This window comes from Gobius niger, assembly GCF_951799975.1.
Source record: "Gobius niger genome assembly, chromosome: 6".
Classification (NCBI taxonomy): Eukaryota; Metazoa; Chordata; class Actinopteri; order Gobiiformes; family Gobiidae; genus Gobius; species Gobius niger.
The window spans coordinates 33,147,825-33,214,140 of NC_136857.1; the positions used below are offsets into that span (position 1 = coordinate 33,147,825).

Below are 66,316 nucleotides of genomic sequence, written 5' to 3' on the forward strand. Positions count from 1 at the left end.
ACTTATTGAGGACTTTCATCAATTTTAGGTTCTTTGTTTATGTTTTCTCCCTCAACATCTTAGTTTTATTGTGAGAGTACATGTCATCTAAATGATAACAAACAAAGGCAGGGTTTCCCACTAATACATTAGCTTGTGGCGCCCGCTATAGTCCGCTTTATCCACCACAGTCTGGATCTCCTCTCTCTTTCTCTGTCTCACCCAACCCAACACCAACATCTGCAGCAGTGGTGCAGGTTTAACAGGACAAATAAGGAGCAGTGAACAATGTCTCACTGTTAAAGTATTATTATAACAAAAAATGAAGGCAGCTTTGTGTAGTTTTGTTTTCGCTAATAAACGAAAAGACCACATGGCTAATTTGCATAGTAAACCTCTTTACTTCGCTGCTAATGCAGCTGTCACTATAATGAACTAAACCAGAGGTCAGGAAGTGGCGGACCTCGGTCTGGATCCAGATCCACACGCCAACCCGTCTGAACCTGAAACTTGGATTCAAACTTTGGACCCGACATGAGAGAGGCGTGGCAGGGTCTCAACATCATGATGGACAGTGCCTCAAAACCTGCAGGACCAAACTGTCCAGATCCTGTCTCTTTCATAGAGTCGTTACAACAGCCGCAGCACTTGCACCTGGCCCCCTTCAACCTCCAGCTCTGCCATCGCTATGACTGTAAGCAAGTAGACGGTGATTTCCATCCTGGGTAATATCAACCCCAATAAGGCCCCAATAAGAGGAAGGGTTCTCAAGGAGTGTTCTGCTCAATTTTTACTAGGGTATTCCAGCTACTGTTGGACAGCAGCTGTGTTTCCAGTCTGTGGAAGGAATCCAAAGTGATCCCAATCCCCAAGAAGGCACACGCCAAGGATCCTAGGGACTACAGACCGGTGGCCCTAACATCAGTCCTGTGCAAATGCAAGGCTCACACTTTTGAATACAGTCACCCGGCAACAGGACTCAACTAAACCATGCACCAGGATTTTATTAATGGACTTTTCCTCTGCTTTTAACACTGTACACATGGACACACTGCTGCACTGCCTCACCAACCTTGAGTTTTACCTCACATTGATTTTATGGATTAGACAGTTTTTATTGGACAGACCGCAACACGTGTTTTTTAATGGCTTTAAATCAAGCACACTAGTTTTAAAAACAGGACTTCCGCAGGGCTTTATCCTGTCTCCCATCCTGTTCTCTATCTACACCAATGGCTTCAGCTTGTAGCAGGAGTGGGATGACACTGCTGAAGTACGTGGATGACATGGCCCTGGTCGCACATGTGGTGGATGCTGAAGCTCTGTCCCAGTATCAGCAGGAGGTGAACACCTTTGTCCAGGTATTTGGTATTTTAATACAGCTCACTGGAGCTGAACATCACAAAGACTAAAGAGCTGTGGTGTGGGCCTAGAGGAAAGCTCCCACCTGCCCTCAACCAACCGCTCTGCATCCAAGGTCAGCTGGTGGATCAGGCGCAGTCCTTCTAATACCTGGGGACTGAAATAGATGTTGCCTGTCTTTTAAAGGGATATTTCAGGATTTTTGACATAGGGCCTCAGTTCCTAGTTATCCAGAGTGTTGCTGATTTCTGGCGATATTTTTTTTGTAATTCATGCAGGTCTTATATTTGCAGAGTTACGTGCCGCTAGGCTTGTGCAAGGCTAGCGCATTTCTATGGTCTCAGCTAGCCTGCATTAAAAACAGTGTGACCCGCTCCACAGTGCACCTGAGGCAAATCACTTATAACACCAGACTAACCATATAAATGTCTGTGTCAATAGAATAATTTTTGGAACATAACTGACCTTGCATCACATGAATGATCGCATTTTGAGGGACTATTTTCTAGCAGATCCCTCCACCGCTGCGTAGCTTATACAAACACGAAGCGATTGCAAAATGGTTAAAATTTTTCTATCCCTTTAAACATCACACAGACGCTGTGTTCAAAAAGACACAGCAGCGCCTCCATCTGCTAAGGAAACTCAGGTCATTTTATGTAAAAAAGACATTTTAACACTGGTATATATAAATCACTCATAGAATCCATAATCACCTTCAGTATCACATCATGGTACAACAACTTTCCGACAGTTTAATCCAAATCCAAACTATCCCGCATCATCACTCAGGCCTCAAAAATTTGAGCCTGTCAAAGACACATTTCTGTTGCCTTCGAGGACAGACAATAAAGTTTCTAGTCTTATCTTATCTAACCCCTCAGTCCTGCAGCTGCGTCTGCTCCATAGACTGTATATATAAATGGACAGCTTCTCCTCACTCCTCCCTGTTTACCATAATGACCACGCTCATGGGGGCAATCATGGCGGATTTACAGACTCCCCCTCCCCAGCTCTGACGAAGCATGTTCCTAAAAAGGGCATAAGGGCGGGATCTTCATGGTAGACTCGGCCCTTGTGTGACGTGTAGCTCACGCTGCTCCAATGCTAACAGTCCGACCCGACCCCATTAAGTACGAGATTTCTAAAATTCTTCTTACGGAAACCGGCCTGGTCCCCTTAATTGTAACTAAACCAGCGTTATCACAGGAGGAATATGTAGCTCTAGATAGTTCCAAATAATTGGGACTAGGGTTTAAAGTTGTTACTGTGCATCCAATTATACACCCACATTAGCACATGTGCTATAACACTTTAAACAATGCATCTGGTTCGTCCATTGCTATGTCCATATTAAATAAATAAATAAATGAAATAAATGAAAAATAAATGAAAATATTTTTTTTCACTCAAACTTGGCTGTAAAGTGACGTTAACCCGCAGTTAGCTTTGCCCGTTAGCATGTTAGCTTCTTCTTCGTGATTCCATTAGTGTGTATTGCTTTCTCCGGACTGGGGGCAGTCAAGTTGCAAACATGGTTTTCTGGCCAGAGACACCAGGGGGAGATGAAAGACCTTCCAATCATCCCATAAACACTTGTATTACTCCCACAGGGACTACGAAAAGGATTTATTAAGGTAAACACGTTACTTAGTACTGCTTTAACACCATCCACTAAATCATCCTTTGATTCTTTCTCTTTTAAATAGGCCCTTTTTTTAAGTACTAGTTGACTTGGTTTTGGTTTGTGTTCTGTCATGATGTAGTTTAGGCTTATTTTAAAGACAGATTACTGACTGTTCCAGATTTTAGCTGCATGAAACTGAAAAGCAGCCTCACCGTGTTTATTATTGACACCAGGAGACCCCTCCCACCCCTCCCTGAAGTTCTCAGGTACGGAAAAACGGTGGCCTGTTCCTTTAAAGTATAAATGTGTTATCAAAAGTGAAGTTAGTTTCTGTTTCTCTTGTGACTTGTGCTTGGATATGTATGGACATGCCTTTAGTAAATACTTGCTATTCCTATATTTACATTTCCACTCTTGCGTACACTCCCTGTAGCACTAAAGGGTTTTTGGTTTGTAGTAAGACTTATCTAATCTTTAATTGTTCCCCAGCATCTTTTATTTCATCAATGATTTACTAGACTCTCCTTTGAATGTTGGACTTTGATATTACCTCGCATAATGAAGCCATATTTCTGCTGTCTGCAAACTTACAGTGCCAATCTGCTGAAGCAGAACTGAGGGCATGTCATCTGTCCTTGTGAGGAAGAAGAATCTGCAGCAACATGGACAGGTGAGTTTTTTTATTTGTCATACCCTCACACCCACCCACACATGACTACAATATACACAGTCAGCTTTGGTTTGTTTTCAGCCAAGCCGTAAAACATTTTAAACTGGCATATGATCTTCTGCTCAGTGGGAAATGAAGGTCACAGCTTTGCTCTTTTGTAAGAAAAAAGTACAAACTTTCTGTACTAGAGGGGGTGTTCAGCAATCTGACTGAACGTGAAACTTTACGCACCGCCACACAAGCTCTGCACCTACACCCTACCATACGCAGTCTGTGCTTCTCAGAAACGCTGCAGACACGAGGAGTGGCGAGGGGCGGAGTCAGTTTGAGGAAGTCAAGTTTGGTGCATATTTTTAACAGCTCATATCTTCTTTCTTTTCCTCAGAAATGATTAAGATACTGAAAACATTAAGAATGCAACCACCACACATCTTTTGTGTCTATACTGTTACAAAATATCACTGTCGTCTGTGATGCTCAGAAATGTGCACGCTCATGCCCGGACACCAGAGGGCGCTTCTAACGTTGATCCTCACAGTCTAACATTGAGCCTCACAGTCTAACGTTGAACCTCACAGTCTAATATTGAGCCTCACAATCGACCGTTGAGCCTCACAGTCTAACGTTGAGCCTCACAGTCTAACGTTGAGCCTCACAGTCTAATATTGAGCCTCACAGTCGACCGTTGAACCTCACAGTCTAACGTTGAGCCTCACAGTCTAACGTTGAGCCTCAGTCTAGCATTGAACCTCACAGTCTAACATTGAGCCTCGCAGTCTAACATTGAGCCTCACAGTCTAACGTTGATCCTCACAGTCTAACATTGAGCCTCACAGTCTAACGTTGATCCTCACAGTCTAACATTGAGCCTCACAGTCTAATGCTGAGCCTCACAGTCTAACGTTGAGCCTCACAGTCTCACGTTGAGCCTCACAGTCTAATATTGAGCCTCACAATCGACCGTTGAGCCTCACAGTCTAACGTTGAGCCTCACAGTCTAACGTTGAGCCTCACAGTCTAATATTGAGCCTCACAGTGGACCGTTGAACCTCACAGTCTAACGTTGAGCCTCACAGTCTAACGTTGAGCCTCAGTCTAGCATTGAACCTCACAGTCTAACATTGAGCCTCGCAGTCTAACATTGAGCCTCACAGTCTAATGCTGAGCCTCACAGTCTAACGTTGAGCCTCACAGTCTCACGTTGAGCCTCACAGTCTAACATTGAACCTCACAGTCTAACGTTGATCCTCACAGTCTAACATTGAGCCTCACAGTCTAATGCTGAGCCTCACAGTCTAACGTTGAGCCTCACAGTCTCACGTTGAGCCTCAGTCTAGCATTGAACCTCACAGTCTAACGTTGAGCCTCACAGTCTAACGTTGATCCTCACAGTCTAACGTTGAGCCTCACAGTCTAACATTGAGCCTCACAGTCTAACGTTGATCCTCACAGTCTAACGTTGAGCCTCACAGTCTAATGCTGAGCCTCACAGTCTAACGTTGATCCTCACAGTCTAACGTTGAGCCTCAGTCTAGCATTGAACCTCACAGTCTAACGTTGAGCCTCACAGTCTAACGTTGATCCTCACAGTCTAACGTTGAGCCTCACAGTCTAACATTGAGCCTCACAGTCTAACATTGAGCCTCACAGTCTAACGTTGAGCCTCACAGTCTAACGTTGAGCCTCACAGTCTAACGTTGAGCCTCACAGTCGACCGTTGAACCTCACAGTCTCACGTTGAGCCTCACAGTCTAACGTTGAACCTCACAGTCGGCCGTTGAGCCTCACAGTCTAACGTTGAGCCTCACAGTCTAACATTGAGCCTCACAGTCTAACGTTGAACCTCACAGTCTAATATTGAGCCTCACAATCGACCGTTGAGCCTCACAGTCTAACGTTGAGCCTCACAGTCTAACGTTGAGCCTCACAGTCTAATATTGAGCCTCACAGTCGACCGTTGAACCTCACAGTCTAACGTTGAGCCTCACAGTCTAACGTTGAGCCTCAGTCTAGCATTGAACCTCACAGTCTAACATTGAGCCTCGCAGTCTAACATTGAGCCTCACAGTCTAATGCTGAGCCTCACAGTCTAACGTTGAGCCTCACAGTCTCACGTTGAGCCTCAGTCTAGCATTGAACCTCACAGTCTAACGTTGAGCCTCACAGTCTAACATTGAGCCTCACAGTCTAATGCTGAGCCTCACAGTCTAACGTTGATCCTCACAGTCTAACGTTGAGCCTCAGTCTAGCATTGAACCTCACAGTCTAACGTTGAGCCTCACAGTCTAACGTTGAGCCTCACAGTCTAACGTTGAGCCTCACAGTCTAACGTTGAGCCTCACAGTCTAACGTTGAGCCTCACAGTCTAACGTTGAGCCTCACAGTCTAACGTTGATCCTCACAGTCTAACGTTGATCCTCACAGTCTAACGTTGATCCTCACAGTCTAACATTGAGCCTCACAGTCTAACATTGAACCTCACAGTCGACCGTTGAACCTCACAGTCTAACGTTGAGCCTCACAGTCGACCGTTGAGCCTCACAGTCGACCGTTGAACCTCACAGTCTAACGTTGAGCCTCACAGTCTAACGTTGAGCCTCAGTCTAGCATTGAACCTCACAGTCTAACATTGAGCCTCGCAGTCTAACATTGAGCCTCACAGTCTAATGCTGAGCCTCACAGTCTAACGTTGAGCCTCACAGTCTCACGTTGAGCCTCAGTCTAGCATTGAACCTCACAGTCTAACGTTGAGCCTCACAGTCTAACATTGAGCCTCACAGTCTAATGCTGAGCCTCACAGTCTAACGTTGATCCTCACAGTCTAACGTTGAGCCTCAGTCTAGCATTGAACCTCACAGTCTAACGTTGAGCCTCACAGTCTAACGTTGATCCTCACAGTCTAACGTTGAGCCTCACAGTCTAACGTTGAGCCTCACAGTCTAACGTTGAGCCTCACAGTCTAACGTTGAGCCTCACAGTCTAACGTTGAGCCTCACAGTCTAACGTTGATCCTCACAGTCTAACGTTGATCCTCACAGTCTAACGTTGATCCTCACAGTCTAACATTGAGCCTCACAGTCTAACATTGAACCTCACAGTCGACCGTTGAACCTCACAGTCTAACGTTGAGCCTCACAGTCGACCGTTGAGCCTCACAGTCGACCGTTGAGCCTCACAGTCTAACGTTGATCCTCACAGTCTAACGTTGATCCTCACAGTCTAACATTGAGCCTCACAGTCTAACATTGAACCTCACAGTCGACCGTTGAACCTCACAGTCTAACGTTGAGCCTCACAGTCGACCGTTGAGCCTCACAGTCGACCGTTGAGCCTCACAGTCTAACATTGAGCCTCACAGTCTCACGTTGAGCCTCACAGTCTCACGTTGAGCCTCACAGTCTAACGTTGAGCCTCACAGTCTAACGTTGAACCTCACAGTCTAATGTTGAGCCTCACAGTCTAACGTTGATCCTCACAGTCTAACGTTGAGCCTCACAGTCTAACATTGAGCCTCACAGTCTAACGTTGAACCTCACAGTCTAATGTTGAACCTCACAGTCTAACATTGAGCCTCACAGTCTAACATTGAACCTCACAGTCTCACGTTGAGCCTCACAGTCTAACGTTGAGCCTCACAGTCGACCGTTGAGCCTCACAGTCTAACGTTGATCCTCACAGTCTAATGTTGATCCTCACAGTCTAACATTGAGCCTCACAGTCTAACATTGAGCCTCACAGTCTCACGTTGAGCCTCACAGTCTAACGTTGAGCCTCACAGTCGACCGTTGAGCCTCACAGTCTAACATTGAACCTCACAGTCTAATGTTGATCCTCACAGTCTAACATTGAGCCTCACAGTCTAACATTGAGCCTCACAGTCTCACGTTGAGCCTCACAGTCGACCGTTGAGCCTCACAGTCTAACGTTGATCCTCACAGTCTAACATTGAACCTCACAGTCTAATGTTGATCCTCACAGTCTAACATTGAACCTCACAGTCTAATGTTGATCCTCACAGTCTAACATTGAACCTCACAGTCTAATGTTGATCCTCACAGTCTAACATTGAGCCTCACAGTCTAACGTTGAGCCTCACAGTCTAACGTTGAGCCTCACAGTCTAACGTTGATCCTCACAGTCAACGTTGAGCCTCACAGTCTAACGCTGAGCCTCACAGTCTAACGCTGAGCCTCACAGTCTAATGTTGATCCTCACAGTCTAACATTGAACCTCACAGTCTAATGTTGATCCTCACAGTCTAACATTGAACCTCACAGTCTAACGTTGAGCCTCACAGTCTAACGTTGAACCTCACAGTCTAACGTTGAGCCTCACAGTCTAACGTTGATCCTCACAGTCTAACGTTGATCCTCACAGTCTAATGTTGATCCTCACAGTCTAACATTGAACCTCACAGTCTAACGTTGAGCCTCACAGTCTAACGTTGAGCCTCACAGTCTAACGCTGAGCCTCACAGTCTAATGTTGATCCTCACAGTCTAACATTGAACCTCACAGTCTAATGTTGATCCTCACAGTCTAACATTGAACCTCACAGTCTAACGTTGAGCCTCACAGTCTAACGCTGAGCCTCACAGTCTAATGTTGATCCTCACAGTCGAACATTGAACCTCACAGTCTAACGTTGAGCCTCACAGTCTATTGTTGAGCCTCACAGTCTAACGTTGAGCCTCACAGTCTAATGTTGAGCCTCACAGTCTAACGTTGAGCCTCACAGTCTAACGTTGAGCCTCACAGTCTAACGTTGAGCCTCACAGTCTAACGTTGAGCCTCACAGTCTAACGTTGAGCCTCACAGTCTAACGTTGAGCCTCACAGTCTAATGTTGAGCCTCACAGTCTAATGCTGAGCCTCACAGTCTAACGCTGAGCCTCACAGTCTAACGCTGAGCCTCACAGTCTAACGTTGAGCCTCACAGTCTAACGTTGAGCCTCACAGTCTCACGTTGAGCCTCACAGTCTAACGCTGAGCCTCACAGTCTAACGTTGAGCCTCACAGTCTAACGTTGAGCCTCACAGTCTAACGCTGAGCCTCACAGTCTAACGTTGAGCCTCACAGTCTAACGTTGAGCCTCACAGTCTAACGTTGAGCCTCACAGTCTAACGCTGATCCTCACAGTCTAATGTTGATCCTCACAGTCTAATGTTGATCCTCACAGTCTAACATTGAACCTCACAGTCTATTGTTGAGCCTCACAGTCTAACATTGAACCTCACAGTCTAATTTTGAGCCTCACAGTCGACCGTTGAGCCTCACAGTCTAACATTGAGCCTCACAGTCTAATGTTGAGCGTCACAGTCTAACGCTGAGCCTCACAGTTTAATGTTGATCCTCACAGTCGAACATTGAACCTCACAGTCTAACGTTGAGCCTCACAGTCTATTGTTGAGCCTCACAGTCTAACGTTGAGCCTCACAGTCGACCGTTGAACCTCACAGTCGACCGTTGAGCCTCACAGTCTAACATTGAGCCTCACAGTCTAATGTTGAACCTCACAGTCTAATGTTGAGCCTCACAGTCTAATGTTGAGCCTCACAGTCGACCGTTGAGCCTCACAGTCTAACATTGAGCCTCACAGTCTAATGTTGAACCTCACAGTCTAACGTTGAGCCTCACAGTCGACCGTTGAACCTCACAGTCGACCGTTGAGCCTCACAGTCTAACATTGAACCTCACAGTCTAATGTTGATCCTCACAGTCTCACGTTGAGCCTCACAGTCTCACGTTGAACCTCACAGTCTAGTGTTGAGCCTCACAGTCTAGTGTTGAGCCTCACAGTCTAGTGTTGAGCCTCACAGTCTAATGTTGATCCTCACAGTCTCACGTTGAGCCTCACAGTCTCACGTTGAACCTCACAGTCGACCGTTGAGCCTCACAGTCTAACATTGAACCTCACAGTCTAATGTTGATCCTCACAGTCTAACGTTGAGCCTCACAGTCTAATGTTGAACTTCACAGTCTAGTGTTGAGCCTCACAGTCTAGTGTTGAGCCTCACAGTCTAACGTTGAGCCTCACAGTTTAACGTTGATCCTCACAGTCTAATGTTGAACCTCACAGTCTAATGTTGATCCTCACAGTCTAACATTGAACCTCACAGTCTAACATTGAACCTCGCAGTCTAACGCTACACTAGTCTAACTACTAGTGTAGTGTAGTGTAGTGTAGTGTAGTGAGTGAGTGTGGTGAGTGAGTGAGTGAGTGAGGTGAGTGAGGTGAGTGAGGTGAGTGAGTGAGTGAGTGTGTGAGTGAGTGAGTGAGTGAGTGAGTGAGTGAGTGAGTGAGTGAGTGAGTGAGTGAGTGAGTGAGTGAGTGAGTGAGTGAGTGAGTGAGTGAGGTGAGTGAGTGAGGTGAGTGAGTGAATGGAGTGAGTGAGTGAGTGAGTGAGTGAGTGAGTGAGTGAGTGAGTGAGTGAGTGAGTGAGTGAGTGAGTGAGTGAGTGAGTTATTTGATAGGGACAATGCATATTAATGAACAGTTGCACATGAGCACTGTAAATATGCCAGATTATAGCGGAGACACTAGTTTCCATCTGTAGTCCCGAGGCAGGCAGCACATTTACAATTTACAAAATGTGACAACAAATCACTATAAATGCAACAACAACTACAAGTGTTCACAGGCCTGGTTTTCCTTTAGCCACAGTTTAAAGTGAGTGAGTGGTCGGAGGGGCCAATGGTGCAGACTAGGGATGGGAATCTTAGGCCTCTGTCCGATCCGATTTGCATCTCGATACACCTGCCACGATCGGATTCATTTAAGATACACTTGGTCATACCAGAGCTGCGATGCGATTCGAATCATCACCAAGACCACAATGCATCTGGATCCACACATCTGTAACCACCACCAGCCCGATACGATTCCATTTAGGCCAATTATCACAATGCATCTCCATGTTTCGTGATCCACGCTTTGCTTGATGCAATGATTCAACAGAACCAGCTCAAATAAATTAAGATTTGACACATATTTACAATTATTGAGGCCATTAATTGATATTAGACAACTTTAAAGTTAACTACATATTTTTTTTATGTAGACTGCATATTTAAACTTTTGGGGGTTTTGTATCCTATATATTCTATGGGTTTATCCACCTTAAGATCGTTTGTTCTTTAGTTTTTTCAACAATTTTGGGGGGACAATTATTATTAATCTATGATCAGTATTGTTAAATTAAAAAGGCGATTGTGTGAATTATTAACATTAATAGCGCACACAGAAAAGCTCACATGGTTATGCTAATTAATGGGCGGGGCTCCCTCTGCCTCTCAGCGCAGTCTCACGTGTACTTCCACCTGGCTCTAATGCAGTAAAGTGGATTTTTGGACTCCTCCTGGACTCTTTACGCTTGTAAGTGGACATAATTGGCTGTTTCCCAATTGCCAGGATCCTCGGCGTCTCGACCACTTCTGACGTCATTCGCGTCATCACAGCGCCGCCAAGTGGTGTTCCATTTCACCTGGACCACTCGCCCCATCGCAGCTCGACTCCTCCGTTTGGCTCATTTACGAAGGATACAGCTGTGGATCCTCCGCTGCCTTGGAGAGCTGAAATTACCCATGATGCACTGCAGCATTGTTTCTTTTTTCGCAAAACTTTATTAGTTTGAACTTACTTTAAAAAAGTTGGGTTCCACATAAACAGTTTCCTGGCCTCTGTTTTTCATAAAACAGTTGTTTTAATGAGCATAGATTGACACGTGACCTGACGCAGCCGCTCGCTCCGGAGGCCGTTCCATTTGAGCTCAAAGGCGGCGGGGAGAGGACACTCCGCTCCGTTTTGGAGGAGCCACCACCGAGGACGTCAACGAAGTGGCCGAACGGAGGACGGAGCCTCGCAATTGAGAAACAGCCAATGACTTGGGCAAACGAAGATGGCTGATCATGGCGATGTTTGGAATATTTATCAGCGTTTGTTCCTGCAACTTTTCGTCCTTCATTCAACACAGCGCAGAGGCCAACCCAGCTCCACGCGGATGCGTTTCTGAACTTCTGCCGCTCTCAGCCTGGAGTTTACCAATAAGACACACGCGCTCCTCGTAGGAGGAGCATCACGTGCACGCACGCAGATGAGGCGCGCAGTGGCCCGAGGGGCTTTACATCCGTAACGGATCTAGATTAAACCGATATGAGCGCGTAAAATCCGATGCATCTTATGTTTTTGCTCTGAACTGCATCGATCTGTGGCTTCTCTGCCGATGCACTCGCATCTCTCATGCGCAAATCGGTGTATCGATTCAAAACAATTTTTTGTCCCATCCCTAGTGCAGACTGGTGGTCTCACTTCCTTCAGTCTACTCCAGGGCAGCTTTGGCTATATTTGTACCACCGAGTTTGGAGTGAATGAATAATGGAATGTAAAGCCAAAGACACTTGTCCAGAAAAGTGCTATATAAAACCAATGCTTTATTATTTATTATTTATTATTTTTATTCATTATGGCGCCCCAATAAAGTCATATGTTTGATTCAAATAGAAATGACTTTTATGAAGGGTGTATTAATCAGTACGGTTCTGTTTTCCTTTGTCTTTCCTGACTTTCAGGCTTCTCAAACCTCCTGACCCGAGCAGTGCGTCAGTAAAAAGTGACAGGTCAATAGAAGAGCCTCTAAACTTTGAAACAAGGTAAGGACTTTCAAATCCTCAAAAGAGCAGGTGATGTCTGACTGAATGAAGTGTTACATATCGTCTAGCAGCTCAAACCATGGAGCATTACCAAGGACCTTCAGCTCATAGATGGTTCTGGATTCATCTAACGCTCTTATTTATACATGTGCATCATTGTTCTGTGTTAATCCAGGCCATATTCTTCCACTCTGAGCAGTGTCTCTCTACAAAGTGACCGCTCTAAAGATGAGCCTCTGAAGTTTACAGACCCAAGGTAAGGACTTTGAGATCCCTCCCATTCTGGATCATTAGAATTGTCCAAAGGAGTTGGGAGTAGTTACCGCCCTCAGGAAATACTGACACATCTTTGAAGGGTTTGTAAATATGAGACAAAAATGCAAATATAGAGAATGTAAAACTCTGTAGATGAGCATATCTTTATATATTCCTCAAAGACTAAAAAACAACAACAATTCCAGTCAAAGAGCCGTTTATTTCCTAAATGTATTTGCATTAGGTGTGTGCCAGTATTGTGTCAGATTGAATTTCTGTAGCCTGGCCGTCGAGCCACTTCTACATTCATTTCAAAAGCAATAATGCTTTGCTCTGCTGCAAAGACCATGTGTATCAGCTCCTCATGTCCCTGACCATGTGTATCAGCTCCTCATGTCCCTGACCATGTGTATCAGCTCCTCGTGTCCCTGACCATGTGTATCAGCTCCTCATGTCCCTGACCATGTGTATCAGCTCCTCGTGTTCTGACCATGTGTATCAGCTCCTCATGTCCCTGACCATGTGTATCAGCTCCTCATGTTCCTGACCATGTGTATCAGCTCCTCATGTCCCTGACCATGTGTATCAGCTCCTCATGTCCCTGACCATGTGTATCAGCTCCTCATGTCCCTGACCATGTGTATCAGCTCCTCGTGTCCCTGACCATGTGTATCAGCTCCTCGTGTCCCTGACCATGTGTATCAGCTCCTCGTGTCCCTGAACATGTGTATCAGCTCCTCATGTCCCTGACCATGTGTATCAGCTCCTCATGTCCCTGACCATGTGTATCAGCTCCTCATGTCCCTGACCATGTGTATCAGCTCCTCGTGTCCCTGACCATGTGTATCAGCTCCTCGTGTCCCTGACCATGTGTATCAGCCCCTCGTGTCCCTGATTATGTGCATCAGCCCCTCGTGTCCCTGACCATGTGTATCAGCTCCTCATGTCCCTGACCATGTGTATCAGCCCCTCGTGTCCCTGACCATGTGTATCAGCTCCTCATGTCCCTGACCATGTGTATCAGCTCCTCGTGTCCCTGACCATGTGTATCAGCCCCTCGTGTCCCTGACCATGTGTATCAGCTCCTCGTGTCCCTAACCATGTGTATCAGCTCCTCGTGTCCCTGACCATGTGTATCAGCTCGTGTCCCTGACCATGTGTATCAGCCCCTCATGTCCCTGACCATGTGTATCAGCCCCTCATGTCCCTGACCATGTGTATCAGCTCGTGTCCCTGACCATGTGTATCAGCTCCTCATGTCCCTGACCATGTGTATCAGCTCGTGTCCCTGACCATGTGTATCAGCTCGTGTCCCTGACCATGTGTATCAGCTCCTCGTGTCCCTGACCCCTGAGGAGAGGAGTGATGACACAAGGTGGTTGTGCTGCTCCGGCGCCTTCGTACAGAGATGTTCAGAGACGAACATCACGGCTGTAGCTACTATGACTCCCCACAAGATCCCAAATTAGTTTTGTAGAGAATAGGGAAACACTTGAACTGAGATCAGACAGTCTATATTTTGTTTTGTCGTCCTGTGTTGTTTCTTCTTCCTCTCAAAATCACCAACGTGGCTTGAACGGGTCAGAAATGAGAGGCTAACAGATTGACTGAACTCTCACAGTTTGTTTGATTCCATTACACGTCAGAGGCATTTTCAGCATTGACTTGATCCAGACTCTTTTTAATAATAAAACTATTAATTGTTCCATTGGTCAGCAAATATAATAATTTGGCTTTTTTCATCAGAATATTAAGAGCTGCCCTGTCGTGTACGAGTGAGTGAGTGAGTGAGTGAGTGAGTGAGTGAGTGAGTGAGTGAGTTATTTGATAGGGACAATGCATATTAATGAACAGTTGCACATGAGCACTGTAAATATGCCAGATTATAGCGGAGACGCTAGTTTCCATCTGTAGTCCCGAGGCAGGCAGCACATTTACAATTTACAAAATGTGACAACAAATCACTATAAATGCAACAACAACTAAATGTGTTCACAGGCCTGGTTTTCCTTTAGCCACAGTTTAAAGTGAGTGAGTGAGTGGTTGGAGGGGCCAATAGTGCAGACTGGTTGTCTCACTTCCTTCAGTCTACCGCAGGGCAGCTGTGGCTATATTTGTAGCTTACCACCACCGAGTTTGGAGTGAATGAATAACGGAATGTAAAGCCAAAGACACTTGTCCAGAAAAGTGCTATATAAAACCAATGCTTTATTATTTATTATTTTTATTCATTATGGCGCCCCAATAAAGTCATATGTTTGATACAAATAGAAATGACTTTTATGAAGGGTGTATTAATTAGTACGGTTCTGTTTTCCTTTGTCTTTCCTGACTTTCAGGCTTCTCAAACCTCCTGACCCGAGCAGTGCGTCAGTAAAAAGTGACAGGTCAATAGAAGAGCCTCTAAACTTTGAAACAAGGTAAGGACTTTCAAATCCTCAAAAGAGCAGGTGATGTCGGACTGAATGAAGTGTTACATATCGTCTAGCAGCTCAAACCATGGAGCATTACCAAGGACCTTCAGCTCATAGATGGTTCTGGATTCATCTAACGCTCTTATTTATACATGTGCATCATTGTTCTGTGTTAATCCAGGCCATATTCTTCCACTCTGAGCAGTGTCTCTCTACAAAGTGACCGCTCTAAAGATGAGCCTCTGAAGTTTACAGACCCAAGGTAAGGACTTTGAGATCCCTCCCATTCTGGATCATTAGAATTGTCCAAAGGAGTTGGGAGTAGTTACCGCCCTCAGGAAATACTGACACATCTTTGAAGGGTTTGTAAATATGAAACAAAAATGCAAATATAGAGAATGTAAAACTCTGTAGATGAGCATATCTTTATATATTCCTCAAAGACTAAAAAACAACAACAATTCCAGTCAAAGAGCCGTTTATTTCCTAAATGTATTTGCATTAGGTGTGTGCCAGTATTGTGTCAGATTGAATTTCTGTAGCCTGGCCGTCGAGCCACTTCTACATTCATTTCAAAAGCAATGATGCTTTGCTCTGCTGCAAAGACCATGTGTATCAGCTCCTCATGTCCCTGACCATGTGTATCAGCTCCTCGTGTCCCTGACCATGTGTATCAGCTCCTCGTGTCCCTGACCATGTGTATCAGCTCCTCGTGTCCCTGACCATGTGTATCAGCTCCTCGTGTCCCTGACCATGTGTATCAGCTCCTCATGTCCCTGACCATGTGTATCAGCTCCTCATGTCCCTGACCATGTGTATCAGCTCCTCGTGTCCCTGACCATGTGTATCAGCTCCTCATGTCCCTGACCATGTGTATCAGCTCCTCATGTCCCTGACCATGTGTATCAGCTCCTCGTGTCCCTGACCATGTGTATCAGCTCCTCATGTCCCTGACCATGTGTATCAGCTCCTCGTGTCCCTGACCATGTGTATCAGCTCCTCATGTCCCTGACCATGTGTATCAGCTCCTCGTGTCCCTGACCATGTGTATCAGCCCCTCGTGTCCCTGACCATGTGTACGAGCTCCTCGTGTCCCTGACCATGTGTATCAGCTCCTCATGTCCCTGACTATGTGTATCAGCTCCTCATGTCCCTGACCATGTGTATCAGCTCCTCATGTCCCTGACCATGTGTATCAGCTCCTCGTGTCCCTGACCATGTGTATCAGCTCCTCGTGTCCCTGACCATGTGTATCAGCTCCTCATGTCCCTGACCATGTGTATCAGCTCCTCATGTCCCTGACCATGTGTATCAGCTCGTGTCCCTGACCATGTGTATCAGCTCCTCGTGTCCCTGACCATGTGTATCAGCTCCTCGTGTCCCTGACCCCTGAGGAGAGGAGTGATGACACAAGGTGGTTGTGCTGCTCCGGCGCCTTCGTACAGAGATGTTCAGAGACGAACATCACGGCTGTAGCTACTATGACTCCCCACAAGATCCCAAATTAGTTTTGTAGAGAATAGGGAAACACTTGAACTGAGATCAGACAGTCTATATTTTGTTTTGTCGTCCTGTGTTGTTTCTTCTTCCTCTCAAAATCACCAACGTGGCTTGAACGGGTCAGAAATGAGAGGCTAACAGATTGACTGAACTCTCACAGTTTGTTTGATTCCATTACACGTCAGAGGCATTTTCAGCTTTGACTTGATCCAGACTCTTTTTAATAATAAAACTATTAATTGTTCCATTGGTCAGCAAATATAATAATTTGGCTTTTTTCATCAGAATATTAAGAGCTGCCCTGTCGTGTACGAGTGAGTGAGTGAGTGAGTGAGTGAGTGAGTGAGTGAGTGAGTGAGTGAGTGAGTGAGTGAGTGAGTGAGTGAGTGAGTGAGTGAGTTATTTGATAGGGACAATGCATATTAATGAACAGTTGCACATGAGCACTGTAAATATGCCAGATTATAGCGGAGACGCTAGTTTCCATCTGTAGTCCCGAGGCAGGCAGCACATTTACAATTTACAAAATGTGACAACAAATCACTATAAATGCAACAACAACTAAATGTGTTCACAGGCCTGGTTTTCCCTTAGCCACAGTTTAAAGTGAGTGAGTGAGTGGTTGGAGGGGCCAATAGTGCAGACTGGTTGTCTCACTTCCTTCAGTCTACCGCAGGGCAGCTGTGGCTATATTTGTAGCTTACCACCACCGAGTTTGGAGTGAATGAATAACGGAATGTAAAGCCAAAGACACTTGTCCAGAAAAGTGCTATATAAAACCAATGCTTTATTATTTATTATTTTTATTCATTATGGCGCCCCAATAAAGTCATATGTTTGATACAAATAGAAATGACTTTTATGAAGGGTGTATTAATCAGTACGGTTCTGTTTTCCTTTGTCTTTCCTGACTTTCAGGCTTCTCAAACCTCCTGACCCGAGCAGTGCGTCAGTAAAAAGTGACAGGTCAATAGAAGAGCCTCTAAACTTTGAAACAAGGTAAGGACTTTCAAATCCTCAAAAGAGCAGGTGATGTCGGACTGAATGAAGTGTTACATATCGTCTAGCAGCTCAAACCATGGAGCATTACCAAGGACCTTCAGCTCATAGATGGTTCTGGATTCATCTAACGCTCTTATTTATACATGTGCATCATTGTTCTGTGTTAATCCAGGCCATATTCTTCCACTCTGAGCAGTGTCTCTCTACAAAGTGACCGCTCTAAAGATGAGCCTCTGAAGTTTACAGACCCAAGGTAAGGACTTTGAGATCCCTCCCATTCTGGATCATTAGAATTGTCCAAAGGAGTTGGGAGTAGTTACCGCCCTCAGGAAATACTGACACATCTTTGAAGGGTTTGTAAATATGAGACAAAAATGCAAATATAGAGAATGTAAAACTCTGTAGATGAGCATATCTTTATATATTCCTCAAAGACTAAAAAACAACAACAATTCCAGTCAAAGAGCCGTTTATTTCCTAAATGTATTTGCATTAGGTGTGTGCCAGTATTGTGTCAGATTGAATTTCTGTAGCCTGGCCGTCGAGCCACTTCTACATTCATTTCAAAAGCAATGATGCTTTGCTGTGCTGCAAAGACCATGTGTATCAGCTCCTCATGTCCCTGACCATGTGTATCAGCTCCTCATGTCCCTGACCATGTGTATCAGCTCCTCGTGTCCCTGACCATGTGTATCAGCTCCTCGTGTCCCTGACCATGTGTATCAGCTCCTCGGGTCCCTGACCATGTGTATCAGCTCCTCGTGTCCCTGACCCCTGAGGAGAGGAGTGATGACACAAGGTGGTTGTGCTGCTCCGGCGCCTTCGTACAGAGATGTTCAGAGACGAACATCACGGCTGTAGCTACTATGACTCCCCACAAGATCCCAGACTAGTTTTTTAGAGAATAGGGAAACACTTGAACTGAGATCAGACAGTCTATATTTTGTTTTGTCGTCCTGTGTTGTTTCTTCTTCCTCTCAAAATCACCAACGTGGCTTGAACGGGTCAGAAATGAGAGGCTAACAGATTGACTGAACTCTCACAGTTTGTTTGATTCCATTACACGTCAGAGGCATTTTCAGCTTTGACTTGATCCAGACTCTTTTTAATAATAAAACTATTAATTGTTCCATTTGTCAGCAAATATAATAATTTGGCTTTTTTCATCAGAATATTAAAAGCTGCCCTGTCGTGTACGAGCGAGTGAGTGAGTGAGTGAGTGAGTGAGTGAGTTATTTGATAGGGACAATGCATATTAATGAACAGTTGCACATGAGCACTGTAAATATGCCAGATTATAGCGGAGACGCTAGTTTCCATCTGTAGTCCCGAGGCAGGCAGCACATTTACAATTTACAAAATGTGACAACAAATCACTATAAATGCAACAATAACTAAATGTGTTCACAGGCCTGGTTTTCCTTTAGCCACAGTTTAAAGTGAGTGAGTGAGTGGTTGGAGGGGCCAATAGTGCAGACTGGTTGTCTCACTTCCTTCAGTCTACCGCAGGGCAGCTGTGGCTATATTTGTAGCTTACCACCACCGAGTTTGGAGTGAATGAATAACGGAATGTAAAGCCAAAGACACTTGTCCAGAAAAGTGCTATATAAAACCAATGCTTTATTATTTATTATTTTTATTCATTATGGCGCCCCAATAAAGTCATATGTTTGATACAAATAGAAATGACTTTTATGAAGGGTGTATTAATCAGTACGGTTCTGTTTTCCTTTGTCTTTCCTGACTTTCAGGCTTCTCAAACCTCCTGACCCGAGCAGTGCGTCAGTAAAAAGTGACAGGTCGATAGAAGAGCCTCTAAACTTTGAAACAAGGTAAGGACTTTCAAATCCTCAAAAGAGCAGGTGATGTCGGACTGAATGAAGTGTTACATATCGTCTAGCAGCTCAAACCATGGAGCATTACCAAGGACCTTCAGCTCATAGATGGTTCTGGATTCATCTAACGCTCTTATTTATACATGTGCATCATTGTTCTGTGTTAATCCAGGCCATATTCTTCCACTCTGAGCAGTGTCTCTCTACAAAGTGACCGCTCTAAAGATGAGCCTCTGAAGTTTACAGACCCAAGGTAAGGACTTTGAGATCCCTCCCATTCTGGATCATTAGAATTGTCCAAAGGAGTTGGGAGTAGTTACCGCCCTCAGGAAATACTGACACATCTTTGAAGGGTTTGTAAATATGAGACAAAAATGCAAATACAGAGAATGTAAAACTCTGTAGATGAGCATATCTTTATATATTCCTCAAAGACTAAAAAACAACAACAATTCCAGTCAAAGAGCCGTTTATTTCCTAAATGTATTTGCATTAGGTGTGTGCCAGTTTTTTGTCAGATTGAATTTCTGTAGCCTGGCCGTCGAGCCACTTCTACATTCATTTCAAAAGCAATAATGCTTTGCTCTGCTGCAAAGACCATGTGTATCAGCTCCTCATGTTCCTGACCATGTGTATCAGCTCCTCATGTCCCTGACCATGTGTATCAGCTCCTCGTGTCCCTGACCATGTGTATCAGCTCCTCGTGTCCCTGACCATGTGTATCAGCTCCTCATGTCCCTGACCATGTGTATCAGCTCCTCATGTCCCTGACCATGTGTATCAGCTCCTCGTGTCCCTGACCATGTGTATCAGCTCCTCATGTTCCTGACCATGTGTATCAGCTCCTCATGTCCCTGACCATGTGTATCAGCTCCTCGTGTCCCTGACCATGTGTATCAGCTCCTCATGTCCCTGACCATGTGTATCAGCTCCTTATGTCCCTGACCATGTGTATCAGCTCCTCATGTCCCTGACCATGTGTATCAGCTCCTCATGTCCCTGACCATGTGTATCAGCTCCTCATGTCCCTGACCATGTGTATCAGCTCGTGTCCCTGACCATGTGTATCAGCTCATGTCCCTGACCATGTGTATCAGCTCCTCGTGTCCCTGACCATGTGTATCAGCTCCTCATGTCCCTGACCATGTGTATCAGCTCCTTATGTCCCTGACCATGTGTATCAGCTCCTTATGTCCCTGACCATGTGTATCAGCTCCTCATGTCCCTGACCATGTGTATCAGCTCCTCATGTCCCTGACCATGTGTATCAGCTCCTCATGTCCCTGACCATGTGTATCAGCTCGTGTCCCTGACCATGTGTATCAGCTCATGTCCCTGACCATGTGTATCAGCTCATGTCCCTGACCATGTGTATCAGCTCCTCGTGTCCCTGACCCCTGAGGAGAGGAGTGATGACGCAAGGTGGTTGTGCTGCTCCGGCGCCTTCGTACAGAGATGTTCAGAGACGAACATCACGGCTGTAGCTACTATGACTCCCCACAAGATCCCAGACTAGTTTTGTAGAGAATAGGAAAACACTTGAACTGAGATCAGACAGTCTATATTTTATGTCGTTCTGTGTTGTTTCTTCTTCCTCTCAAAATCACCAACGTGGCTTGAACGGGTCAGAAATAAGAGGCTAACAGATTGACTGAACTCTCACAGTTTGTTTGATTCCATTACACGTCAGAGGCATTTTCAGCTTTGACTTGATCCAGACTCTTTTTAATAATAAAAGTATAAATTTTTTCCAATGGTCAGGAAATATAATAATAGGGCAGCTCTTCAAATTCTGATGAATAAAGCCACGTCGGGTACGAGCTCTTTGCTATTTTGGGCATCATACCTGTTATTTGTTTTTGTCATTTCTTCGACGAGTAGACATCACTGATTTTTGCATTTTGGCCAAATTGGGTTGAGCCTCATAGTGTAACGTTGAGCCAAATGTTGACCCCCCGCCTGGGATTGCAGGGGGGGCCCCAGAGCTTTGCCTGGTCAGAGGGTCAGGTCATAAACGAAATTGTTTTAGCAAAATAAATTGTCTAAAATCATCAGTAAGGACTACAGTTGCATTAAACACTCCAATTTCAGTTTATTTGTTTGAAATAAATACTTTTAAGCAATTATTTTCAAGCATCAAGCAAATAAGGTTGGGAACCACTGCTCTAAGACACCTAATGTGTGATTTTCGGTCGCGAACGAGTCGGTACAAAGAGCCGGCTCTTTTAAGTGCCCAATCCCGTCAGACCTTGGAAGCTAAGCAGGGAAGGGCCTGGTCGGTACTTGGATGGGAGACCGTTTGGTAACACCAGGAAGCCTAGCGAATGTAGTGAGTGGTTGGTGGTCGGAAGGGCCGATGGCGCAGACTGGTGCCTCGCTTCTGTCAGTCTACCCCAGGGCAGCTGTGGCTACAATAGTAGCTTACCACCACCAAGTATGGAATTAATGAATAATGCAATGTAAAGCGTCTTTGAGTGTCCAGAAAAGCGCTATATAAAACCGATGCATTATTATTAAGTGAACGATGAGAGCCGAGTCTCACTTGTGAGCCGTTTTTTTTTTTTTTAAGGTTGCATGTTTATCAAGCTCTACGTGCACAACTCGTGCTACGTTAGAGAAAAATAGACAGAAAAAGGCAAATGCTAAAAAAATGAAAAGAGTAAGAGAATGGGATCGGGGAGAGAGGGAGAAAGGAGGTAAAACATCTGCAGCTGCATCCCAGTCCGTCAGTAATGAACCTGCTGTTTACACAAAATCAAGATCTCTACAAACTTAAACTAATCCATAAATGTAGTCAGTACATCTCCAGCTTTTAGCACTTCTTAAATGAGAAAGATCCGCCACACATTTTGGGTTTCATGGTTAGATAAAGTTACGCTGGGTTTGTGGAGTGAAAAGTAAACAATGCGATCACGCTCGGAGCGGCGATACGTCGCAATGTCGGCCTTCACCGCTCATGTGTTTGAGCCCATTGCAAAAGCAACTAAAGCAGAAGTACAACAGAAGTCCTGGCTAAAGTTTGGACTTCAGTGATATCTGGAGTCTGTGTCCCTCTCTTAGGCTGCAGTAGCTACAGACGGAGCAGGACCAGGGGCGGAGCTACAGGCAGCTGAGGGACTGGGGAGAAGCACTAAGGATTTTGACTAAATAAAAGAGTACATTATGTAACTACTACCAGCTTTAAAAGATCATGTGTTGCTATAATAAACAATCTCGAAAAATCAACGTGGATTATTGAAGACAAAACAACACCACTATAAGCCAAAATCACTTCATTATAGCAATGAAAAAAAATACATTATTTTTTTTTTATTTCTTGATTATAGTTGTTTTGTGTTGGGAGTAGTCGAAAAGCTCATTTAACATGCCATGAATCCAAATCTCTCCTAAATTTAAACTGTATATGTAAAAACATGAAGAGCCATTTGGGAGCCAAAAAAGAGCCGGCTCTTTTTGGTGAGCCGATCCAAATGATCCGGTTCACCAAAAAGAGCCGAAAATTCAGACGCTCACGGGTGCGTTTGTTTTGTGCGTTTGTTTTCAGCCCTGACCTGGAAGCACTTCCTTTTTTTTTTTTTTTTTTTTTTTTTAAGCTGTTTTATAAATTAAAATCAGGATGTAAGGCATTACATTACAGAGGTTGGGCTCTTCCTGTTTGACACTATGACGTAAAAAACGTCAGAGTGTCACAACTCAGTGGTTTTCCAGCAGAGGGCGGAGCAGCTGCTCAGAGAGCAGGATTCAGGAGGATTGCTGAGAACTGCGTGAATGAAGCCACAAACCACTCTGGGGGTGTTTTTGATGAGGAAATAGCAAAACAACATGGCTAAACGCTCCAAAAAGTCGATTTTGCATGATATAGGCCCTTTAATTTCCCTTATCGTTTTTAGGTATTCTAGCTCACTTCCCACTCTGCCAAGTTTTTGTTTTGTTGGTTTTCTCTGACAATAATTAATATGTACACAGTTCTCCAGAGAGTGAAGAAGAGGAGCCTGATGATGGAATAGAGGCCGAAGAAGAGGGGCCCAAAGAGGAAATAGAGGCCGAAGAAGAAGGGCCTAAAGACGAAATGGGTTTCCCTTTGTCTTCACAAGGTAAATTTATTCAAGCATTTCTTAAAATCAAATGTAATCATTTTAACATTATCTGTTTGCTTTTTTGGGGATTTAGACCATTCACCAAAAAATCTGAAAACACTCAAGAAGAAAGTATTGCAAAGATATAACACTGACTTCAAGGAAAGTTTGGACTCAGAAATATTATATGCAAACACCAAGAAAGTCAAGAAATTTGATGATTTGTTTAAACATGGGCAGACTGTCCTGACTAAAGGTGTAACTGGGATTGGAAAGACATTTCAAGCCAAGAAATATGTGGTGGACTGGGCCAAAAACACATCTGATAAAAAAAACATCAAGATTTATCTTGATTTCAAAGCCCTGAATTCAGAGAAACCCCAAAGTGTTGAGAATCTGTTCAATAATTACTGCGAGGGTTTGAACTACAGTGAATATACGATGACCATCATCCTGGATGGACTGGACGAGTGTGAACTTCCTCTGGACTTTCAAAACAACAAGGAGGTCACCGACATGAAAGAGACCGCTCAAGTGGACGAGCTGCTGACCAACCTGCTGAAAAGAAACCTACTTCCTTCTGCCCGACTGTGGATCCTGACCAGACCTTCAGGAGAGAACAAGATCCCAGCAGAATACATCAACACAGTCACTGAGTGCAGAGGTACCACACTGTTCCACACAGTCACTGAGTGCAGAGGTACCACACTGTTCCACACAGTCACTGAGTGCAGAGGTACCACACAGTCACTGAGTGCAGAGGTACCACACTGTTCCACACAGTCACAGGGTGCAGAGGTACCACACTGTTCCACACAGTCACAGAGTGCAGAGGTACCACACTGTTCCACACAGTCACTGAGTGCAGAGGTACCACACTGTTCCACACAGTCACTGAGTGCAGTGGTACCACAGTGTTCCACACAGACACAGAGTCCAGAGGTACCACACTGTTCCACACAGTCACTGAGTGCAGTGGTACCACAGTGTTCCACACAGACACAGAGTGCAGAGTATTCAGAATAGTACTCTGACTGGACAAAGTAACATAATATGTGACACTATACATTGTCCAGTGAAGTATTCAGTGTTCTGTTACTAAATACACTTTCAAAGCATTCGACCCAACACTCTCTATAAAGTATCTACTGTATTTACTTGGTTTAGTAACATTTAATTCTCATTTTTTAGAGACAACGAAAAGACACCAGAATTTGTCATCAAACCTGAAGAAAGTACTGCCGTCAGTATTTGTTTTTAAAGATGACCTTTCCCACCCAAACCAGAAGAACACAGAACACATAATAAAAGACGGAGCGCAAGAAAGTGGAAAAAAGAAACAAATCACAATGTCAGATCTGTTCAAAGGAGAAAGTATAAGAACTGTGCTGACCATCGGAGAAGCTCATGTGGGGAAATCCTATCTCGTGCGTAAATATGTGCATGAGTGGTCTACAAAACAATCCAGCTGGCTTGGTTCTTTTTTTAGAACCAATAAAGAGTCAACATTGCTGTTTCCTCTCAAATATTCACTCGTTGACAAGCTTCCACAGACATTGAGTTTTGTAGAACTTCTGAACCATGTCTTTGTGGAGACTAAACAGTGTGTGATGTCTGACTATAACAAGCTGAACATTGTGTTCATTCTGGACGGTCTGGATGATTTTAAAGTGGACTTCTCCAACAGTGACAGTGTTAGTGATGTGAACACGGACGCTCCAGTGAGTGTGCTCCTGAAGAGCCTGATCAGAGGAGACCTGCTCCCTTCTGCTCACCTCTGGATCACCTCCAGACCTGATGCTGCTGCCCAGCTGCCCTCGGACCTCATTCACAGAACCACTCAGATACGAGGTGAGAACACTGTTTGTTTCTTAAAAGAGTTTTTACTTCACAGTACTGCTGTCAGGCTATCGTCATCTTCTGTCCATTAATTAAACAAACATTAGTTTGGATAAAAGAGCATGAAAGAGCAAAAACATTAATTTGATCATTTATTGTAGGGGCTGGATTCATTGATTGACTGCGGAATTCTTCCGCAGTCAATTATTGGTTTTCATGTTCTTTATTATTATTCCTCTTCCATCTTTTTCCCGATTTTCTCCGGCTTTCAGCACCTTCATGCTTTGTGCAATTTATGCAAGTTATGCATCAAAATGTTCTGCATGTTGAGGAGAAGGGTGCTATTACTTTTGGGACTTCTGCAACTTACGTTTTTTCCGCAATCGGCCAAAATGTCGGAGATTTTTCCCATTGACTTATAATGGGGCTGCCGCAATTCCATGCTTTTCTGCACTTTTTTCTGCATTTTCTGCACTTTGTGCAAGTTCAGCTTCTGCAACTTGTGGGTTTTGAGAAAGAATTGGCCTTCTGCAGTTTTCCAGTTTTTTCTTACGGGAGTTTGAAATTTTTGCATTGGTGTGTATGTGGGAATCCAGCCAATGGGGAAACTCCAGGACTTTCAGCCATTTGTGCAGCTTCTGCCAATCAAGCTCTGAGGCCATTTCAACAGTTTGACCAGTTTATGGAATATAAAAGTTTATGCAATATTAACAATTTATGCAAATTAACCACTTTATGGGATTTAACCAGTTTATGGATTTTAAACCGTTTATGCAACTTAAGAGTTTATGCCATTTAGGATTTATGAATTTTAAAGAGCTTATGCAATTTACATAATTTATGCAAATTAACCCATTCATGCATTTTACCACTTTATGCATTTTATACAGTTTATGCAACATGACATTTTATGCATTTTACCAGTTTATGCAAATTTGATTATGCAAATTAAGCAATTTATGCAATTTGAAGAGTTTATGCAATTTCTGCATTCGCTTCCCGCAATTCCGCAGTCAATCGCAATGGCGCAGCCATTGCATTTCTAGTTCCTCTTCCATCTTTTTCCCGATTTTCTAGAGCTTTCAGCACCTTCATGCTTTGTGCAATTTATGCAAGTTATGCATCAAAATGTTCCGCATGTTGAGGAGAAGGGTGCTATTACTTTTGGGACTTCTGCAACTTACGGTTTTTCCGCAATCGGCCAAAATGACGGAGATTTTTCCCATTGACTTATAATGGGGCTGCCGCAAATCCACGCTTTTCTGCACTTTTTTCTGCATTTTCTGCAATTTCTGCACTTTGTGCATGTTCAGCTTCTGCAACTTGTGGGTTTTGAGAAAAAATTGTCCTTCTGCAGTTTTCCAGTTTTTTTATACAAGAGTTAGAAATTTTTGCATTAGTGTGTATGGGGGAATCCAGCCAATGGGGAGACTCCAGGCCTTTCAGCCATTTGTGCAGCTTCTGCCAATCAAGCACTGAGGCCATTTCAACAGTTTGACCAGTTTATGGAATTTAAAAAGTTTATGCAACATTAATAATTTATGCAAAGTAACCACTTTATGAGATTTAACCAGTTTATGCATTTTAAAGCGTTTATGCAACTTAAGAGTTTATGCCATTTAGGATTTATGAATTTTAAAGTGTTTATGTAATTTACATAATTTATGCAAATTAACCCATTCATGCATTTTACCACTTTATGCAGTTTATACAGTTTATGCAACATGACATTTTATGCATTTTACCAGTTTATGCAAATTTGATTATGCAATTTGAAGAGTTTCTGCATTCGCTTCCCGCATTTCCGCAGTCAATCGCAATGGCGCAGCCATTGCATTTCTAGTTACTTCTGGTCTGTTGCAAATTTTTGGTTGTGGTTAGTCCTGACTATAAGGAGTGATTATCAAAACATTTTTTTTAATCTTTGTTGTAGATAAAGATGCCAGAGGTGAGCTCTCCAAACAACTGAAAGACAAAATCAAACAGAAAGTAAAGAGAGAACCTATTGAAACAGAACTATTTCAGATCAAACCCATGGCCCCAGAACAAACGATCCAGTACAATGACCTATTAAACCGCAGAGGTGTGCGGACGCTGCTCACCACAGGAGTTCCTCGCATTGGCAAGACCTTCCACACCGACCAATTCAGGTTGAACTGGGCTGAAGGAAAGTGCAGTACTGACACACACCTGGTGCTCTCCATTCAACTTTCTGAGCTCAAGGGAAACATGAGTTTGGAGGAAGTGCTCAACAAATTCTTAGACTGTGGAGTCTCCAAGGGCCGTTACTACAATGAATATACAATGACCATAATCCTAGACGGACTGGACGAGTGTGAACTTCCTCTGGACTTTCAAAACAACAAGGAGGTCACCGACATTAATGAGACCGCTCCAGTGGACGAGCTGCTGAAAAACCTGCTGAAAAGAAAACTACTTCCTTCTGCCCGACTGTGGATCCTGACCAGACCTTCAGGAGAGAACAAGATCCCAGCAGAATACATCAACACAGTCACTGAGTGCAGAGGTACCACACTGTTCCACACAGTCACAGGGTGCAGAGGTACCACACTGTTCCACACAGTCACAGAGTGCAGAGGTACCACTCTGTTCCACACAGTCACAGAGTGCAGAGGTACCACACTGTTCTTCACAGTCACAGAGTGCAGAGGTACCACACAGTCACTGAGAGCAGAGGTACCACACTGTTCCACACAGTCACAGAGTGCAAAGGTACCACACAGTCAGTGAGTGCAGAGGTACCACACTGTTCTACACAGTCACTGAGTGCAGAGGTACCACACAGTCACTGAGAGCAGAGGTACCACACTGTTCCACACAGTCACAGAGTGCAAAGGTACCACACAGTCAGTGAGTGCAGAGGTACCACACTGTTCCACACAGTCACTGAGTGCAGAGGTACCACACTGTTCCACACAGTCACTGAGAGCAGAGGTACCACACTGTTCCACACAGTCACTGAGTGCAGAGGTACCACACAGTCACTGAGAGCAGAGGTACCACACTGTTCCACACAGTCACTGAGTGCAGAGGTACCACACTGTTCCACACAGTCACTGAGTGCAGAGGTACCACACTGTTCCACACAGTCACTGAGTGCAGAGGTACCACACTGTTCCACACAGTCACTGAGTGCAGAGGTACCACACAGTCACTGAGAGCAGAGGTACCACACTGTTCCACACAGTCACAGAGTGCAGAGGTACCACACAGTCACTGAGAGAAGAGGTACCACACTGTTCCACACAGTCACTGAGTGCAGAGGTACCACACTGTTCCACACAGTCACTGAGTGCAGAGGTACCACACTGTTCCACACAGTCACTGAGTGCAGAGGTACCACACTGTTCCACACAGTCACAGAGTGCAGAGGTACCACACAGTCACTGAGAGCAGAGGTACCACACTGTTCCACACAGTCACTGAGTGCAGAGGTACCACACTGTTCCACACAGTCACTGAGTGCAGAGGTACCACACTGTTCCACACAGTCACAGAGTGCAGAGGTACCACACAGTCACTGAGAGCAGAGGTACCACACTGTTCCACACAGTCACTGAGTGCAGAGGTACCACACTGTTCCACACAGTCACTGAGTGCAGAGGTACCACACTGTTCCACACAGTCACTGAGTGCAGAGGTACCACACTGTTCCACACAGTCACTGAGAGCAGAGGTACCACACTGTTCCACACAGTCACAGAGTGCAGAGGTACGACACAGTCACTGAGAGCAGAGGTACCACACTGTTCCACACAGTCACAGAGTGCAGAGGTACCACACTGTTCCACACAGTCACAGAGTGCAGAGGTACCACACAGTCACTGAGAGCAGAGGTACCACACTGTTCCACACAGTCACAGAGTGCAGAGGTACCACACAGTCACTGAGTGCAGAGGTACCACACTGTTCCACACAGTTACTGAGTGCAGAGGTACTACACTGTTCCACACAGTTACTGAGTGCAGAGGTACCACACTGTTCCACACAGTTACTGAGTGCAGAGGTACTACACTGTTCCACACAGTTACTGAGTGCAGAGGTACCACACTGTTCCACACAGTTACTGAGTGCAGAGGTACTACACTGTTCCACACAGTTACTGAGTGCAGAGGTACTACACTGTTCCACACAGTTCCTGAGTGCAGAGGTACCACACTGTTCCACACAGTCACTGAGTGCAGAGGTACCACACTGTTCCACACAGTCACTGAGTGCAGAGGTACCACACAGTCACTGAGAGCAGAGGTACCACACTGTTCCACACAGTCACAGAGTGCAGAGGTACCACACAGTCACTGAGAGAAGAGGTACCACACTGTTCGACACAGTCACTGAGTGCAGAGGTACCACACTGTTCCACACAGTCACAGAGTGCAGAGGTACCACACAGTCACTGAGAGCAGAGGTACCACACTGTTCCACACAGTCACTGAGTGCAGAGGTACCACACTGTTCCACACAGTCACTGAGTGCAGAGGTACCACACTGTTCCACACAGTCACAGAGTGCAGAGGTACCACACAGTCACTGAGAGCAGAGGTACCACACTGTTCCACACAGTCACTGAGTGCAGAGGTACCACACTGTTCCACACAGTCACTGAGTGCAGAGGTACCACACTGTTCCACACAGTCACAGAGTGCAGAGGTACCACACAGTCACTGAGAGCAGAGGTACCACACTGTTCCACACAGTTACTGAGTGCAGAGGTACCACACTGTTCCACACAGTTACTGAGTGCAGAGGTACCACACTGTTCCACACAGTTACTGAGTGCAGAGGTACTACACTGTTCCACACAGTTACTGAGTGCAGAGGTACCACACTGTTCCACACAGTTACTGAGTGCAGAGGTACTACACTGTTCCACACAGTTCCTGAGTGCAGAGGTACCACACTGCTCTACAGAGTCACAGAGTGAAGAGGTTCCACATTAGTCCACACAGTCACTGAGTGCAGAGGTACCACACTGTTCCACACAGTCACAGAGTGCAGAGGTACCGCACTGTTCCACACAGTCACAAAGTGCAGAGGTACCACACTGTTCCACACAGTCACTGAGTGCAGAGGTACCACACTGTTCCACACAGTCACTGAGTGCAGAGGTACCACACAGTCACTGAGAGCAGAGGTACCACACTGTTCCACACAGTCACTGAGAGCAGAGGTACCACACTGTTCCACAGAGTCACAGAGTGCAGAGGTACCACACTGTTCCACACAGTCACTGAGTGCAGAGGTACCACACTGTTCCACACAGTCACTGAGTCCAGAGCAATGGGCTAGGATCACGCTTCTGTATGGTCCTCATGGTGGGGAGCTGACATTGCTGTAATACCACCCCCTGGTGGCCAGGGGCGACTCCAAGAGACACTTGGGAGCATTGATTCTAATCGGACTTGAAACTTCCCAAGAACGGCTTAAAAGCTTGGTTCGAAAGTGTTTTTCTTAGAGTTATTCAAAATAGTACTCTGACTGGAAAAGTCACAGAATATGTGTATATATATATAAGTATTCAGTGTTTTGTTACTAAATACACTTTCAAAGCATTCGACCCAACACTCTCTATAAAGCATCTATTTACTTGGTTTAGTGACATTTAACTCTCTTTTCTTAGAGACAACGGAAAGACACCAGAAGTTGTCATCAAACCTGAAGAAAGTACTGCCGTCAGTATTTGTTTTTAAAGATGACCTTTCCCACCCAAACCAGAAGAACACAGAACACATAATAAAAGACGGAGCGCAAGAAAGTGGAAAAAAGAAACAAATCACAATGTCAGATCTGTTCAAAGGAGAAAGTATAAGAACTGTGCTGACCATCGGAGAAGCTCATGTGGGGAAATCCTATCTCGTGCGTAAATATGTGCATGAGTGGTCTACAAAACAATCCAGCTGGCTTGGTTCTCTTTTTAGAACCAATAAAGAGTCAACATTGCTGTTTCCTCTCAAATATTCACTCGTTGACAAGCTTCCACAGACATTGAGTTTTGTAGAATTTCTGAACCATGTCTTTAAGGAGACTAAACAGTGTGTGATGTCTGACTATAACAAGCTGCACATTGTGTTCATTCTGGACGGTCTGGATGATTTTGAAGTGGACTTCTCCAACAGTGACAGTGTTAGTGATGTGAACACGGCCGCTCCAGTGAGTGTGCTCCTCAACAGCCTGATCAGAGGAGACCTGCTCCCTTCTGCTCACCTCTGGATCACCTCCAGACCTGATACTACTGCCCAGCTGCCCTCGGACCTCATTCACAGAACCACTCAGATACGAGGTGAGATCAAGGGACAATAGTATATGCATTATAAATTCCAAAAAAACATTTCATACTGCTGTTTTTTATGTTTTAATGTCCATATGATGAATTTATTGTATGTATTTTTACTGGTAGTGGAAACCTATGCAAGCACAGGGAGAACTTGTAAACTTCTGCTTTAGACACGTCCTGTTAAAAACTTTGTAACGTTCATTGTGTCTACTTGTGTTCTAGTATCACTTTTTAGGTTCGTTTTGTCAGACACTAAGGTTAGAGATGTTTCAGCCGCCATCTGCAGGCCGTCATCAGAAGTATCCTTACTACTTCTGATGACGGCCTGCAGATGGCGGCTGAAACATGTAAAGGTAAAAGATCTTTAACATCTCTAACCTTAGTGTCTGACAAAACGAACCTAAAAAGTGATACGTCCTGTTAAATCTGGGACTTAAATCTACACTTGGAAATTGGGCTTGGAGAGTGACCATACTTTGTGAGATTGAATTTGTAACTCCAGGAGCAGAGTGTGTGTAACTCCATTGTGCCTCGATCTGGAGGATATCACGCTGGTATTGCTCCAAAAAGAGTCATTAACAAGCACTTTTCCACTGTTCTGTCAGTTTATAAGTTACCAAAGCGGATAAGTTCATTGCATAGACCATGGAAATAAAAAAGAGAAGCGGCGTTTGATCCTATGCGGACAGTTAGCAAGTAGGCTAGTCCGGGAGACTTTTCAGCCTACTCGATGTGTTTTTCCTATAGCCGTTAGCATTAACCATCAAACATCGTAGGTTACGAACAATCCAGATGTTGTCAACCCATCTCCAACATGAAGGTGATGCCAAGTCTTTAATCTATGCACAGTCCGCAATATTTTTTTGGGGGAAAAAACAAATTTATATCGACTCCCTGATGGATCAGATTCGTGCTCACGCAAGACACCTTTTGTAAACTCCACTATCCTTAGTACTAGGGTCAGGTATGTGATTAGTTTAGATTAATTTAAGCTAGCGTTGTCTTGTAAAGGTGACGTCATAGTTTTAAGCTTCACTTCTCATTGGCTGTTGGAGACTGGCCAATCAGAGAGCGACAGGCCTTTCTCTTCATGGAAAAAATCAAATCAAAATGCTTTTTGTGAAGTTGAATACACAAACTAAGGCCACTGAAAACGACAGAATGTATATATAAAGGCGTATGGATTAAACTGCCTTTTTACGTGGCACTTGTTCGCTGTAGGGTGTGTCAACAACGCAAACCAAAGCAGCGGTGCCTCCGCCCCAAACAAAAACCTCCGGGACACTCGTGCTAGTACACGGAAACACACGACACATGACAGGCAGAGACGAGCGCGTTATAGCGTGGAAACACGCTCTTTTACACACCCTCACTGTGTAAAAGATGTCTAAGTCAAGTTGCATTTTCTCATCGGATAGCTCTGCTTATGTTAGAAAAATAAAACTGTATCATGACGTGGATTTCCTTTCTCACCATGCAGCTCTGCAGGTTGATAATGAGCTCTAAAATATTTGGACATCGACTCGAATCTCAAACTCAATTCTTTTTGGCTCTATAAACCACCACAAATGATTTGAAATGGAACCAAGATGTGCTTAAACTGCAGACTTTCAGCTTTAATTTGGGGCTTTACATCCAAATTAGATGAACAGTGTAGGAATTACAACCGTTTGTATGTGAGCCTCTCACTCAAGTAATGGGACATGCGGCTGCTCAGCTTTTCCATGACCAGGTGTCTGTTCTTCCCTCATTGTCCCGTTTATAAAGAACAGATGAAACGTCCAGAGTTCATTTCAAGTGTGATATTTGCATTTTACATACTGTTGTGGTTAAAGCAATATTAAGTAATCAGCGTCTTTAGTTTATCCGCACACTGAGAAAAGCAAGAGGCCCAGCCTCCTTTATGTGCAACTTCTACTATAGACTCTAGAGAGCATCCTGACCAGGTCCATCACTGTGTGGCACGGTGCCAGCACTGCCTCCTGCCAAAGGAGCCGACTTAAAATGTGTTAAAGGACATGTGTTATCAACCAAATGCCACTTGGCATTTATTAAAGTGTTAAGATTGGAAAATGTAACAAAGTGCTGTTACTGGAAAACAAAGGAGTGTAAGATAAACATGCCTCCAAACACAAGCATTGAGTTGCCTTGTGTGTGAAATGTGCGATGTAAATAAAGCCTCGAAAGTATTGCGATATTTATCAAAGCAAGTAAAAAGCAAAAAAGTATTGTGATCCAGTCCAATATTTTGCCCCACCCTAACAATTAACTTACTGTCTTGTAGATTTGTTTTTCTATGCCTGTGTTATCGCAGCCTCATTTTGTTTTTGTTTTGTCTTTTCTGTGTTTTTCAGAGAAACCAGACGTTGTGAGTCAGCGTAACCTCAAAAAGGCGTTGATCAAACAGTTTGAGTTTGTGGCTGAAGGTGTTGACAGATGTACTTCAAATTCTGCCTCCCTAAAGAACATCTACACTGACCTTTACATCATTGAAGGAGAGAGTGGTGAAGTTTACCAACAAAGTGAGACCAGACTGGTTCAACAGGCAAAGAACATAGAAGTGAGGAAGGAAGTACCGATTCATTATAAGAACATTTTCAAGCCTTCTTCAGACAAACCACAAGCTAAAATCAAAACCGTGCTTACAACTGGAGTTGCAGGAATTGGAAAAACATTTGCTTCGATGATGTATATGTTGGATTGGGCTGAGGGACGCTCCACTCAGAACATAAACTTGACCTTCCCTCTTCCTTTTCGTGAGCTGAATTTGAGAAAAGACATGGAGTATAGTCTGGAGGAACTTCTCCATCAGTTCTTTCCCTGCATGAAGACTTCAGAAATAACCAATTATGAGCAGTACAAAATCCTGATTGTTCTCGATGGCCTTGATGAGAATCGCCTGGATCTGAACTTTCGCCAGTGTTCTATACTGAAAGATATTCGTCAGAAAACTACAGTAAGTAATCTTTTGGTGAACCTCATAGTTGGTAACCTGCTTCCCGAGGCTCAAGTCTGGATCACCTCTCGCCCTGCTGCTTCTCTGTGCATCCCCAATGACAAGGTTCACCGGGTGACTGAGGTCCGAGGGTTCAACAATGAGCAGAAGGAAGAGTATTTCAGAAAGCGTTTCGATCCAGATTTGGCTGAGAAAATCTTGTTATGTCTAAAAGAGTCCAGAAGCATTTACTTGATGGGTTATATTCCTGTTTTTTGTTGGATCACAGCAAATGTTCTTGAGTCTTTTGTACAAAACGATCACCAGGGGGCGCCAAAGACTTTGACAGATTTGTTCATTCACTTCCTTCTGCTGCAGTGCAGACAGGCCAAATCAAAGTACGATGAAGCTTCAGAGGAGGGTTCGAAAATCTGGAATGACAGAAATGGCAAAACCATCTTAGGTTTGAGCAAACTTGCTTTCGAAGAGTTGAAGTTGGGAAACCTCCTGTTCACTGAAGAGGACCTCGAGTCATATGGGGTGGATGTAGAAGAAGCTACTGTCTACTCAGGCCTGCTCACAAAGGTTAAACGAGAGGAAAGTGAACTTTATCCAAAACCTTTTTTCAGCTTTGTTCATCTGATCATCCAAGAGTTCCTGGCAGCCTTTTATGTCTCTCACACATTCAACAGTGAGGGCAAAAATGTGTTCTGCTCCTCCTCAAATGAGTCTGATTCATATGACTCTGCTTCAGATTTCTACAAATCGGCTGTAGACACAGCCTTAGAAAACAAGAACGGAGACTGGGATCTGTTCCTTCGTTTTCTTCTTGGCCTCTCTTTAAAGGCTAATCAGGATCTCCTGAAGGATTTGATAAAAACCCCTGAAAACACAGTGCAGATAAATGAAGAAACCATTGCCTACATCAAAACAAAGATCGATGAAGGTTCTGAAGATGCTGACATGAGCATGAACCTGTTCCACTGTCTGAATGAGCTCAACGATCACTCTCTTGTGGAAGAGATCAAGAAGTATCTGCATTCAGAGAAAAATGACTATGAGAACTTCTCTCCTTCCAAGTGGTCTGCTCTGACCTTTGTGCTGCTGACCTCCGATGAGAAGCTTGATGTGTTTGATTTGAAAAAATATTGCAAATCAGAGAAAGTCTTTCTGGGGATGATGCCGGTGGTAAAAGTAGCAACAAAGGCTATGTAAGTACCATTTATACTTTTCTAATCAACAATACGCTCAGGAATAAAGTTTTTATCTATACTTTTATTTCACTTTCAGGGATAGGAGATTTTTATGCATTATAACATATTTCTTGTTAGCAAAGTCCATTGAGTTACTTCATCATATCATCACCATCCATGATTATTTTGATGCAGCCAGCTTTTTGTTTCATTGTTGTCTTTCTTCAATGAACATAAAGGTGACATTTGGAAACTAGTGGAAAAATCTGAAATTGATATACTGACAATAGTCAGCAACCCGGAGACCTCACGGCCAACTCTGCATCTAGGGGCCTAGAAGCCTTCTGTGCTTTAGTATTTGTGACAGGAAATAAGTTACAGTATATATTTTATGTATTGATCAAAAAGAATCCTTTAATGCATTTTGTATTTAATATTTTTTGACTTTGAGTACACATGTTCATAAACCTGTAGTGTATAATGCACGATCATTCTACTGTATAATCGGCTACAACTTGTCTGAGGCAGATTGTTGGCGATATTGTGTCAATAACCGACCTGACCCTCAGAAACACCCTCACACTACCAGTCCCACAAAAACAATGTTGGGGAGAATAGGGCAAAACCTTTATGCTGTGTTCCCTTTTTATAGTATTATTGCAATTATACAGTCCCAATCAAAAGTTTAAGACCAGTTGATGAATGGCAAAAATTCATATTTGGCATGGTTGGATCTTAACAAGGTTTGAAGCAGAACTTCAATTCGCAACACGCAGAGATTGAAGTGAAAGAAATTTTGTATTGAAAACAAATAAATTGAAAAGTTTGTTTTTGCAGCTGATCAAACGTTTAGGACCACATGCTGTTAAAATCTGTGCAAAAATGTGGATTCAGTGTCATTTTCTGAATTTCCCATAGTCACCAGCTGTGTTTGCTCTGGCTCTTGAACCTCTGGCCATTGACATTCGAGACAAGCACAATTTTACACGTGTACGGATACGGATTACACATAAATGAATGCTGTATGCAGATGATATACTGACAATAGTCAGCAACCCGGAGACCTCACGGCCAACTCTGCTTTTGATTATTCATTTATTCTCTAAACTCTCTGGGTATAAGATATACAGGGCTAAATGTGAAGCCCTTCCCTTAACAGCATATTGTCTGAAAACATTCTAAAAACTTTAGATGGCCAAATGAGGATTTGAATTACCTTGGCATATTATTCCCTCCTGACTTGTCAGACATCATCAGGCTAAGCATAGAATGAACTCTTTTGAAATATGAAGACAATATTAAAAGACGGAAACACTTACATCTTTCCCTATGGGCAAAGACCAATACACTAAAAATGTCAGTTGTTCCTAACTTTAACTATGTTATACACTCACTTCACTTTTTGTCACAGCTCAGCAAAAGGCCTGAACTGTCTTTTTATTATGCACTACTCTTAGAGAATATTACATCTACTAGTGCACTTAAAAAGGCATGTTAAAAGGACGTAGGCAGTGGCGTGCACAGACATTTTGAGGGGCCGACATTTGGCTCAACCAAGACGGCTCTCCTTCCCACGATCCTCTCCTCAGCTCACACTGCTCTGGACCTGGTTTACGCCCAACCATGACGTCTGAGTAGTTTAGCGGCGCTAATGTCCTTGCCTTGTCAACCCTTTCGTTCCCATACCCCATAATAATCCAATCTTGTCACGCTAGTTCATACATAAAAGTTATCAAATTTACTTAATTTACTGTTTTACTGTTTACTGTTTTAAACTCATAGTATGAGATTTAAGCAAACACACTCGAGATTTAAACTCGAAATGATTCTATTCCAGAACCACAAAAGTGAAAATGTCAAATTTTCTCACGAGTCATGTGCAAATATATGTTCATATTGTTTGAAGTTACTAAGCATAAAATACAAAGGTTAATGTGACTAAGTTTTAAAGGTCTTTCTAAATGATATACTACACCTGGCCTGTTTAACTTTGTTACTTGTAATGATCTCAGGCTGAGCTGGTGTGAACTCTCTGAGCTGTCCTGCACTGGTCTGTCATCCTCAGTCTTAATGTCACCTTCCTCAAATCTCACTGAGCTGGATCTGAGTCACAATGAGCTGATGGACTCGGGCGTCGCACAACTCTCTGAAGGAGTAAAAAACTTCCACTGCAAACTCAAGATTCTCAGGTAAGATGTTGCTCTATAACAGGTCACTCCACTTGTGATCAGAATTAAACAATACACTAAGGGGCCATTTGCCCAAGTGCAAAAGTGGACCAGCAGTTTATATTTTTCACTACAGTACATCTCAGGCCATTATTTGTTGGGACTTTTTGTTTCTCCTCGGCCACGTTCAGTCCCAAGAACCCATTAACCACTTTATTGGGTCAAGCATCAGACAGAATGTAGTCAATCTGTACAAATTGAAGTATACTGTCACTTATTGTGTTGTACTGCAATGAAATTTGGAACCACGATTTACTAATTTATTAGGAAATATCTCCTAAAATTGCAAATGTATTTGATAAAAACAGTGGATATTCTTTGTTTTTGTCCACAGACTGGCAGGCTGTAGGATTTCAGCAGAAGGCTGCTCTTCCCTGACTTCAGCTCTCAGATCTAACAGGTCCTCTCATCTCGAGGAACTGGATCTGAGCTACAATCATCCAGGGCCTGAGGGACAAAACCTGAAAGCTCTGGAAAACGATCCAAATGCAACTTTAAAAAATGTTTGGTAGGTGATATCAGGTCATTTCTGTTTCACACACTCTATGTCTTACTACCAGGATCATTTTATTAAGAGATTATATACACGTATCTGCAGAAAACCTTTCTTATGGTTCACACGTCACAATTGTCTCTAAGCGACGAATTTTTCACAAACGATCCATCACTGGCACCAAGTCTCTCCACACTGACAGGCTCAGGACCGGGTTCAAATCACTTTCTGGGTCCGATCTTGTGCATCAAAACGGAGACGATAGCGTGACATTTTGCGCTCAGTAGGAGCGCACTTTGTGATCTTGCCACTCCAGACGTAGCGCATTTAAGTGGGTGGAGACACACATTTTCCTCCAACCAGATGGACTCCGCGTCCAGGAGAGTGGTTGTGTGGTTGTGTGGGGTGAACATGTGCTTTTGTTTTGCTTCGTGTTCACGCCAAGCGCGGGCCGATCTGTGCCACAGCGGACGCTGTAGCTCTTTTTCTCTCGAGACGTGAACATCGTTTAGCTCATGATGGGGTAAATAAAGTTTTTGGTTTGACCTGTGAGAGCCTAATGCTTAAGAAAGAACGCAAGACAGTGCAATGTAAACGAGTGAATGTCAGCCGTGTTTTCATCAGTGCAGTCACCTCCTCTTGTGACGCCCCCTCACAGGTGGCAGGGGCGAATGGCACACTAAACTAAACCCATGTACAATAGGCCAGGATGAATCTTGTGCGGTGTACTTACATGCATGAGTACTACATGTGTTTCTTAACCTACAGTGTCCCAACCAATTTAAATTATTTGATAAATGTTATACTGTACATTCAGTAATGATTCAGTAGGTTTGATGTTGAAAGTGAACACACATAGCACAAACTAGTACTACTAGCCTAAAAATGGTCTACCTCTTTGTCAAATATTCAATAATTTTTGTTTTCCAGTCTGGATCACTGCTGCGAGCACAGATTGAAGCCAGGATTAAAGAAATGTAAGTTGTATTGTTATTCGACCAGGCGGTAAATGTCTTATTTTACTCATTGTTTCATTATATGTGTTCAGACACGGCAGACCTGACCTTTGATGGAAGATTTAAACATCCACGGATTATAGTTGAGGGCCAGAAAGCCAAGACCTGGAAAAACGTGACTGAGTGGATTCCAGAGGGTGCGGGTGTGAGCGTCCGCCATGTTTTCTGTGAGCAGGAGCTGAGAGGTCTCTGTTACTGGGAGCTGGAGTGGGACGGCACTGTGGGCATCGGAGTCAGCTACAAAGGAACCGCTACGAAAAGTGTCATAGGCTCTGACCACAACTCCTGGGCTGTGTTCTGCTCTAACCAGCCACACAGTTGTCTAGAGTTTGGCAAAGGTGCAAAGCAAGCACCCACTCAGAAAAGACCTCACAGGAAAATATGTGAGATTCCAACTCAAAAAATGGCGTTGTATCTGGACTGGGAGGCTGGCATTCTGAGTTACTACAGTGTCACAGGAGAGGAGCTGACACTCATGACCACATTTAAGGCAGCATTCAAAGAACCGCTTGTGCCAACTTTCTGGTTGCACTCTGGCTCAGTCTCATTGGTCTATGTTACCGATGAAGCAGAGCCACAGTGACAGAGGGGGACCTGATTTCCTCATTTTCCTTATCATATCTAATTTGTACCTAAAAAACGTCCGGAGGGAAATTCGAAATTGCCCCAAAATGTCCAGAAAGGTGAAATATAAGTGGCAACCAGCAACTAACAGGAGAGGTTGTCTGCCTTATTTATGAAAATATTAAATAACATTTGATCTACATGTAAATCTACACAGAAATAAGCCTTCAATGAATAACATGACACAGTTGCCTCCATAGAAATCAAAAGGAGAAGCGATGTTCAATCCTTGTGTATGCGGACAGTTATACGGCTTGTCCAGGAGATTTTTCAGAGTCCGTTAGCCCGATCAATGTTTCCTATAGCCATTAGCATTAGCCACCAAACATTGTACATTATGACAATCCAGATGTTTTCAGCTGCTGTCAACCCATCAACCATGTTTCTGTCAAAGCCTTGTTAGAAATCATTTATGAAAGCATGATTCTGAGATTCTTAATGACCGAAAGGACAAGATCGTGAATACAAGCGGCCGAAATGAGTTTCCTTCGCAGGGTGGCTGGGCGCACCCTTCGAGATCGGGTGAGGAGCTCAGGTACCCGAGAGGAGCTCGGAGTAGAGTCGCTGCTCCTCCACGTCGAAAGGAGCAGCTGAGGTGGCTCGGGCATCTGTTTCGGATGCCTCCTGGTCGCCTCCCGCGGGAGGTGTTCCAGGCATGTCCAGAGCTGGACTGGCAGGGACTTTTGGGTCAAGACCGGCCCTCTAAAAAAAAAAAAAAACTGTCATATTCAATACAATAGTCGAGGTGATGAGCAAAACAATAAGTCCTTGGCTTGAACTAAAACAGTCTAAGCTACGAATGGAGGACAATAGTTGCTGTTGTTTCTGCCGAATTCAAGCTAACACCTCATAGCACTCACCACTTGAATCTTGTCATTTACAACTTGAAGGAACTTTTGTAAAATTACTTAACAATCTTAAAATGTGCGTTCCGTTAATGAAGTTCCTCTCGCGACTGCAACACAAATAAACTAACCAAATGATCCCACTGTAGATTGAAGATGAAATGGTGAAACTCACCGCAGAGTTATGGAGGTGTGGAGTGAGAATAGAAGTCCCAAAAAGGCCAAACATTGTAAATCCTTTCAATGGAAACTAGAAGGTTTCCAAACTGTGCGCACTGACGACGAGGGGCAAGATGGAGTCACCCGACAACTCCCAGCATGCACTTCTTTGCAAACATTTGTCTAAAATGTATAAAAAATATAAATCAATCAATCAATCAATCAATCAATCAATCAATCAAGGTTTATTTATATGGCACTACAGCAACACCAGGACCAAAGTGCTTCACAGAAAGATAAAACACATGTTTAAAAAAAAAAAAAATAGAGCTCTGTGGTTCTGTGGGTCCTGGAGGGAGTTACAATAAACTATTTCGTCTTATATTCGCAATGTGAGGGGCATGAGTGTTATGTCCCAGAGGCCCATTGCTCATTAGATTATCTGTGAACCATGACTCAAGAAAGCGCCACCAGAAGCGTATAAAAGGCATCAAACCCCTCTATTGGAGGAATTGTGTAATTGCATCTGAGTAATGATAGGGACTCAGACCGGTGTACGGTATTATGGGCCATGTCGATCTGACTGGCCCAACCAGCCCAAAAGTACGTCGGCCCACCGGGAAAACTCCTGAATCTCCCGATGGCCAGTCCAGCCGTGGGCATTTCCCAGTGGGGCAAGGCCTTGTGAAAGACTCAGGACACGCTGGTGGGACTATGTCTCCGAGCTGTCCTGGTGTGGCCTCGGGGTCCCCCCAGAACAGCTGGAGGAGGTGTGCGTGGATTGGGAAGTTTGGGAATCTCTGCTGAGACTGCTGCCCCCGCGACCCGTCCCCGGATAAAGCGGAAGAAAATGGATGGATGGATGATTCTGAGATTTTATTTTAGATACAAATTAGCGTCTAACAGTGTCCTTTGAGCTAAATGCTAATTTAGATTCAGTTTCTGCTTTTTGTGTGTCAGATACATGTCCATTATTCATTTGTATGGGGTTGGAACGTTCAATTTAAATCTTGCCTAGGAACCCGTCCATAAGCAAGCTCTTGTTATGCTATGACATCATATGCATAACTATTAGTGAAGGCTCTTCATATTCCTCACACATCGAGGCTGCAGATCTGTCCAGGCCAAAACATTCTTGAACAGTACTTTTTTTTTTTTTTTTAAATGCCCTAAACATGTGGAGGGCTATATTCAATGGGACATGGTGTTATTTTGAATCAGGTTACCAATATTCGTTGTTCAGACACAGCTGTGTCAACTAAATATGTCAGTAAAAGTACATTTTGTCTGAAAACATGACGCATATTATTTTTATATGTATGGTTACTGCCTAATAAAAAAAGTTGCAACGGTATTAACTCTTGTTCAGTTTTTCTTTTCTTTTTTTTTTACTGTAAATAAAGCACAACACTAACCTAAAACAAATGAGTATTAACATTATGGATCTGAAAACAACATGTTCGTGTGACCTGTAGATGGCAGTAGTGCCGTTTATAGCTTCTTTCCAAATACACTGAAGAAGAAACCCAGAGCCAAAATGGTGGACAGTGGTGAGTGTTGTCCTTGGTGTTTTATATATTTAATCATTTTACACTAAATGTTCGCTGCACTTTTCCATAGATTACGTTTCTGTTTTCAAAAGAAACGGCTGTAACAAAGGCCTTCGGTCGTTTGCTTGAAATAACTCAAACAGAAGCTAAAAACAAGCTCCTCCATGTTAGCTAACAAACCAACAAGCTAATGTAGGCTAGTGTCACCATAATAGATCCATGCACAGCACTGGCAACATTATTGAACATATGTGAAACAAATCCATTTCTGTCGCAATTGATGAAAAGATACCAAGTGGCACCAATTCTTAATGCCTACTTGTTAAAGGCTTATTTTTCACTTCTCTTAAATATTATTGCAAGCAATGGAAGAAGAAGCTGACTTAAAAGTGTAGTTGTGTCCAAACTCATTCCTAACTTTCCTAATATATTCGTAGTATCCAGATTATTCACAAGTTTATCGGAACATTTCTCTTTTCAGAGTCACTCTCACAGACAAATGAGAAAACCAGCCTGTGAGTTCATGACACTCACAGAATACTAATTCTGTTCCACTACAAGAAAAAAAAATCAGGTATAGTGCCTTTAATCTATGGTATACACTTTCTCTAGCCTGCCGGCCAGAATACCCCTGCTGAAAAATCCAGCAGAGACTGTTAGAGAATTAACAATGGTGTTGGAGAGGATGGATGAACAGGCAGCAGTCTGGATGTCTTTTACAGGAGAAGTTTATTTACCATCGGTGCGAGACCCGGAGACATGAACTCGAGACATTGAGCTAGTCCTACCATTCAAGTCTGTCTGTGCTTCCACAGAAGAGGGATAAATCCTCTCTCAGAGCGTCAGACTGATACACAAGAGTCTGAGCTCCACAGTCAAGGCTATGACAGATATGAGAGATATGAGATAGTACGACTGTACAGCCTGACCCAGTATGAGTAATAGTGATGTAATATTATCCTCTAACATAGACCAGTATGATTTCCTTGCTGGTCTACTCTATGCTGTTTTTTCAGCAGGGGCCTGCATTTCCTATTGCAGATACACAAAGAGAACACTTTCTCAGTTATAAATGTAACAATAAAACTTTTAGAATGTCTCTACAAAAGTCAAAAATAGTGATTCCATGATTTTAACTGGAAAAAACAACTTGATCACTACCATTTCAGTACTGTATTAAGCAAGTGAGAGATAGATTTTACAGTAAAATACTCAACAAATATTACCCCACAAACAAACTTTTCTATACATTTACTGCCATAGACTCAAAATGTAGTTTCTGTGAGACAGACAATGAAAATTTGACCTGCAAGGGAAAACATTTGGTATGAAATAGTATATTTGTGTCAAAAAACATTTATGTAACCGGTATTGTCGTGTTCTTGAAACATCAGAATAAAAAAGAAATTGTGATCTTCTTTATATTATTTGAGAAATATCACATTAGTCAAATTTCCTTGAATTATTTTGTCAGTTCAATATGGACTGTTTCACCGCTATAGCTGGGTATAATAAATGTTAATATTCTGTACTTTTTAGAGCTCCTTGAAGATTATTCTTCTGAATTATTTATTTATTTATTATGGGACAGTGCATTTTAACCGTCAGTGCAACTGTATAATATTCCAGAATCAGCCAGGAGGCCAGTTTTCATTTGGAGTCCTTTGCCAGATGTACAGGGCGCAACCTACAAAAAGTACAGAGTTAAAATTAAAAATAAAGCAATAATAAAGCATTAAAGACATTGTAGGGAGAGAGTCCAACAGTGAAACAAGCAAAATAAAAGGAGAGAAGAAAAACGGATGACAGGGACAGTGCAGTCCTGCAGCAAACAATACAAGCAAGACAATATCAACAAGTAAGAATAATAAAAACAACAACAGCAGAAGGAATAAAACACACAATAAACTAGAACAACAGACAGAGCACTAAGAAGGCAGTGGAAAATGTCAAGAACCAAAGAATAGAACAAAGATATGCAAGGGTCGTCACAAGAGGGCAGATTGGCTTTTGAAATAGCCAATTTTAAAGATGTGAGCGGCATAAACTAAATGAGGAAGGCTGTTCCACTCTTTTTAAGCCCTGACTGAAAAAGCTGAGTGGTACTATACAGTCTCCTTGATGCTCCTCTAGTGGGGTGGGGGGGTTGGACATGGGTGTTGTCGTGGTTGTATTAACTGCACCAAACACTAACACTAGGGCCCCCGCATTTTAAAAGATAAGATTCAATTCATTTCTGGACATTAACTGAAAAATTAAAAAGTGAGCGTTTGGATACCAGTCTTCTGTGATTCACTGTCTCAAATGCTTTTTTTAAGATCTATGAAAAAATGGCACCAACAACACTGTTATCGTCAAGACTGAAGAAGCATTTAGCAGTCTTGGAGTGGTTTGCTCTAAATCCAAACGGTAATGATTTTATGGATTTTATGGATCTTTCCTCAAAAATATGCTCTCAAATCACACATAACCATACAGCAACACTCAGCACAAGCTCTAAACATAGTGAAAAAGCATCAATGAGCAAGAAAAAAAGCGAACTCAACACTGACTGAGCTCATTTATTCTCATTCAGAAATGTGAACCACATCGTCAGGATTGAGCTGTTAAACAACTGAGAGGGATCATTTAGAAAGGGGAAAACTGCTCTGGATAATGAGAATAGAAACAAATTAATGAGAATTAATGAGAAGTATCAGTGATAACCATCTAACAGTCCATTTTCAAAATGTTCAAATTATATCAGATTTTTTTATTTGGGTTTTCTACAAGATGAGCCATAATAATCAAAATGATAACAAATAAAGGCTATACATAAGTCACTTTGCATGTAATGAGTTTATCAGATTTTTTTTTAACCATATTCTAATTTTCCAAGTTTCGTAAATCCCAAATGAAATAATGAGCCAGATGTTGCCAGATGTCTTGCCTGAGGTGTTGCCTTCGGTGCTTGATACCTTTGTCGATACCTCGGCTCATTTAGCCCATCACTACATCATAAACGTTCCTATTATATAATTATAATTACCCCTGTGGCAGTGTTCATCTCCGCATAATTCCTTTGTCATAATTATCCTCAAAGTCATATTTTTAGTAGTTAATGATGACTAAAACTATGACTTAATTTTACTAAAATGCAAAGAATTATTAAAGCTGTCTTTTCCGTTGCAGAATCGCTACCAGTGGACCAAGGCACGCTGCCCATACCAGAAAGAGCAGTGAAAGAAGAGAGCGTTTAAAAAGATCATTCCAGTCATGTCGGACGAGGACGGCCGCCCCACATCCTCCGTCAGCGAGTTAAGCGAGTTTAAAAAGGGACAAATAGTCGGTGCGTATTTAGGAGGCTTGTCCGTAAAGGACGTCTCTCAGATGTGCAACGTGACCTGCCAGACTGTTTCCGAGATTCTGAATTTGTATAAAAGCGTCATGCCGGGCCTGAAGAGGAGAACAGCACCGGGGAAAGCTGTGAATACCAGGAAAAGACGGAAAAAGGCAGAGACGCGCAACGGTGGGAATGAAAAGACAATAACGGAGTCAAAGGAGGCGAGACGAGAGGACTCCCCGGGGAATGAACAGTCCAGCCATGAGAAGGACACTTTATAAATGCAGACATAATAATAATGACATGGGTTTCACTGCAACGCGCTGTTTAGTTTAGTTTTGTTTACAAAGGGATGTGTTAAAGGGGGGGTATTATGCAAAATCGACTTTTTCAAGCTTTACATCATGTTATTAAGTCATTCCCTCATTAAAACCATGCCTGAAGTGTTGCCTTAGCACATTCACGTATTTTCGAGTAATCTGTAAAAACTCTGATGGTGGCCATTTTAGGGATAAAACGCCTGATTCCTTCAGGAAACGCCTCCGACCTCCAGGATACGCCTCCAACCTTTCGTCACCAGCCGAGTAACCAACCACTGCCCCTCAGCAGAACCCGCTCCCCGGAGTGTCTAGCCCTAAGATGTAAACAGAGTCATCATGGAGGATTAGCTTCATGTGTTGTGAACCGGAGCCACAGCAGACTTTTACAAAGACACACATCAGTGTTTCTGTTACCGAAACACCCAGGATTAAAACCGGTGACAAGAACGCTTATTTCAGTGTCTGGTTCTGCGCTGGGCCTTGATGATGCACAGAGCCTCCGGAGAAAGCTAATGCTAAGCTAAACCTCGAGTCATCACGTGAAAACGAGAAATATGCACAAATAAAGTCAATAAAACCACCACACACATAAAGAACCGTTTAACAATGATCACACACGGAGCCTGGCTTGTTGATTGTGTAGTTTATTGCTCACATTTCATCTACAATGGGTCGTAGCCGAGTGGTTTTCTCCCGGAGCTAACAAGCTAGCCGCGATAAGCTAACGGGAAAATTCACTGAATACAAGCAGCATATTATGCATTGAAAACGTCACTAAAACAGGCAACTGCTTGAAGCAGCCTTTATGATGATGACACACGGAGCCTGGCTTGTTGATTTCGTAGTTTATTGCTCACATTTCATCTACAGTGAGTCGTAGCCGAGTGGTTTTCTCCCGGAGCTAAGGCACTATTAGCCGCGACAAGCTAACAACCTTCACCTTCACAACATTCATTGAAAACAGGCAGCATATTATGCACAAATAACGTCAATAAAGCAGCAACTACTCGAAGCAGCCTTTACGATGATCACACAATGAGCCTGGCTTTACACATTTGTGGTTTATTACAGACTTTTCATCAACAATGAGCTGTAGTCGATTATAACAAGCTAACGGGTAACCTCGAAAAACCATTGTCCACCTGCACAGATAATGTCCGTCTTTTGAATCGTATGGGCTCCTGCAGATCCTGGTGTCGTCCATGGGGGTATAGTTAGAGATCCATAGGGCATGGCAGATGCAAAGAGGGACCAGATAGCCTCCAAACAACAGTTATTTTTCAGGCAAGAGCCTCTTCCAAGCGTCCGGTGTGGAAGGTTTGTCTCCAAATAATATCCTGTGTGGCCATTGTTCACAAAGTGATAAACAGTAGCTCCTTTCCAACAATAAAAAATAAAATGCACCGATCGTAGTTTCAATACAGTTGAGACAACGAGCGCAGTGTTGTTGTGATGCCACAGACAGCGTGTGGAGGGGGCGTGTCAGAAAGGGTCAGAGGTTCTTAAAGAGACAGGGGCCTATTTCAAGTCATTTGCTACCTCCATTTTGAAAGAGCAATTTTATACAAGGCAGTTATTCTAATTTACTGCATTTACAGACCAACAGAAGGTTTCGTCATCATTGTAGTGTGATATAGACTGGTGCTATGTGGCTGAAAAAAGCATAATACCCCCTCTTTAAGTTTAAAATGTTAGCTGTGGTCCAAAGTTTCCCATTGTAACCAATTTGCCTTTGATTATCGAAATTTCTCCTCACCCCTCGGTTCGATGGAATAATTGTGCAGATCTTACAAAATGAAAAATACAAAGATTTTTTTTAATTTAAAAAAAATTTTTTTTCAAAAGAAATATAAACCATATGCCGTAACTACAAAAACATACACACAAATGTAAAAGAGACAAACATAAAAAAATGACATAGAACAAAAAAACAATAAAATATATAACGAGGAGGGGAGAGTTAATGGCCTTATTATTTAAGTAAGTTACAAATAAGTTACATCAGTCAGCATTGATTTTGCGGTGTATTATATTTGTTTATTTGATTTGGGACAGCACATGCCTATGCACACACGAGACCCAAACCTACTACACACTAAATGATTATTTTTAAGAATCCTTTAGGTGATACATTTGTCATGAGTTTGACAAATGCAAAGATTTTTTTGGGGCCTGCAGCATTAAAGTAAATGGTTTGTGCAATGTGGTTAAAAAGATTTCATTTGACTGAGCCTACTGCGAGCTGTATAAACCCTGCTTTCTATCTTTACCTTTTGAAAACTATATATTATTAAATGTAACAAAATATAACAAAGGTTTTGTATAATTTTATCAAGTGTGCACTTCCATTTTGAAAGTTAGAAATGAGCATTCAGTTGGACATTGTCAGCATGTTTGCTCTTGGAGGAGCTTAAAGGCCCTGTACCTGAGATTTTTTATCTCTTTGTTTTCACTGTATGTAATTCCACATTTTCCTCACGCATTTTGAACGTCCCAGTTCTTAAAGGAATAGGCCACCGTTTTTACATACTGAGATATGTTCTTACCTTAGCTTTGACGAGTTCTTTAGGACCTGTCTGGTCTTCCCGCGTGCCTTCAGTCACGTAAACACAGCGCAGACGGCGTTAGCATTTAGCCTCCTCTCCACTATAGCTTCAAAACTGGTCAAGATAGAAGCTACCAAGCTCCTCCACGTTTTCCCTATTTAAATATGGTTACGTGAAGTGTTCCACTACAAAGTATAATTACACAAAATTAAACAATGTGGATTTTCTAAGCGGATAAAAGGGGAAACTATATTGTAAGGCGTAATAATACCAGGAGTAATTTGGCATCTGCACAGTAAAGTGAAGATTACTGCGAGGATTTCGAACTACTCCTTGTATTATTACGCCTTACAATATAGTTCCCCCTTTTATCCGCTTAGAAAATCCACATTGTTTAATTTCATGTAATTATACTTTGTAGTGGAACACTTCACGTAACCATATTTAAATAGGGAAAACGTGGAAGAGCTTGGTAGCTTCTGTCTTGACCTGTTTTGGAGCTATAGTGGAGAGGGGGAGAGGCTAAATGCTAACGCCGTCTGCGCTGTGTTTACGTGACTGAAGGCACGGGTGAAGACCAGACAGGTCCTAAAGAACTCGTCAAAGCTAAGGTAAGAACATATCTCAGTATGTAAAAATGGTGGCCTATTCCTTTAACAGGGATGAAGGTCACTTTTCAGGGTCACTGTCGCAATGATTCGAACAACAATTTGCTGCTAGTTTTTAGTGGAAGTAAAGCTATTTATCAGATGCACAGTGTCTTTTAGTTAATGGATATTCTTTTTTACTTTTGTTTTTTATGTTTTATGTTGTTTCTTCTGTTTTTATTCACCCATGACTACAGTATTTTATGATTATCTGTGAAAAGCGCTTTAAATAAACTACTTACTTTTCATCAATGTTTACTTTGACAATTTACTGAAGGAGGACAAAACATATTTTATTAGACTACAGGGAAAATTTCTCACACACCAGTGCTCCTCCAGTGTGTTGCAAATATACAGTGTGCGCAAGATTTTTCCTGTTCTACGTTTGGCCTCCATGCCTTCTGTTACACACCTGTTTTAAACAAAGATGTGCGAAGTAAACCTTTAAGTTTTAGCATTACACTACAGGAAACATATCAGGTACAGGGCCTTTCATGTCAATTTACCAGAGCAGGTAGTTACATGTACTCAAGTACATGTACTTTTTAAAGAAATTGTATCATACAGTACTTTTGAGTAAAATTATAATAAAGTATCAGTACTTTTACTTGAATAAAAATAACTTACTTTTCCACTGTGAGTAAAGGAATTTTTTTTGGAAATATCACAATTTCCACATGGTTTTATGTTTTATTTCACACAATTTATGGCATCATTGAAAATAAATTATACTTTTTCACTGATTTACTCAGTACTCACAGTACTCAAGTAATTTTAAAGTACTGTTTTACTTGTACTTGAGTAAAATGAATTTAAAGTAACGTTACATTTACTTCAGTAAATATATCGGCTCCTCTACCATCTCTGGAATTTACTAAGTTATAAAAAAAGAGAAGCATTTTTCGATTAGCAATTAAACTTGTGAGAAAAAAAGTTGCAAATTTGGCATAAAATTTTTTATTTGTGAGAAAAAATGTAAGATGTTACTGTGTTGGCCTCCAAAATAAAAGCAGCTTGCTACAAAATATCTGTCAAGGCCATTGACACCACTGTCAATGGTCAAGGCTAGATGTTGCAAAGTATACAGTTCAGCTGTTTTTTATTTTGGAGGCAAAATGTGACACTTTTTTTTTGTCACTAGATAGCCCCCTTGTCATAAATATCATCATCATCATCATCATCATCAACAACAAATCTGCCTGGTTAAGCCAAAAAAAAAAACGTTGGAGAACGAGCGTGATTGCTTCCGGGATTGCTTCCGGGAGCGTGCTACGTCATTCGTAAACACAGCTGAGGAGCCTGTGAAGATGGTGTACGTGTCCAACGGTCTGTGTTTTCTCTTATTTCTCCAAATATACTGTAGGATTTACTCACATCAAGTCAGAAAGTCTGTAATGTCAGCCTATATTCACTGTTTATTATTCCGGATCCCGATGTAGTCAAAGTAAGGCGGTGAAACGAAGCTGGAACTAATGCTAACACTGTAGCCTGTTAGCTAGCAGGATGAAGCAGGTACAGAGACAAACGTTTCCTTGAGGCTGATTATGTGTCGAGTTTCTCTCTTTGTTATGAAGCTGTTGACACATTGTCCTGTTATTTTAACCATCCAAACCCTCAAAGAAACATTTGAACTGTGTTGAAACCAAACAAAAAGTAAAGTAAAGCTTGGGTTTCAGCATTCACTTGGATCTGTTAACATTTTGTTGGGATTCTTCTGCTTAACATGTAAAAAATGATCTAACTTCCTGGTTCTCAAACTTTTACCCTCTTAACCCCCGCCTTAACTGAGCACACTTTCTCTAGTTTGGCTTTACCTAAGCGTTTTTGTTTTGTTTTTTTGCTATAAGCGTTGTTGGCTTTATTTTTTGATCGTTTTCTTTTTCTTCTTCTCTTTTTTTGTGTCTTTTTTGTAGTGTTTTCATCACGTTTTTTGTCAAATTTTAGTTTTGTTTTTGTTGCAACTTAATTGTGTTAATGTTGCTTTTCCGACACATTTTTGTGGCTCTTTTGAGTCTTTTTCATCACTTTTTAATCCTGTTTTTGTAGATTGTTTATTGTGCTCTTTTATTGCCTTTTTTGTCACTGTTTTGGTTTTTCATCCTTGTTTTGTCGATATTTTGACGCTTTTTTTCAAGATTTGGGTAAAGCCAAAATGGAGAAAATGTGCTTGGTGTAGTCGGGAGTTAAGAGGGAAACTAAATACTGCCTCATAGGACATTTGGCCTTTGAAATTGGACAAAATGATGCATTGTCCGAGTCCCTGTTGAAGAAGTCTGAGTACCACAGTTTGAGGCCCGTGGCCTTGTTGAAATGAGTATTTCTGATCACTGTCCTGTGTCCTGTGGGTTGCAGGCCAGGTGTTGGACGGCAGGACACAGTCCCCGTGGAGGATGTCTCTGCTGGCGGACTTGTTCTGGGGCGCAGTCGAGTTCATAACCCTCTTGTGAGTCACATTCTCATTTCCTGAACACTCAATAAAGATGCTTGTGTTTACTTAGTAAAGTCATGTTGTTCTCTCTTGCTTCCAGCTTTAAGACAATTATCGACCCAGACATGTCAAAGAATGGGACAAGTGCCACAAACCGATTCAGCGATGGCAGAGGGTAAACGATGCTCTGCACTGTTCAGCTGTTCTCTTTGAAGATGCACTGTACTCATGGATTACTGCTCTCTCCCTGTAGCCCCCCCGGGCCCCCTGGTGGCAGGAGGAGGATGGGCAGGATCACTCACGGAGGAGGCCCCGGTGCTCCACCCATGGGAGGAGGAGGATGAGGAAGGTAAAAAGACATGAATCAAAATCTAAGAAAATATCTGGACTTACCAACCTACTGGCTTCATCAGGCCTTTTTAGTTTTGCAATAAGTAAGTAGTATGACATGCTTCGTGTTCAGATTTGTAGGTACGGTAAGGTGCACAAAGCAAATTCTTTACTCTATGATTTATAATGCTCAAAAAGGGTTCAAAAAGGGTTCAAAAAGGGTCAACCATAAAGCAAACTCTGCCAAAGTGGCCAAAAAACTTGTATACCCTTCCGGGGTTAATGCCTGTCTGCACATCTGCCCTGCCTATATGCTAATGGCGACAGCGCCATCCAGTGTACACAGGTTAAACACAAATTCATTATGCCATATTTGGCTTCTACTGCAGTCTTCTGAAACCTTTGTTTGCTTGTTAATTGTTTTGAGCCACATGAGATCTTTCTGCTCTTTGGTAAGTTAGTGAAAGTGTGTGCTGAAGTCTTGGTAAAGTCCAGGCTTAGTTCTGATTAGTGTTTTCGTCAACGAAAGGGATAACAATATTTTGTTGACGCACCTTTTTATAATGACAATAACCTAACAATGACGAGCTAAAAACAGCTCTTTGACTAAAACCTGTCTAGACGTTTATGAGTTTATGTTAATGGGATGAGACGAAAATGGGAGAAAGTTTTCCGTCAGACATTTGCAAACAGAGCTTGTGTGTGGAGCAGGAGAACATACCTGAACACACCTGAACACACCTGAACACACCTCAACACACCTCCCCACGTGCCACAATCCACGTCCTCCTTGGAGCGATGTTTTCTCAGGACAGTTTTGATACCGTAGTGTATGGACGCATGTTGATGAACGAATGTGCAGATGGAGCTGTTGTGCCTGACTGTTGACTCCGGTACATGAGCATCACATTAAATATACAGCAAACGAAGTTATTGTATAGATATGTATACAGATACAGAAGGTACACAAGAGGGTCGGTCTGCAGCTAGATCCCTCTCGCACTGTTGGTAAAAAAAAAAATCTGGAAGTGATGATCAGAGGACGAGGAGAGTGGGTGCTTTTGAGAAAAGTCATGTTCACAAGGACACCTCTGTCTATTGTGGAGTAAACTGTTTGCTTTATAAAGCTTTATTATTTATTAAAGGTTCGTACAGCCTGTCAACCCTCATCCAGGACTTAATCGAAATTAATTATTACTTTTAATTTGAGTTTTTGTCTGACTAAAATGTGCTATTACACTTAGAAATGACTACAATGTGACTGAAACTAAAAGCATTTCCGTCCAAAAGACTGAAACTAAGACGGCTTCCAAAGACAACACTTCATGATGTACGTAACGGTCCAGACCCATATCTGCAAATGGAGTCATTTCTTCTTCCATTTGAAAGCTTTGTGTCCTCAGTTTGAGTTCCATCACAACATTACTTAATTACTGAGGTGTTATATTTGTCTTTATACTCCTTTTATACTGATGTGCACTCAGAGTGTGCTAGAGCTGGAATAAAAGGGGGGCTTCACTTCTGTCCATTAACCAGACATTTACCCAATGAGAATTAAAAAACACTTTTATCTGAATATTATTTGGATATTAATAAACACAGCCAACAAGAGTAAACAAAATGGCAATATGATTTATAAAAACATAATGTGCATAACATATTCAAAATGGAATCAAACACATTTTTCCGAACCCTGCCCCCTGCTCAGTAATAATACTATTGGTAATAGGACATGAACTACATTTTACAACCCATAGTTACAAGTACGTTTCCCCCCTCCTCTGTAGGTAAACGCCTGCACCGCGAGTGTAGGCGTGGCTCCAGCCTGTGATCCAGTCTGAGCCCGTTCTCCAGCTGCTCGTGTCCTGCACTTCATGAAGCCGTCCCGGGAACCCCCCTCCAGGGTCCGGACCGGCCGATCAGCAGCTCCAGCCTCTTCCTCTGCCTTTCTGTTCCTCCCTCTTCACCCCCTCCACCCTCCTGATATCATGCCATAGTTTTATAATTTTATGTCTCAATAAAATAAAGATCTGTTCAAACAAACGGCTGCTGTGATTTTTGTTTGATACTTTTCAAAACACCAAAGTTACATGCGTTTCTACAGCATAAATCAAACCGTCGAGGCAAAGTCGGTGAATGGGGAAGGAACGCATTTAGATATAAATGTGACTACATAAACAAAGGAAAGGTTCCTCATATTGTATTTATTTTTTATAAAAATAAGGCAAATAAGGCACAACAGCTTATATGAACAATCACACAATAATGTAAATAATACGACCATTTAGTGGATCGAGCCAGATATAAATGTTGTATTTTGTTGATAGAGTGGTTGTCATCATTTGCTCCAAGAGGGATTTGGGATCTTTTTTATTTTTAGAACAAGCTGATTTGACTCTTTTTTTTTTTACAAATACAACACTATGTAGTCTGGAGTCTGTAGGACCGACTGAAGTGGAAATGTGCAAAGAGTGTAATGAAAACCTAATTTTGAGTAAAAGTGTCACAAAGTCTAAGCATGTATTTCCTGTTGTCTTCCACAAAGGAAATGATCATATATGGACTATAGTCTTGTCAGGGACATCATGTAAAATGGTAAATGGGCTCTAATTCTTATGCATTTTTCCACCTACATTAGGCACTTAAAGCGCTTACACCAAGGAACCACTCACCCACTCACACTCATTCATACATCAGTGTACACTGGAGAAAAGGAGGGTGAAGTGTCTTGCCCAAGAACACGACAACAGAACTGTAGACCCACTGATCAGAAGACAACCCCGGATTTCACGACGGTGAGGTGGATCCGCCGTGATAGTGCGCCCTCTGCTGGTAGGAGCAGATCCACGACGGTATTATTTATAAATAATTTATGTTTTACAATTATTGTTAGGGTTAGTTGAAAATCGTTAGGGTTAGGTTAAGATTAGGGTTGTTAGGTTAAGGTTAGGTTATGATTAGGATCAACATCAATCAACATCAACCTTCCTAAAATCTGATTGGTCTAGATCCGCCTTATCCAGCAGAGGGTGCACTATCACGGTGGATTTGCTTCATGGTAGATGTGTCTCGGCTCCGGGTCTGCAGCTTTCCCCTACTCCTATTTTTTGCTCCAATATTAAACTTAAGATGTTAAAGGAGAAAGTTTTACAAAAAAAATAAAAAAAATGGACCCTTGCAGGAACAGTTTAGGTTTTCCCCTGCAGCGTCTCACCTTGAATAGGTGTAAAATAACAGACGCCCCAGAGAACTACCAGACAAAGCCCAATCACCACAGTTCAGGAAAAGGAATCACAATCAAAAGTTACAGTTGAGTTACTTTAAAAAGTTTAATTGTACACAGTATTTACAGAGTCTTATTTTCTTCCTTCACCAGACAAAGGCCGCCCTCTCGCGCAGCATTCGCACCCCGAAGCGCTGCCACTCAGCGCGGTGGATCCACATCTCCTGAGTGGTGTCCAGACAGGCCAGCACTGCCCCGCCTTTCCACGAGATCAGCCGCGGGTCCATGTCCTGAGGAGTGCAAACGTCACTAATATACATCTAAAATTAAACAGTACCCCCCCCCTTACAACAGACTAGAATGGAATATTTTGTCATCATTTTAGTCAAAGCTGTATTATTGCTGATTTAAATTAGATGAAACTAAATGCTTAATGACAAGCAGCTAATGAGACCAGAGAGATTGGTCTCTTTTAATGGATGCTTTTTGTTTTATTCCACTTTTATTGCTTGTATCTTGACCTTTTGCACCATTTGCTGGTATGTGACACCAAAGAGGCTCAATAAAAAGGTATGGTCATGATGGCCTGTCACAATAACAACATTTGAACATCGATGTATTGAGGCAGGAAAATATCTCGATTGTGGACAATTTTATGCCGACAAAACTCTAACTCTAACTAAACTTTCCCTGTGGGAAAACAAAGAAGAGGCAACTAAGATCTCCAATGAAAAATAACCCATCTCATTTACACTCTGCCATGCCAGTGCTTTGTCCATGAAGGAAAAGAAACATGAAGCTGAGAATAGAATTCAATATTCAATAGAGTTATTATTGCAAAGGGTTCAGAAACTTTCAATGGGACCCTAACCCAAAGTTTATAAACCAAATGCCATTTGACATTTACTGAAGAGTAAGATTGAAAAGTGCATCAACCCAAATGTAACTGTCACTGGAAAACAAAGGAGAGGCCCAAAACATGATCCTCAACTTTCCTACACCTAGATTCTGCTTAAGGGAACTAGACAGAGTTTAAAAATGTTAAAACTATGTAAGTAAGTACTAAGTATTTTCCTCCACTACATGTTCCAGCCATGTCCTGTTCACCACAACTGCCTCTAAAATCCTGCACAAAAAGTTGTTACATCGGGTCTGAAGTGCCGTCATGCACGAGCTTTATATAGAAGCTGCAGTTACACGTAAGACCTGAGGTGGCAGTAGTGAGTATAAAAATGACCAACTTGCATCGGTCTTCTTCAGTTTATATTTGTCTTTACAGAAGTGACCTGCAGTTCCATTTATTCCCATATTATAGTCGGTCTGACCAAAATAAAGTGTCCGTCACCTGGATGTAACTGCTGCAGTCGGTCAGGTCTCTGTGTGACGACCTGAACATCCAGATGGTTTGTTCACCAGAGAGTCCAGATCTTAACCTCTTAACCCGCTTTAACCGAGCGCAGTTTCTCAAGTTCAGTTTTACCCAAATCTAAAAGCTTCTGGACTGGCGCTTACAGTCTATAAACTCATCGAAACGGATCTTTTTCCTCCTGTTGTCGTCGTGTTGTCGCCATCTTTTTTGACATTTCTTTTCATTGCTTTTCTGTTGCTCTTTTGTGGCGTTTTTGTCACTCGTTTATTGCATTTTCATCCTCGTTCTTGGTTCATTTTTGACGCTTTTTTTCAAGACCAGAGAAAATGTGTCTGGTTCAGGTGGGGGTACATGTGCTCTAACTAAAGCTTCTTGTTCTTAGTCAGGCGTGTATGAACCTAATGTACTGACTGGTCTGGTCATTTTCCCTTGATTTGAATCCTTATGATCGGAACACGTTATGCCCAGAGCGAGCATGTGTATCCACCACCACAGAGTGAGATGAAAAGTTTCCCCCCCCAATACCTTGGGTCGGGTGATGACGTCCACAGAGTCCAGCAGGCGTCTGAAGGACGGGGGCATCTTGTTGATGATGCGGTGCAGCAGGAACTCCTGAGCGCCTCGGAACATCAGGCCTCCTCCCACCACCAGGATGGAGCTGTACATCTTACGCTTGGTCTCGTCTGACGCTGCAAAACAAACACGCACATTCACAATTACCCAATCACAAAGACTCTTCAGGGAGCTAAACCTGAGTTTACTTCTAAAAATGGAATGACATTTATTTTGTCCTCCTTTAGTGTATTGTAAACTAAAACGTAAGTGTGCATCAAATTATGCAACATTTGTATACATTTTATGAACTTTCAGGCTATTTTTCTCGCATTTTTGTGAAAGTGACCCTGAAAAGTGATCCTGCAAGCTGAGAAATGTTCCAGTAAACTTGTCCCTGTAAAGAACTGGGACGCTACAAATATATTTGAAAAGTTATGAATGAGTTTGGACCACAAGTAACATTTTCATTTAGTGGCTTCTTCTTTCATTGTTTGCAATAAAAAAAAACAAGGATGAAAACCCAAAATGAAAGTGACAAAAACACAACAAAAATGTGACAAAAACGTGACAGTAAAGTGGTGAAAATACGATAAAAAGACAACAAATAAAGCAATGAAAGATCAAGGAAAACATGAACAACAAAAAAAGAGATGAAAACATGTCAAAACGCTTCAAAAATGTGACAAAAAAATGACGATCACTTATGTAGGTCTTAGCTTTCAAAAGAGGCATTACACTGTTGCTCTCCTGTCAATAAGCTTTTAGATTTGGGTGAAGCTGAACAGGAGAAAATGCTCTGGGTTCAGGCAGAGGTTAATCAAGCCTTACCTTATACTTTGCAACAAAATATCAGGTGTTCATTTCATTGAGTAAAATGTGTTGTAATCATTTTAGTCAAACATTCCACATATTTTCATCGACTAACAGATAAAAATGAAAAGAAAAAAAAAAAAGGGACTAAAAACATTGTTGAGGGGATTACAGTCAGCAGGCGATTCAGATAAATATTTATTGTCTGCTTATGCTTGATAAGTAATGTGTAAAGACTAATGAACCAGTTCTAACACATCTGTGAAGGAAACAGGACGTGAAAGTGGCAGGTGGGAAGTACCTAACAGGAAGTGATGCCTAAATAAGGTAACAGGATGTGTATGAAGCAGAACCACTGGTACTCGCCTGTGATTGGTCTTCACCTCTGTTACAAGGTGACCTTACTGACTCGCTCTCAAACGGAGAGTGCAGTGATTTTGTTGCTTTTCCGGCACGTTTTGTGTCTCTTTTTTGCTGCGTTTTTGTCACTATTTTGATGCTTTTTTCAAGAAGCTTTTAGATTTGGGTAAAGCTGAACGAGAGAAAATGTGCTCGGTTCGGGCGGGGTTATTAAGCCCTTGCCACCTGCCTAAACTGAACGCATTTTCTCCAGTTTGGCTTTACCCAAATCTAAAAGCTTCTTGGAGAGCTTATCGCCTATGGGACAGTGTAACACCTCATTTAAAAGCTAAGACCTACAAAACTGAGCTATATGGATCTGCTTCCTTGTCTTGTTGCCGCATTGGAACAAAAGGAACAAAAATGGAGGTATCCAGCATGGAAGCAGAAAGGCTGTTGTCCAGGGGTGGACTGGGACTGAAAAACAGCCCTGGACTCTGACTAGCCTGGCCCAAATTAGCGTAATTGTGCACTTCCACAAATACATATTTTAACCTTTTACTACCCGCCTTAACATTAACGAGTGCATTTTCCACAGTTCGGCTTTTTATTATTATTTTTTTGATTGGTATCATCAGCAAAAAGAACGGGAAAGGTGGTCGTAGAAACAGAATCAAAATCATTAATAAAATAATAAATAATAATGGTCCCAAAATTGAACCTTGTGGTACGCCATACTCCAGGGAATTCCTTTTAGATTCATGTTTTTTTTATACTGGGCTTTACCCAAATTTAAAAGCTTCTCGACTGGAGATCAACAATGTAACGCCTCATTTGAAAGCTAAGACCTACAAAAGTGACGGAAACTTTTCGTCACGTCGCCACATTTTTGTCATATTTTTGTTGTTTTTTAAATCATTTTTTCTATCACTTTTTTGTGGTGTTTTTCTCACGTTTTTGTAGGGTTTTTTTGTCCGTGTTTTTCTCATGTTTTTGTTGACTTTTCATCCTCTTTTTCTCGCTATATTGATGCTTTTCTTTTAGCTTTTAGATTTGGGTAAAGCTCGGTTGAGGCGGGACTGGTGGCCCTAGAGCCAGTGGCCCTTCTGTGCTCTTCCAGAATGGACATATGGCCAGTCCGCCCTTGCTGTTGTCTAAACCATGTACAGAGGGAGGAAAAAGTATGTGAACGCTTTGGAATTTCTCACATTTCTGCTATGCTAATGCTATGCTAACTATGGTCTGATCCTTATTAAAATCTCAAGCATGATTAAACAGTGTCTGTTTCAACCAATACCACACAAACATTTACATTCAAACTATTCAACTTAGGTTTGCAAAAGAGCTCTTGGATGCTCCACACGAGTACTGGAAAAATATTCAGTGGACTGTTGGACCCAAAGTTGAATAGTTTTGGAGGAACACACAACGTCATGTGAGGAGGACAAATGGAACAGCACATCAACATCCAAACCCTCTCCTCACTGTGGAGTCTGGAGCAGGAGAATCGTGGTGTGGGGCTGTTCAGTTGCTGCCTGGACAGCGTGATATCATCAGTAGAATTTTTATTTTCAAAGATATTTTGCAGAACAATCTGAGACATTCACAACAGCGTGGAATAAGTAAGTGAACCCCTGTATTAAATATCTGCTGCTTTTCTATAGTTACAGATTAGACTCTCACAACGATCAGGATGAATCTTGGACCATTCCTCTTTACTAAACTGCTGCAGTTCAGCGAGATTCCTATAGAACAGACCATTTTAAGAAAAGCGTTCACATACTTTTCCCTCCCACTGTATATGCCTGTTGCTTGATTAACATGGTTGCAGAATGAATAAAGCTGGATTAGTTGAAACTTCATGTTTCTCTAACCAATTGATAAAGTCAATTTGTCTGTCTCTTTTGTATGAAAAGATGTATTGTACCCCATTACAGAAAGAGACACTATGTTTCAAAAGTAAGTAACTAAATAGGGGATATGTGTCCAGCGTCCAAGACATAGTTGGACATCTACGGGAGGAGTAAGAAGTGGACAACATCTCAACAAACATGGTAGCCTCCAGTGACAGTTTGATATCAGTTAACCTCTTAACCCCCGCCTTAACTCAGCACATTTTCTCCAGTTCGGCTTATCCAAATGTAAAAGCTTCTTGACAGCAGATTCATCATTTGAAAGCTAAGACCTCCAAAAGTGATCACATCTTTTTTTTAAGCATTTTAGTCGTGTTCTCGTGTGAGTTTTTGTTGCTTTTTCATTGCTCTTCTCTTGTGTTTTCACCATGTTTTTCTCACTTTTTTTGTCAAGTTTTCAGCATGTTTTTGTCGCATTTCTGTTGTGTTTTCGTCATTGTTTTGGCACTTTGTTCAGGAAGCTTCTAGATTTGGGTGAAGCCAAACAGTGGGTGTTAAGAGGTTAAAGGAGCAGGCGTGTTTTTTGTCCATGTGGAAGAACAAACATGAAACATATAATCTTGCTAAATAAGTTTGAATGTGAAGTTGACTATATTAAAGGTGGGGAAAATGGTGATGATATCAGTGCGTAGTGACCCCGTGTGCCCTCACCACAGCAGTCGATGCTGTGCAGGATGGCCTTGTCCAGCCCCAGCGCCTTGCTCTCAAACTGGTTAATGATGGCCGTTTTCCTGGACAGGTGAGCGGACAGGGGCTCGTCCATGTCTGCGCTGCCCAGCAGAGCCTCTCCCTGTGTCGGGCCCATCTCCAGCTCTCCCTGGGCTCCTGCTGCAGAACCCCCTGCCCCGCAGGCTCTGGGCAGCTCTGACAGGTCAGCGCTGCCCGCCTGGGCGCTGTCTCCCTCCGCTCCCCCGGGTCTGGACAAAGCTTTACGGTCGGCCGCAGACTTGGAGGACTGGGAAAGAACATTCAGAAATGTTAAAACATCACAGTGTGGTTTGTTCCCCACAGAGCCAAATAACAACAACAAAAACTTTTTTCTCCATGTCACTTTTTTGTTGTAATTGCAGGACAAGCAATTGAATAAAAATAGCACTTAAAGCATGATCAAGTATATTCTCCCAAAACTCCCAACAAATATAATGCACCACATCAAGTAGGACACTGGTGAGCTCTTTGTGTGTACTTAATGTGGTCAAAACAAAACAGAGAGAATGGGGAATAGTGAAAGAAAAGGAAATCATTGACTGCACTTTCGCTCAGTGGCATTATTACTATATACAGCTTATATATGTCAAAAGTAACTCAAAGTAGTTTAACTACATTTTTAAAGCAGTAATATGTAATAGAAACATATGACAAACATATGCCCAACACTGGTCGTACGTCCTGCCCCCACCTTGTGTACTCAGACAGCAGTCAAACGCTTTTTAATACCATTTTTATGCCTGACTATAAAAAAATATCTTGGCATATTTCATTTGGTAAGATTTGTTAACATTCAATCAAGCGGAATTGAGGGGGAAATATTCTAAACCAAAGGAGCAAAATGTGTCAAATGTTAGTCCGACTCCGAACTGCAGCTGAATTGGTTTTAAAGCATTGTTTTTGTATTTTTGACAAATGAATGCAGCAAAAAAAAAAAAAAAAAAAAACCTGCCAAGTTTCCAAGCCATGGCACAAAATAAGTCCGAGTTTGTCAGTGTTGGACACAGAATTTTATCGACAAATGCTTTGTAAACAAGGCCTTGCAGTTGAGAGAGATGTAAGAGAGATGTAAATGGTTGCTTTGGGTAATGTAATGTGCATTGAGAGACCAGAAGCTCCAGTAACTCCTTCTCATAATATAAATCCACTAAACCTCATAAACAACACCATCGCTACAAAACTCTCCTCATGTCTGCATCATATGTCTTCTTCATGCTTCACATTCACGACCACTGGTTGTGCCGTAGTTACTTGTTGGTTTGGTTTGGGAGAGACATGATGCTGTGTTTTGGTGTTGACCAAGCTGTTTGCTTTGGACTGGAAACAAATGATTTGATCTTGTTTTTAGTTTGTTTGTTTGCAATATTGCCTCTTGCCATGTTTAAAGTGTTATAGTGTCTGTCATAGAGGTCACAAAAGCAAAAGTGTCTCCTTTAATACATTTCCTTTGAAAACAATAAAATCTTGAAGCAAAACATAAATCAACTACCAACCACATCTTTGATAAAAACATAAGAATTTGCCGTGTACCTGCTCCTGTTTGCTCTGAGTAGACAGGAGGTAGTGCTCGTCGTATGGATCCTCAGAGTCTCCCTGAGAGCGGTGCTGCAGAGAGCTCATCTTCTGCCCCACGATGCCAAAGGTGCTGGGGTAGAACAGACCCATGGGTGCCTGGACACACAAGTTACAAACGCAGAGATCAGTGAATGTAAAAGCAATGATCTCTTGTTCCCATAAATACTGTAATGAATGTTAGTCTGTGGAGCACCTGCAGTTTCTCGTCTCCCAGGCGGATCTGGTAGAGCAGGGCTGGGGCTTCGGGAAATCGGGTTTGGAACTCGTGGTCCTGCAGCCCGGATATGTCCTGCACCATGGGGAATAAAAGTACATCAACATTTGGATCTTCAGCAGTGGAAATACAACAAAAAGTGACAATAACGCAGTAACAACGCAAGGAAAAATCTTGGCTCAGTTTGAAGGTCGTAGCTTTCAAATGAGGTGTTACTCTGGCCTATAGGCTGCAAGCTCCAGTCGAGAAGCTTTTAGATTTGGGTAAAGCCGAACTGGAGAAAATGTGCTCGAAAAAATGAGTGAAAAGAACACACACAGCAACAACGCAAGGAAAAAGATCCACTTAGATGATTTGTGTAGGTCTTTCAAATGAGGCGTTAGATTGGCCTATCGGCTGTAAACCTTTAGATTTGGGTAGTGCTGAGCTGGAGAAAATGCTCTCAGTTTAAATGGGGGGTAAAAGGTTAAGCTTATTCATTTCATCGCGTAAAAACACTCGTCATAGCTTCACTACAGCCTATTGTTCCTCTTTATTTAAACAGCTGCACAGCAAGAGGGAGCAAGAGGAGGGGTGGGAGGGGCTTAGAGTTAGTTTGCTTGAATAACCAAGGCGTGGAACTACTAGATATTTAGTTTCAGCTGTTTTAGATTAAAACGGCATCTATAAAAAGAATAATATGCGTTCTTTAAACATTCTGTTGCACTGATGACAGAGAATCGAACTGAGTCTCTTTATCACAAATACTCGTAGGCAACATTTATAAAGTTGAAAATGCTCTCTCTTCAGTTTCGTTTGTAGCATTATACATAAGAAACAATAGTTTCAAATGTTTCAATGCTCAATAATAACAGCAACAGCCGTTTCCTGTTTTGACACACAAAAAACGATGCATTTAGAAAGCAGCTAACATTATGTGTATCCAGTACATTGCCATATGAGTTGTAAAAAGGGGCACAGAGGGGAAGAAAGGGCATTTAAAGAGGACATGTCATGCATATGGAGCTTCAAGATAGAGAAAATATGTCTCTATAAGAATGAAAAAGTAACACTAATATGCAGAGAAAGAACTCCTCCTGCTGGGAGCTATTGGGAATAACTTCCAGGTTAGACACAGCTAGTGTGCAGCTCCAGCAGTGCGTGATAAAACCACTTCAAGCACAGAACAGCTCAAAAGAATAATGTTGGTTTATGGACTTGAAAAATGTGGAGGACAGTTTTTGGGTTTGAACAATCTTTGTCCGAGGAATACTCAAAATTGCGTGAATGTTGTGAAACACCCCGGGTAAAAAACATGGTTTAAACATGAAGAAAGTTGATTTTGCAGGATACATCCACTTTAATATAAATAACTTCCTGCTAAAAGTAGCTCTCACTCGGCACTAACCATGACGAACATAGCCGCACAGCCAGAGCCGGTGCTGGCCCTTCTGGGGCCCTAAGCAAAAATCCACAAGGGGGCCCTACAGTAGCATCCCATGGCTATTTGACGAAGAGCAAATCCAATTATGGTCAAAAACAGGTCCAGATTTTTTCAACCCAATTTAAATGATCATCTACCAGTTAAAAACCTGAAAATTATGCTGACTCTCATTTAAGTTGACAATTTAGAAAATCTTAGAAAAATTTAATTTGCATAATAATTTGGAACGCAGTGTATTAAGCAGACCATCATTTTCAAGCAATATGGGAAAGAAAAAGGATCTCTCAGCTGATGAAAAGTGTGAAATATTTGAATGCCATTGTCTAGGTATGAAAACCTTTGATATTTCACAAAAGATTAAGCTTAATCTTTTAATTTAATCTTAAGCTTAAGGCGCATTGAGTTGCCTTGTGTATGAAATGCGTGGTATAAATAAAGTTGCCTTGCCTTCATTATAAGAGATTTGTGGCTGATTCAGAGCACACACAGGTTTGTGCAGATAAAGGCACAATGAGGACAAATAAATCAGATTAAGAGAACAGCTGCTACAAAGCAGTTAAAGACTTGAAAACTAAGCTGACTCTCATTTGAGTTAACAATTTCGAAAATCAGAGAAAAATGTCATTTGCATAATAACGCTTGATGGAAAGACCGCTATCAAGCTTCAATGAAAATGAAAATGTAGAAAGTCTACGCCTTGAATGCAACAGAGACCTGGTCCAGATGACAGAAGTTCTCCTTGAGCGTCTGCAGCAGCTGACAGTCCAGTCTGTTGCTCAGCTGACAGTCTCTGTAGGGGAAGCCCGCCCTCTGCAGCAGCCACAGCAAGGTCCGCGTCACATCTGAGCCGCCGTACGACAGGCACAACCTGCAGGAACACTGGCTTTAATACATTTCATCATTAGAATGAAGATAACATCAGTGTCAGTATTCTAAATCTTTATAAACATGTGAAGTTAACCACTTTTTTGTTTTTGTTTTATGGAAGCTGAAATTTTTATGGAAGCTGCAACCTATTTTCAAAGTAAAAAGAGCCGTCACCTGGAGTTGCGATGGGAGACTCCGTCCTCCACGCAGCACAGGCTGGTCTTCTGGTCGCCCACGTCCACCACACAGGCGCTGCTCAGCCCGCTGCCAAAGGTCGCACACACAGACTCCTGGTGCACGATGATGGCTGCCACAGATAAGAGACTGGATTTCAGATCTTATAAGGGACTTGAAAGAAAGACCGAACACGCAGGTTTAGGCTACACTTAAAAACGTATCAAAAAGTTAGTGGCTCAGAAACACCTTCAGGGAGCCTAAAGGGGCCGACCAGCTCTCTCTTCATGATTCTGGCCCAAAACATGACTCCGCCCCCTCCTTACTGACGTCACAGCCTTGTTGGGACATGGTGGCCATTCACTACATCCATTTGACCATCCAGGGTTACACGGCCTCATCAGTGAACAAGACTGTTTGAAAATGAGTCCTCATGTATTTCTGAGCCACTGCAGCCGTTTCTGCTTCAGCTTCAATGAACAGTTTAGGGGAAGCCGGATAGAAGGTTTATGCACAACTGCAGCCTCTGGAGGGTCCTACACCTTGATGTTCGGGAGACTCCAGAGGCACCAGCAGCTTCATATACCTGTTTGCTGCTTTGTAGCATCTGTTCTCTTAATCTGATATATTTGTCTGGCAGAAACCGTCCTCATTGTGCCTTTATCTGCACAAACCGGAGTGTGCTCTGAATCATCCACAAATCTCTTATCAGTATGATGATTATGCTTAATCTTTTATTAATTATCGAAGGTTTTCATACCTAGACCAAGGCACACTATTTTTTTTTTTAACCTTTTTGAAACTGAAATACAATTTGCATATTAATTTGGAACGGAGCATGTATGAGTTGTTTCAAAGAAACAGTCATCAGATTTGACTCATCAAGCCTTTGCGTTACCTGAAAAGCCCATGTTGAGCAGCAGCATGTTGACCATTTCTTTGACATGCTGTCGGTTGTAGATATCAGGGACCAGCAGGATGCACCTGTAATACTGACAAACAAGGAGCG

The 66,316-nt window shown here is 42.5% G+C and overlaps 4 protein-coding genes across 5 annotated transcripts in view; 3 read left to right on the forward strand and 1 right to left on the reverse strand.

Moving 5' to 3' along the window:
• Window positions 1–3,567: 3,567 nt before the first annotated feature.
• Window positions 3,568–23,621, forward strand: LOC306964873 (uncharacterized protein; the record flags this gene model as incomplete). Its single annotated transcript, XM_079559040.1, has 11 exons — window positions 3,568–3,638; window positions 12,205–12,285; window positions 12,461–12,541; window positions 14,880–14,960; window positions 15,136–15,216; window positions 17,373–17,453; window positions 17,629–17,709; window positions 19,208–19,288; window positions 19,464–19,544; window positions 23,258–23,385; window positions 23,608–23,621. The coding sequence occupies exons 1-11, from the start codon at window positions 3,631–3,633 to the stop codon at window positions 23,619–23,621; spliced, it is 798 nt and encodes a 265-aa protein (XP_079415166.1). The 5' UTR covers window positions 3,568–3,630.
• LOC306964000 (uncharacterized protein) lies at window positions 23,477–40,058 on the forward strand. 2 transcript variants are annotated; one of them, XM_079557817.1, is made up of 9 exons: window positions 23,477–24,031; window positions 24,559–25,218; window positions 27,140–27,733; window positions 30,848–31,507; window positions 33,856–35,647; window positions 37,642–37,818; window positions 38,192–38,365; window positions 39,281–39,327; window positions 39,399–40,058. In XM_079557817.1, the coding sequence occupies exons 1-9, from the start codon at window positions 23,809–23,811 to the stop codon at window positions 39,947–39,949; spliced, it is 4,878 nt and encodes a 1,625-aa protein (XP_079413943.1). In that variant the 5' UTR covers window positions 23,477–23,808; the 3' UTR covers window positions 39,950–40,058. The 2 variants fall into 2 exon arrangements, with proteins under 2 accessions (XP_079413943.1, XP_079413944.1); XM_079557818.1 differs by lacking the exon at window positions 23,477–24,031 and adding an exon at window positions 24,169–24,201.
• Window positions 40,059–50,657: 10,599 nt separating this feature from the next.
• selenok (selenoprotein K) lies at window positions 50,658–54,155 on the forward strand. The gene is made up of 5 exons (XM_079558693.1): window positions 50,658–50,705; window positions 51,732–51,822; window positions 51,908–51,982; window positions 52,061–52,156; window positions 53,925–54,155. The coding sequence occupies exons 1-4, from the start codon at window positions 50,687–50,689 to the stop codon at window positions 52,149–52,151; spliced, it is 276 nt and encodes a 91-aa protein (XP_079414819.1). The 5' UTR covers window positions 50,658–50,686; the 3' UTR covers window positions 52,152–52,156; window positions 53,925–54,155.
• A 1,249-nt stretch (window positions 54,156–55,404) lies between these two features.
• Window positions 55,405–66,316, reverse strand: part of actr8 (actin related protein 8) — a 15,207-nt gene continuing 4,295 nt past the window's right edge. Inside the window, exons 6-13 of the mRNA XM_079558705.1 lie at window positions 66,206–66,299; window positions 65,308–65,440; window positions 64,981–65,134; window positions 62,823–62,918; window positions 62,585–62,725; window positions 60,998–61,301; window positions 57,255–57,418; window positions 55,405–55,650 (exon numbers count right to left, since the gene is read on the reverse strand). Coding sequence (XP_079414831.1) covers window positions 55,507–55,650; window positions 57,255–57,418; window positions 60,998–61,301; window positions 62,585–62,725; window positions 62,823–62,918; window positions 64,981–65,134; window positions 65,308–65,440; window positions 66,206–66,299 — 1,230 coding nt within the window. The 3' untranslated portion in view covers window positions 55,405–55,506. The remainder of the gene's footprint in view (window positions 55,651–57,254; window positions 57,419–60,997; window positions 61,302–62,584; window positions 62,726–62,822; window positions 62,919–64,980; window positions 65,135–65,307; window positions 65,441–66,205; window positions 66,300–66,316) is intronic.

What these genes read in the sequence shown, in the direction of transcription:
- selenok (XM_079558693.1), top strand. An exon ending in GTCGAGTTCATAACCCTCTT is followed by an intron (nt 51,823 to 51,907) that starts GTGAGTCACATT and finishes TCTTGCTTCCAG; the next exon opens with CTTTAAGACAATTATCGACC. An exon ending in CGATTCAGCGATGGCAGAGG is followed by an intron (nt 51,983 to 52,060) that starts GTAAACGATGCT and finishes CTCTCCCTGTAG; the next exon opens with CCCCCCCGGGCCCCCTGGTG.
- LOC306964000 (XM_079557817.1), top strand. Translation starts at nt 23,809, where the DNA reads ATGACCATCATCCTGGATGGACTGGACGAGTGTGAACTTCCTCTGGAC. An exon ending in AAAGTAGCAACAAAGGCTAT is followed by an intron (nt 35,648 to 37,641) that starts GTAAGTACCATT and finishes TAATGATCTCAG; the next exon opens with GCTGAGCTGGTGTGAACTCT. An exon ending in TGCAAACTCAAGATTCTCAG is followed by an intron (nt 37,819 to 38,191) that starts GTAAGATGTTGC and finishes TTTTGTCCACAG; the next exon opens with ACTGGCAGGCTGTAGGATTT.